Source organism: Triturus cristatus, chromosome 10 (genome assembly GCF_964204655.1).
Source record: "Triturus cristatus chromosome 10, aTriCri1.1, whole genome shotgun sequence".
Taxonomy (NCBI): Eukaryota; Metazoa; Chordata; class Amphibia; order Caudata; family Salamandridae; genus Triturus; species Triturus cristatus.
This window is the reverse complement of record NC_140593.1, coordinates 236,058,038-236,130,126: the sequence shown is the minus strand read 5'-3', so window position 1 is coordinate 236,130,126 and position 72,089 is coordinate 236,058,038.

Below are 72,089 nucleotides of genomic sequence, written 5' to 3'. Positions count from 1 at the left end.
TTGTCTGCTCGCGCCAAGCTACCAAGAGGGTGAGCAGGGGTTATTTTAGGAGTGTAACCCCTTACCCTGACTAGAGGAAAGATTCCCTGCTTGTCACAAGTACCTACCTGTGCCAACCAGAGAACCCGAATTCTAACAAAGATGCTTTGGGCACTTTGCCTACACTGATCAGTGTCAAAGTACAAGTGCTCCCTGTGTAAATGGTTATTTCATTTTGTTTTCCCTGATTGGCATATTAAAGTGCACTAAGTGGCATAGTAAAGTGCACTAAGTGTGCCAGGGCCTGAAAATAAAAGCTACTAGTGGACCTACAGCACTGATTGTGCCTCTCACAGGAGTAGCCCTGAAAAGGTATCTCAGACCCACCACTGCAGTGTCTGTGTACAGTTTTGAACTGCCATGCCTACCTGGAAAAGTGCACCCACTTGCCAGGCCCTAACCTTTCCTTTTTTCACATGTAAGACACCCCTTAGGTAGCCCCAAGGATCCCCTATGGCAGGGTGCAGTGTATGTGAAAGGTAGGACATGTACAGGTATGTGCGTGACATGTCCTGATAGTGAAATACTGCCACTTTAGTTTTTCACTATTGAAAGGCTATCTGTCCCATCAGAATTGCATGGGAGATACTCTGTAACATCTTACAAGTATAACCTCCCATTGGGACAAGATAGAGAAATACAGTTTATGCTCTCTGAACTCAGAATTCAATAAACACATCTTGAAGCAAAGATGGATTTTAAATTGTGTGTTGGAAAATGCCACTTTTAGAAAGTAGATAATGCCAAAGGTGCTCAAGTTTATGCACCAAGCTGCCGCACTGCTAGTAGAATATGTCAAAGTGAACCATATCACCCGAAGTAAACCAAATTAATCCACTGTAAACCATCCAATAGACTGTAGTTTAAACCATCTCTGTTTTTCAGAAATAGCTCTTTAACTGACCATTCATACAATATTACCAAATCTTGCATCATTCCGAGCTTGCCTTTTCAAATCTACCACTCTCGTTGTAACCTCCCAATTACCATGACTGTAAACAAATGAATAAAAATGAAATCAAACTAACTCTCCCTGGATTCCCCATTACATAAAAATGACTGTTCCCCTGTTACCTTTAAACGTGCAGAGTTCAGCGTACTCGGGGGAACAGTCATTTTTATGTAAGAGCTATTTCTGATTTCTTACAGCAAACCCCTGACGAAGAACACAATTGTTCGAAATGCATTGGGTTAATTAATAGGCCTGGGCAAAAATTTCGTTCCGTTCGCGGAAATTGCGATAATTTGACATTTTTGCGTTCCGCGGAGAGCGCGAAAATGTCAAAAATTCCGGTTTCCGCAGCTTGGCGATAATTTGTTTCTTGCTCGCGCTGTAAAATGATACATTCTCGCGCGCGCGCGATCGCCTTACCTGAATCCCTGCGTTCGCCGACAAGTTTTCTTGATCCGGTCGCGTTCTCCATGAGATGTTGTATTGTTTTTAGCCATTTGCGCTGTCTCGCGACAGTTCGCGCCCGCAGTGACGTCATGCGTCGCGCGATCACGTCTTTCTTCTCGCGATCATGCACCGCGAGAACAACTCAAAACAAGATGGCCGCGCCCGCAAGCAGCCACATGGGTAAGTTGGCGACCCGCAACCATGCAGAAAATCGCGCGAACATGCCGGAAAAAAACTTCCGCATCTTCGCGATATTTCTGCTTGTTTGCGATAATTTTAAACATTCTCGCGATAATTTGCGAAGGTTAATTCCGCAAATTCCGCCCACCCCTATTAATTAATGTGTCCGCACCGGAATTTGATTGACAGCACGTGTCAATGTATAAGCCCGGATGGGCGTCAGAAGGCATTTGAATATGCGCAAATAAAGCATCTTGGTCAATATTGCTGTCTCCGGAGTGACTCCATAATGAAAAACAGAGATGGTTTAAACTACAGTCTATTGGATGGTTTACAGTGGATTAATTTGGTTTACTTCGGGTGATATGGTTCACTTTGACATGTTCTACTAGCAGTGCGGCAGCTTGGTGCATAAACCTGAGCACCTTTGGCATTATCTAACGATTATCTGTGGTGGGATGATACACGGTTCTGCCAGCACGCAAAAACCGGCAATTTCAGCAAAAACTTTAACAAGCAAAGTGTAGAGATGAGGGGTCTAGTGGCTGCGTGGGCGGAGCAGTGTGGGTGGAGAAAGGGGAGGACTAGGGGGACAGGAAGAGGCGGAGAAGAGGGACAGGTCGGCAGTTGAGGGCAGAAGCATGCTGGTGTAAGGACGGTAATAAAGTGTCCTAACGAGAACCCTCTGTGTCTGTCGTCATTGTGGTTGAGTGGACACGACAGCTGGCGACGAGAGTGGGATAGAGCTGGATGCTCTCCCGGAACACCAGCACGCTGATAAAGCTGGCGAGGGACTGGTAGCAAGGAACAAGCGAAAGCGCTGTCACCCGCGACCTGAGAGCTCCGCAGCTGAAGGAGTGAGCGCCCTGCGGTGAGAACAGACTGACACCGTGACAAGCAGGAAGAGAAGTGACGACGCTGACACGCGCGTCTCCCAGGCCAGGTCGGAGCAGCGAGTTCGAGGACTCCACCCACCCGCCTACCTGCTGTGAAGCCGTGAGTAAAAGCGGACGATGAGAGGGGCCGTCTAAGCAGCGCGCTGTCCTGGAATGAATGAATCGAGAGCCCGGCACCACGTGGGATGTCTACACGCGTTCTCCAGCCGGCGGCCATTTTGAAGTCAGGCGGACTCTCAGACGCCCCATGCAAATAGGCCCGGGCGGCCATTTTGAAGTCAGGCAACGCTGAAACTTCAACAAGCACAGGCAAATACAAAAAAAAAAAATATAGAAGAGGGAAACTAATTGAAGAAAGCGCACAAGATTCCACGTAGGATTCCCTGGCCCTGCACTGCGCTGAAGCTGCACGCATCACACGTGCACCACGATGTCGAACCATGGATCCCCAGCCCGTTCTCCAGCGCGTCAGGATGCGAAGCCGATCATCATGGGGCTATCGCACCTGCGCCCCCCAGAACCCTTAGCGCTCGTGGTTGGGAGCAGCATGGGCCCTCGCTGGGAAGAGTGGATTGAAGACTTTGAGGACTACATTAAGGGCTCGAAGGTGATGGGGGACGAGGATCAACTGATCGCACTTCGGAACCTCGTGGGCAAGGACGTCAGCAAGATGATAAAGGAACTCCCCGCCGCAGACGCGGGAACGTATGCGAGTGTGCGTGCAGCCCTGGATCGAAAGTTCGTGCACAAGAAGAACGTAGATTACGAACGATACGTGTTCCAAAGAGCGCGACAAGAAAAGGATGAGGTCATGGGCTCATACATCACAAGGTTGCGGCGACTGGCGCGCCACTGTGAGTTCGACAAGTTCTCGACGGACGACGCCATACGCCTGCGGGTAATCGACGGCTGCCAGTCGGAGACACTACGCAGAAAACTGCTAAAAAAAAGTCACACGCTGGATGAAATAGAAGAGATCACAAGGCTCCATGATCAGACTGAAGAGCAAGCCAAGACCATGGAGGCAGGACGCGTGGATCGCAAGGAGGTAGTCTGTCAAGTGCGCACCGACCGCCCTCGCCGGGGGTCGAGAGAACGGGAACGACAAGCTCGGCCGCCATCGAGACATCACCGCCACCCTGGCCATCGACGGCCTGACTCGGGGAAGAGAAGCAGGCGTCAGGATTATGGGAAGAAGGCGCCATTGAGAAGATGCTACCGTTGCGGGTACGACTTCCCACACATCGGGGCGTGCCTGGCCCTGGGACAGAAATGCCACAAGTGTGGTCGCAACAATCATTTTGAGACCATGTGCGGGGACTACCGCCGGGAGAAAGAAAAAGCCTCCACGAGGTCACCAAGAGGCGAGACGCGCCGCCATCACGCGCGAGCGGTACGGGACCGCCGGAAGTCTTCCTCCAAGTCCTCCCAGTCCAGCAGGGAGTCACGGTCCTCAAGGTGGTCCAGAAGATCACCATCAAGAGACTCCGATTCACCTTCAAGTGAACATGAGTATTCCGTTGAATATGCCAATATGATCGCCGATCCAGACCAGCTTAAAAAATACCCTCGGCTGGACATCAGCGTTGGCACGCATCCCACAAAGTTTGTGATGGACAGTGGGGCATCCCTCAACTACATCCCAGTGACAGAATATAAGAAGATGAACCCTCGGCCTCGGCTCAATCCCGCACACGTGCGTGTCTACACCTGGATGTCCAGGAAGCCGCTCCCTTGCCTTGGGAAGTTTTCCACGACACTGAGGCATCAGACAACATCTATTCCGGCCGTGATTCACGTCATCGAGGGACCGGAGGCAGACTGTCTCCTCAGTCTACCAACTGCTGAACGGTTGAAGTTGGTGGAGATCCTGTATCGCGTCAACAGTGACAATGACACCATTCACAAGTTCCCAAAGCTGTTTTCCGGACTCGGCAAAATGAACAGAGGCCAGATCCGCCTCCACATAAATGACCAGGTCCGCCCGGTTGCCCAACACCCGCGGAAGGTACCGTTCCACCTCCAGCAAGCGGTGGAGGATGAGCTGCAAGACCTGCTGGACGCCGACATCATCGAACGGACAGAGGGCGCCACTCCGTGGGTATCTCCAGTCGTGATAGTACCGAAGAAAGGAACACCAGGGAAAGTACGACTCTGTGTGGACATGAGAATGCCCAACACCGCCATTGAGAGAGAGCGTCATCCAGGACCTCACTTAAGTGACATGATCGCCGCCCTCAATGGGGCGAGGGTGTTTTCTAAATTGGACCTAAACAAAGGCTACCATCAGTTGGAACTACAAGAGAGCTCCCGCTACATCACGACATTTGCAACACACCTAGGGTTGTTCAGGTACAAGAGACTAAACTTCGGCATTTCATCAGCCGCAGAAATATTTCAAGAAGCCATCCGACAAACAATACATCACATCCCAAATACGCTGAACTACAGCGACGACATTCTAGTCTACGGGGCAACACTCCAAGTCCACGACACGGCCCTAGACAGGGTTTGCCATGCTCTCCTAGAAGCCAACCTCACGCTCAACAGGGAGAAATGCGAGTTTCATCAGTCGCAACTGAAATTCTTTGGCCACATCTTTTCAGGAGCCGGAATGCAACCAGACCCTGACAAAGTGAGTACTCTGAACAGCACCAAGAGTCCACTTGACGTCAGTGATGTGCGGTCTTTCCTCGGCATGGCGAGCTACTGTTCAAGATATATTAAGGACTATGCCACAATCAGTCACCCTCTGCGCACCCTCACCAAACAGGGACAGGCATTTGAGTGGACCCCCGAATGCGAGCAAGCATTCCAGGACATAAAGAGAGCCGTGGGCACGGTGGAAAGCCTGGCATATTTCAGCCCGGATCGCAAGACCGAAATAACAGTGGACGCAAGCCCCGTTGGGCTGGGAGCCATCCTGGCTCAATATGACAAGGACACGGACCACCGACACATTGTGGCGCACGCCAGCCGGAGCCTTTCCGACACGGAGAAAGCCTACTCCCAACCGGAAAAGGAGAGCCTTGCGGTGGTGTGGGCGTGTGAGCACTTCCACGTGTTCATTTACGGGAAGCATTTCACCATGGTAACAGACCACCAGGCGCTCGTCACCATCTATGGCAACCCCCGGTCCAAAATGCCACCCCGCAGCGAGAGGTGGGGACTCCGTCTGCAGGAATACACGTTCACAATCGTGCACAAGCCAGGGAAGGCTGCCAACCCGGCCGACTACATGTCGCGCCACCCGGAAGACTCGCAGCGTCACACACCGTCCATGGCAGACGAGTATATCCATTTTGTGGTGGACCAAGCGCGGCCACCAGCGGTCCCCCTAGAGGCTATCCTGGATGCCACCCAGCAAGACACCATGCTGCAACAGGTGTTCCGAAGGGTCCAAACGAACAGGTGGCGGCACGAAGAGTCGGAGGACGAGAGGGGTGACACCACAAAGCGTCAGGAGTGGCAAGCATTCCGGAATGTGTGCGAAGAACTATCTGTTACACCCGATGGCCTACTGTTGCGAGACAACCGAATTGTAATACCCCAGCAACTGAGACAGGGAGTCGTCAACCTGGCACACGAAAGCCATCGAGGAGTAGTCACGACGAAAAGAGCACTTCGTGAACGTGTCTGGTTCCCCCTCCTAGACAAAATGGTAGAGCACACTCTGAAAGACTGTCTGCAGTGTCAAGTGGTAAGGCAAGGAGACCCGCCAGCTCCACTTCAGATGACGCCCCTGCCACCAGGAGTGTGGCAAGAACTGGCCATGGATTTCTACGGCCCCATGCCGTCGGGCAAATACGTGTTAGTCATAATAGATGAATACTCGCGGTTTCCCATCGCCCGGTTCGTCCCATCCACCAACGCAGCTGCCACGCTCACCATCCTGGATGAAGTCTTTGCAGCTTGGGGCATACCCACGGAGGTGAAAACAGACAATGGGCCTCCCTTCAATGGCCGGGAATTCAGTGACTTCCTGACACTCATGAATGTGCGACACCGTCGGATAACACCACTATGGCCGCAGGCCAACGGCACAGCGGAAAGATTCATGGCCACTCTCAAAAAGACATTCCAACAGGCTGCTCTGGACAAGAGAGACCCACAGGCAGCCCTCAATGATGTACTCTGAGCTTATCGGACGACACCGCATGCCACCACAGGCAAATGCCCGGCCACACTCATGCTGGGACGCCCGGTCAGGACCCGGATACCCACCTGGGAGGGAGCGCTGCGACCCATTTCTCCCAGCCGTGTTCATCGGGAAGTGGAAGCCACCGACAAAGCTCGCAAAGAAAGCATGAAGGTGTACGCGGATGGCAGAAGGCGGGCTCGTTCCCTCTCGTTCCACGAGGGTGACTGCGTGGTCGTCAAGCAGGAGCAATCCAAGAAGACAGACAGCAGGTTCAGAGCGGAACTTCTGACGGTCACTCGTCAGAAAGGCACCATGCTGACAGCGGAGTCAGATAACAGGCGCGTAACTCGAAATGTGTCCCACTTTCAGAAGTGCAGCCCAGGTCTACAAGAGACACTCGAGTCGCGAACTACACCTTCAAGAACTCGGCAACTTGCAGCACAGAGCGATGGTGACAGCCACCCGGGACAGATACCCGGAACCGAAACCACCACAGTGCCTGAAGGCCGCACACTCCGACCACGGCAAACGATCCGTCAGCCCAAGCGGCTGATTGAAGAGATGTAACTCTTGGTGACTCATTTCTTTGCTAACAAAGGGGGAGATGTAGAGATGAGGGGTCTAGTGGCTGCGTGGGCGGAGCAGTGTGGGTGGAGAAAGGGGAGGACTAGGGGGACAGGAAGAGGCGGAGAAGAGGGACAGGTCGGCAGTTGAGGGCAGAAGCATGCTGGTGTAAGGACGGTAATAAAGTGTCCTAACGAGAACCCTCTGTGTCTGTCGTCATTGTGGTTGAGTGGACACGACACAAAGGAAGGTGTGCAGCCACTATGTACTTTTCTTGCTCAGCAACTTTTAGAAAGTAGGCATTTTCTTGTTTAATTATTCTGTGTGCCTTTACCTGTTTGTGGATTGACCGTCTGGTTAGGAGTTATGGGGCTGGTGATGTTCATTCACTGTAGACAGCCACTGGGAGGTTGAGGTGTGCCTGGCCATTTCTGGATGACTCAGAGCTCAGTGAATAGACCTTAGCTGCATTTAGACTAGTGGGAGAAGTTTACCTTGCACTTGAATAGGGTCTGTCTCCCTTGCACAATGCTGTCTCCACCCCTGGGGTCACACTGCACCAGAGAGAACAAAACTGGTTTGGACTGGACTCAGACCACCTTATGAAAAGAAGAACAAAGACAACATGTGGTATATGTACTAGTAGACCTTAAACCCCAGAACATTCCTTCACTTTTCGACTCAAGAGGAACCTTTGCTAAGCAGAAGAGCTGGAGAGCTGTGACGGGGAGTACTGCCCCTTTTGCTGGGTACTGTGTGGGGTTTGGCCTGCAGTTCCTGCTTCTGCAATGGAAAGGACAAATACTGGGCCTGTATGTGTTGGCCTCCTGTTCTGAAGTCTCAGGGACACAAATATTCCACCCCAAGCTCCCCTGAACTCTATTGCTGTGTGTTCTGACCTGCCAGGAGGTGCCTATTCCGGTTTTGGGCCTCTGGAGGTTGTTCCTGCTGTTGGGAGCTGAAAGACGCCTAAGAGAAGCAAGAAAAGCAATCTCCAATGCCATCAGCGATGCCACAGTGACCTGCACTGAGGCCAGGGGCATCATTTGTGAAGTGCACAAAGCACCGTCCAGCCTGCACTGCAGCTCCGACGCCCTTTGACATCTGCCAATGCCTGCAGTTATCAGCATTCCCAAAGCTAGCATTCAACCCCAACTTCTTCATCACCAGCACATGCATCCTGTTATCGCGGTGCCAATAACCGCCGAGGGTGACCCGACGAACTCGCGGACTTCGAAGCGCCTCACCGGAACCGACGCCTCACTGTTAACGCAACTGACATCCCCTGTCCTGGATTTGACACGTTGCCTCCTTGCATACATGATGCCTCCCCTCCCCTGTGGCAGCCAGAGTGCCAGCCTTGACCTTGGCACTGACGCCTCACCTCCACAATGCCGTGCATTGTCATAGACTTTGTTTTCCAAAGGTACTGTTTGTTTGGGGGTCTGTGTATCTCCATGCCAGAAGCCACGCACCTTGCGGTCTGCGCCATACTTTGGAGTTATTGCTGTCACGATGTCGTAATAGCCCCACGTGGAGCTATTTGTTTTTTACAAGCTTTATTTTGAAAATAACTGTTTTGATGTGCTATTTTACTATATGTATCCTGGATGTTTTGTTCTTGTTGGGTTTAGATAAAGATATTTTATTTTTCTAAACTGGTGTGGAGTCCATTTGTGTTGTTATCACTGTGTTACTGTGTGTTTTGAATACAAATAATTTATACATTGCCTTTGGGATAAGCCTGTTTGCTCATGCTAAGCTAACAAGGGGGTGAACAGGAGTTATCTACAGTGTGTATCCCCCTAACCCTGATTAGAACCAAAGGTCCCTACTTGGACAAAGGTATGTACCTCTACCAGAGACCCCCAGGTCTAACATTGGAGGACAGCGGTGAGGATTGTATTTGTACTTGACCCACAGTGATTGGTGTACATTACTAGTTTAGTGCAGACCTTTACGCAACCACATACTGTGTTTTATTTTTGGTTCTATTTTTGATCTGACCCTTGAAGTATCCACGCACCATGCCTCTAAATTGTAAACCAGCATGTGAGGCTGCAGAATTGGAGTTTGACATTTAAATGGTAAGTAGTTACAAATTAGATCAACTCAAGTTCTGCAAGAGCTTCAGATGTCCCATGATGAGCAACTCTAGGAAAGAGGATCTACAGAAGGCCTTGGGGGCCTGGTGGTAAGCCAGAGAAGCTGGGGAGAATGGAAATGAGGATGCAGATTCACCAGAAGAGGGCTTTGAGTCCCAGGATTTGCCTATAGGAAGAGCAGCCTCTGTGGCTAGCTGCAGTATGTCTTCCAGATCTTTATCTACAGAGGAAATGTAGGAAAGGCAGAGGGTCAGAAATCACGAGTTGGAACTACTGAAGTTCCAGATGCAGAAGTTAGAAATGGTGAACCAAAAGTTGGCAATGGAGAAAGACAAGGAAGCTAGCCTTGCCTTGGAAGAGATGAAATTTATTTTGGCACATGAATTGAGCATGAGAGAGCTGGAAATCAAGGCCAAACAGGTGGAGTCCAGTGCAAATAGTGGCAGCGTAGAGCCAGTGCAAGGGGGTAAGGCATACATTCCCAAAGATTTAGTGCAGAATTTCCAGAAGGGGGAGGATATTTATGCTTGGTTTGCAGCTCATGAGGAAGCACTGAGTACGAATGAGGTCCCTGAGAAGAATTGGGGTACGGGCCTGTGGGAAACCTTTGAGGCCAATGGGAGGAACCCCCTAACACCTTTGGAGGAGGTGGGTACTCTGACCTACCCCAATATGAAGGAGGCTTTATGCCTCAGTTATGGGCTCACACCTGAGCAGTACAGGGAAAAGTTTAGGTCTCTTAAAAAGCGTGTCTCAATTACAAGGGTGGAATGTGTGAATCTTCAATACAGAACACTGGTTGGATAAAGGGCAGCCAGGTAACTGATTACCAGGGCTTGTACAATCTGATTGGTTGGTAGCACTTGAGTCGTCTTTGTGTTACAGAACTGCACCAGCATCCGATGGATAGTAAGCTGATTGACTCCAGGAAGCATGCTCAGAAGGTGGACTGCTGGACAAGTACCAGGGTCCACAAGGGGTATGTGGGAAACCCAGCCAAATGTGGGCAGAGTCCCCAGCAGAAGAGGGGGGGCAAGGGTACCAAAAGAAGTTCTCTAAAGGGCCCCAAAATAGTTCCCAGGATAAAGATTACCAGCCCCCCAGTGGTAAGAAGCCATGGCCCACTAGGGGTAGGCCAGACAACCGGGGTTCCCGCAAGTGTTATGCATGTGGTCAGGAAGGTCACATGCAGAATTATCCCAAGTGCCCTAAGGCACCACCAGCACCCACTGGTGCACCGTCACTGGGGTTAGATAATATAGTGCTGGGGGAGGAGTTGGTTCCTAGTGAGGGTGGGGAGCCAGCTGTGATGACCCTTATCTCCTTAGAAGATAGAGAGATGGTCTAGGAATCCTGCCTGCCGGATAACACTAAAAAGTACATACAGTGAGTCACCATTAATGGGAGGAGGGTGAAAGCTCTGAGAGACACAGGCGTCAGTGTGACACCTGTCAGGTGTCAATGGGTATCTGAGAAGCAGGTCATCCCCAATGCACTTCACCCTATAGTTGCTGCAGGCAACTCTGAGTGCTTGTGTAAGGTGGCACAAGTTCCCTTTGAGTGGCGGGGTCTCAGGTTCCTTGAAGGTCATTGTAAGTCCATCCATGCCTGTTGACTGTCTGCTTGGCAATGACCTGGAGAGTTCCCCTTGGAAGGAGGTGGAATGCCGGGCTTATTAAAAGATGTTGGGCCTGCCTGAGTGGGCCGGAGTGACCACTCGGTCAGTGGCAGCCAGTAGTTAAGAGGACCTGGAGCCTGAAACAGTGGCCACATGCCTGCCAGAAAGAGAAGGGGCAGGGGCTTGAGAAACCCACCCCAGAAGTTTCTATGGTCCATGAAGAGGCAGACCCTGAGGGGGATGCCCTGGAGCCTACACGGGAACAAGTGACAGCAAGTGGCCAGTCTGGATCGCATTGGATTTATTGGGAGAATGGTCTCCTATGTAGGGAGCCTAAGGTTGCTGAGCCCGGGGCACACATGCTGGTGGTATCCGAGTGCAACAGGACTTTCCTACTGGATCTGGCTCATGATGTGCCTTTGGCAAAACATTTGGGGTGCGACAAGACCTATCACATGCTTGTCACCCACTTTGCTGGTCCCAAATACAACGGTACATGGTCACACATTGTCGGTCTTGTCAGACTTGTAAGGCAAGTGGCAAGTGCGGAGGGAAGTATAAGGCTCCCCTCCAATCCCCTCCTGTGGTGAGCACCCATTTTGAGCGGTAGGGCATTGACATTCTGGAGCGCGTAAAACTCAATAGAGCCTTAGGCAACATGTTTATCTTGGTATTAATGGACCTTGCCACCCGGTACCCGAAATCTGTCCCTTTCAGGACAATCACCCTGTGGTGAGCTGTGCATTGATAGAGATCTTTTCCCATGTGCGGTTCCACAGAGAGGGGGTCTCTGACCATGGTACAAACTTCATATCTAGGTATATGACGTCTTTGTCAACTTCAAAGCAGCCACCACCGGACACCACAAGCTCATCAGATACTCAGGGAAGGAGACACTCCAGGACAAAATCTCCACCTGTGCACACAACAGCAAGGAACTTTTCAGCATCAACAAAGAGTTCACCCAACCCAACAGTGAGACCACCGACATCCCTCCTCCCAGGATCTCTGCGACAGACTCAGCGCCTTCTTCCATCACAAAATCAAGACCATTTATGACAGCTGCGAGGACAACAACCTTCACAAGGATCCCACTTCCACCATTCCCTGCTCCACGCAGCCGACACTGGACAGCTGGACCGCCCTCAGCATTGAAGACCCCCTAAAGACTATGAAGACCACCCACACCGGGGCCCCCACAGACCACTGCCCCACCCCATCTACCACAGAGCCGCAGACATCATCACCCCGAGCTTCAATGAATCATCAACCGCTCCTTTAAGACCGCCTCCTTCCCCAATGACTGGAAATCCGCCGAGATCAAACATCTCCTGAACAAACCCTCAGCGGACCCCACCGACCTCAAGAACTTCAGGCCGATCTTCTTACACCTATATCCAGTGAAAGTCATCTAAAAAGCAGTCAACAGTCAGCTTGCCTAATTCATAGAAGGAAACAACATCCTCGACTCCTCCCAATCAAGCTTCAGGAAGAACTACAGACCTCAAGACCTGGCTCTTCGAATCACCGTGAGCATCCAGGAGCTGTGGACCCCCCCTCAGCGCCTTGAGACCCTTTTCGTGTGAGTAGCTGCGCTTTATAAACCCATGATTGATTGATTGATTGATTGTGGGAGGAGTGCGGTGTAATGTACAGATTCACCACTCCTTACCATCCTCAAGGAAATGGATGGGTTGAGAGATTCAAACCTGACCCCAGAGCCACAGAGGGCATGTCGCCAGGTGCTGGGACAGATTGCTTCCCTGTTCTCTCTGACTCCAGGAATCACCAATTGGTCTGTCCATGATGTGGACACTGGGGACAGTTTACCTCAAAACATACATTTTACAGAGTAACTGACAAAGTCAGGTCCAGTATTAAGGAAGAGGTTTCCAAGAAGTTGGCATTAGGGGTGGTGGAGCACTCCAGCAGCCCCTGGACAAGCCCAGTGGTCTTGGTTCCGAAAGCTGCTGCACTCGGTGCCATTCCTGAACTCCATTTCAGCATCATAGACTACTGTTGGCTCAATACCATCACCAGGACTGACACGCACCCTATCCCCAGAGTTGATGAGCTCAATGATCAGTTGAGAGCTGCCTGGTACCTCAGTATGTTTAGTCTAACGTCTGGGTACTGGCAGATTGCCTTGAATGATGGGCAAAAGAGAGGTCTGCGTTTTCAATGCCAAAGGGGCACTACCAATTCCATGTCATGCCCTTTGGGTTGAAGAATGCCCCACCACATTCCAGAGACTGGTCAACCAGGTACTCTGCGGGCTGGAGGAATTCAGCATCGCCTACCTGGATGACATTGCTGTGCTCAGCTCAAGCTGGGAAGAAAACTTGCAACACTTCTGTGACGTGTTGAAGGCTCTACAGAACCTAAGATCCACACCATTCTGGCTTGGGAGCCCCCCAAGACCCAGACAGAGGTGAGAGCCTGTTTAGGTCTCACCGGGTACTACAGATGATTTGTCAATGGATATGGCACCATTGTTGCCCCCTTTACAAAGCTGAGTTTAAGGAAGCAGTCAAGACAAGTGATCTGGACTGATGCCTGTCAGACCGCTTTTGATGCCCTGAAATCTGCCATGCACACGGCGCCCCTGCTCAAAGTACCCAATTTCTCCCAAGTATTTGTTGTGCAGACAGATGCTTCAGAGCATGGTGTGGTAACAGTACTCTCACAGTTGAAAGACAAGTGCTTGGGCCAACCCATTGCTTTCATCAGTAGGAGGCTGCTTCCCAGGAAACAGAGGTGGAGTGCAATTGAAAGAGAAGCATTTACTGTGGTCTGGGCGCTGAAGAAGCTAAGAAAATACTTGTTTGGGACTTATGTCTGGGTTCAGACAGACCATAGGCCCCTCAGATGGTTTATGCAAATGATTGGTGAGAACCCTACAGGGAATCGACCTTACGGTGGAACAGCGTCCTGGTACAGAATGGTCCTCACTGGGTCTCTGTATCCGGGTGGCGCTCCAACATGGTTAGCATGAAGTTTTGACTTTGTCCCGGTATGGCCCGATCAGATATCCCAATTAAGCGCTTATGGTTTCTAAGCATTATTTTACAGTTTATTGTTTAAAAAATCATATCTCAAGTTCTACTTATTGGATTTTTATTATTTTGGTATTGTTGTATTTATTTAAGTAAAAGCTATTTTCTAATCTGGTGTGGAATCTTGTTTCTGTCGTTTTTTCACATTCATACTGTTTGAGGTTTTGTACAAATACTTTGCACATTGCCTCTTAAGCCTGACTGCTCTGTCCCAAGGTACTTGATGGTGAGCACAGATTAATAAAGTTGTATTAATTATATGGAAAGTCATAAGCAACAGCTGTAGCATACCAGTCCATTCAGATTGATTTTAGAACTGTTATAATTGGTTGTGAAATGAGAAGTTTAAAATTAGCACTAAAAACTATAATATAAATTCACAAGTATGGGCGTGTTCTACAGACGTGATAATGTATAGGAGGGCTGACTTCCAGTAAATGTGATTTAAAAATATTTGTCCTGTTTAACCAGTGTTAGAGAAATACTAAAATTACATTTCACCACAGCTGAAGTTTTTCCAAAGTTGTGGAAAGAAATCTGGCATGAGCTCGGCAATAACCTTAAGCCCTCTGGGGCTTGCACTCCTGCAGCTTACCTAAGAGGGCCTGTTAGGGGCTCCTGGCTATTATGAGATCATGGGAATCCCCAAAGGAGACAGTTTATGGACTACATCACAAATAGTAGGTCGAGAAGAACACCACAGATTCATTGTCTTTCACCTGGGCACTTCTGCTGCTGAAAGCAGCTGGAATCTCTGGGCATAAATCTATGGAAAATAATGCATTCCACATCCAATTCGCCCGGTAGTTTTATTTTCTGATGGGAAACTCATTTGCCCAAATGTAATCACATGACTTTTCCTAGCACCCAGAGATACCAATACCCCTGAGTTCTATAACCTGGTAGGTGGGGGGATGGATACCAGCCGAAAATCCGGGACTTTGTATGATGCGCTAAGAGTAGTGAAGGAAGTCCTTTCTTGGTGGGAAACTCTTTTCGATCGAGCCTATAGCTATGAACTAATCATGCCACACCTGCTTTTCTGGAAAATTACACAAAGGATACTGGTACACACTTCACACACATTCATACTTGCAAAAGGAAGGGTAAAGATGGAAGCAATATTAGTCTTGCTGGCTGAAAAACAGGAGTTGCTGAACGTAATCCTCATGAAGTGAAGCTGACAGCAGTTAGTCATTTTTGAGTCAACATGTAAAGCAGTGAGGGGATGACAAGAATCAAAAGCCACATTAACCCCTTCATGAAAGTGTAACATGTACCGGTCAATAACATTTTCTCCGCCAAAACTGCTTCTTAAATGGACAAGTGCTTAATTTGATAGCAACTATTTCCTTTGAAACAACTATCAAAATCCATAATAATACAAATACTTTTCTTCTTTATGTCATCTAGTGTGATATATCAACGATTCTGTGGTAGCATATACAAATAAAAATAAATGTAACATTGTCAATCCACAGCTGAAAGTAGAGTGTTCCTTTCTAAATTGGCTTATCTGTTTTCCTGGAAAAAAAGATCTGAAATGGATTGACCCTTTTGAGATGATGGAAAAAGCATTAAAAGGCTGGAAAACATAGAGCTGTTTGTAGAACTAAGGCACATTATCTGAAGCGGAAGAAAAAACAGGTGCACAAATGAAGTATAAAAAAAACTGTTTGCCAGACATACTTTCAAATATGTAAACAAAAACATGATTGTATTTCAGTGTACTCACATCAACCTAAATCATTCTACACAAACACAAATGCATGAATTCACACAAATGAGCCCAAATAAACATGGACTGACAACCAGAAGTTAACGCTTAAGTAGCAAGTATTGTTTAAAGGTCATATGCATAATATTCAGAAAAGTGTCTACATTTCTAATAATAACAAAACATGTCAGGAGCTCTCCTCGGATGTGGGAAACAGCCTTTACAATGAGGTGTTTTCCCCCGTTGTACCTTTACCATGCATGCTTTTAGAACGAACATGCTTTTGCAACTTATGCCTTTACCACGTATTTAAGACAAGGTCAGGGTGTGGGGACACTGCCTGCTGTGGCCCATCTGGTGGCTTGAAGTCATGACAGAAATTAGTGCCACTATTAAAGGAAGAAACTGGCCGGAATTACAGCTCCCAGAATGCTGAGAATGGTGATGGACCAGCCCATTTGGGGGTGTTATTAGCAGCATATGGGAGAAACTAAGGCTGCAGACACGCATTCACTTCCAGCGTAAAGCCCCTGAAGAAGAAGGTAACAACCTTCGAAACGTGTCAGGCACAACTCGTGGACAACGGAATGGCAGGAGTCTGCTCATACCCATGAATAAAGGTTTGCCACCTGATGTTGAGTTTGAGTGCTGTTCAGTTGTGGGCAAGTTGGAGCTGTAATATATATATACATATGTATATATATAATGCACGGTTAAAGCATACATTGCAAAAGCATATGTGATCTAAAAAATGCAGTGTTAAAATGCGTGGTAAAGGCATGCAGAGTATTTCCTTGCATTGTTCGGTCATACAACCCTCGGAGGCTGTCAGAGTAATAGCTTTCCAGGATTACTTTATAATCTCTAGCCTTTACATTTGTTAATGCCAATGAGGTACTTTTACATGTGAAAATGCTGCTTCACATGGCAAATGTATATCAGCCCATGCAACAGTCCCACACACTGTGATGGCTTTTTTCTTCTTCAAAGGGAAAAAATGCTTGATCTTGAGAATTCCCTTTCCCTATATCCCAGCCACTTTTCTGGGTGTTGCCTCCTTGTTCTCAACCTGTCAACTCATTTACTCCCGTTCTTTATAGGCATACATTTCTGACAGTTTCCAGGATTGGAATGAAGTTAGAAAAACACTTCTGAAAACCCACAATCTTACAAGTTTGTAGGTCTGCAAATCGATCCAAGGCACCATCGCCATGGAAATCCTATTCCCCGTCATGAGACAAGAATTACTCAAACATACTATTATACCATTCTGTTGTAGTAGTATATGAGAGCAAAACGATTTGAAAGTGTACATTTATGTGTATGATTGCAAATTCATGATTTATGAATACAAAATGTGAATTTCACTTTTAAATCAAGTTATTTGCCACTGTAAATTGAACTTAAACATGCACAAATAGCTTTTTTAATCAATCCCTCTTATACATCATCAGTACATAAGACATAAAATGCCTGCAGAAACGGTCCTAAACTTCACCAGGTGAAACACATTTGTTGTAGGGTCATACATAAGTTTTTGGTACTGAGAATATTGGGGCATGAAAATATTATAGCAGAAATCCATTGTAAGAAATGTGCATTATTAGTTGAGGGGTGAGAACCTATCACAATCTTTCTCAGGATGGACCACTAATTTCGCTATATAAACCTGCGCTTAACCCTTTGGTAGCTTGGCACAAAAGCAGTAAGGCTTAACTGAGAGGCAATATGTAAAGTATCTATGTAGCACTCAAACAGTAATAAAGAGGAAACTCAACACAAGAAAAATCCAAAAATAATTTACATAAATAGAGAATATGGGGTCAAAATCAAACATTATGGCCGACTGCAAAGGAAAGTGGGTCAACCACAGGGAGCAGGTTTGCCCCAGTGGAAAGTTTACCTTTCAACTTTTATGGAGAAAAAGTGGGAGTGGACGTGTCATCGGAGAAGCAAGCTGGATCCAAAGCCAGGCTCGACAATGTCAGATTGCTGAAGATCGGGGTCCCAGTGTGGCAATCCACAAAGGCAGGAAAGCTCAAAGTGGGTGAAGTCTGTTCCCAGGAAGGCCTCTATGCATAGGGGTTGCTGCTCAGCGCCCGTCCCAAGAAGCTCTTCACTTTTGGATCTAGGAGCTTTCTGGAAGTCAAATTTCCTACAGCAGGGCCAACCACAAAGCTGAGGCCGGCCAGTGATTCAATGTCAAGAGCTGTGGCTTTGACGACGATCTAGGTCTCCAAATGGTTCTCCCGTCACAAAGATGGCATGAAATTTCAATAGCACGTCTTGCAGTTTGAGAGCAGGGGGATCAAACTCTAATGCCAGCCAAAGGTCCAGGACCTGGAGGGCACCACTTGGGTATTAGGACTGACCTTCACAGAGGCAAGCTGCAAGGCAGGTACTGTTAATACTGGTAAGCTCAGCAGTTGCAGGAAAAAGGCCTTTGGCAGTTTGTTGTGACCCTGTGTCAAACGGGAGAACAACTAACTGACCCTTTGAGTCATTTCTGGGGTCCTGACTTCAAAACAGGCAGGTCCAATCTTCCTTTAGGTACTTCAGACAGCAGAGCAGTGACTCTTCTGATTCCTCACAGATCCAAAAGTGTCCTAAGGAGGTTACTGGGTATGCCGCATCTATGCCTGGAGCCAGCCTGTGGTGATGGAAACTCCTGGCTTCTCCATGAACAGTTGGGTAAGAGTCTCCAGGGTTTATCCTATTCACTTTTGCAGCAGCACTTACTGTGTGTTGTACTGTTACCTATTCCAGAGTGCCCCTCTCTACCTAAATCCAACATGGCCATTCTTCCCCTTGTCAGACCTCCCAGGGCCCAAGCAGGTGTGTGGCTATGATATGGGCAAATACATAGCAAGGAAGATTTAGACACCGCTCTAATAAGCTTTTCTGAAGTATGGTGGATTAAGACATAGATTTCCCAAATATGGCAGTGAGATGGAAGATGTAATATGACCATAGAAATACACATCTGCGATAGCGTGCTATAGAAGATGGTTTAAAAAATGGTAACCTGTGTTCCCACAGTGTTCTTTAATAGTATTTTTCCAACATATATTATGTTAAAGATTTAGTTTTGTTTTACATTTTATAGATTACTTCATAGAACAGTTTGACAATCTCTCTTGTGGAGACTGGGGTTGATTTAAAATAAAATATGTGGTATAAGATATGTTCTAAAGCTGATCCGGTAATCAATATGTCCTTAAACGTGTGCACAAATGTACAGTAAACTGTGTTAGAAATGACTGAAAGGCACCTCATGAATTCCTCATGCTATGTTCAAAAGAAAATTAAAAAGCCTGTATTTTAATCAGGAGAAAATACAGTTGCAATTGTGTTCAGATTTTAATGATGCACTATCAAATGAACTATTAGAAATCATTGTTTCCACAGGAGTACATTTGGAGACTAGAAAAATACAATGCAATGCAAAACACATGTATCTGATTTAACAAGAATCTTTGAATAATTAGAAAGATTCATGTGATGTGAGTTAGCTTTATTTTACATTAATGGTGGTGATAGAGTAGAAAATGTGTATCTTACATTGGGTACCCATTAGGAGTGCAATGTAAATGCTTGTAGAACGCACTCACATATTATTCAATGTTATGAAAGAAATTAGAAGAAACATGAATCCAGTAACATGTTCCTACGAAATTAATGCATTCCAATGTAAAGCTTAATAATTAATGGATAGAACATGTGTTGAAAACTGTAACCAATGGGATTCGTTTATATGGGCCTCATTAGTGAATGTGATTCAGTGATGTGTTAATTGTATTGTGCGTTTTTCTAGGCTAATGATGTAGATGCAAAACACCTATTATTGTAGTTAAGAGGACCATTCCTATTGAATATAATTGTTTTGTGTAACTACTGACATGCAGACATGGTGAATTCATTATTTTACAATAAGTCGTAGGCCTGAATGTGCAGCACATTTTGAAATATCCTTATTTCTGAAACTAATGCTTAAATTTTCATGTGAGTTTCGTAGAATGCTTTCTGTCTCAATGTTCATTTCATGTGGGCAACGCCTACCAGTGAAGAGAAAGGGCTATTGATCGGTTAGATGAGACGCGAAATGAAGGAGTTGCAGTTAGCTTGACCTGAAGAAGATAAGGTGGAGGGAAGCATTTTCACACAGGAGAAGGAGAGAAGACCAAGGATGAACTGCTACAGAGTGGTGTACATGGAGAATGCTGTGTAGGAATTCGATGTCATGGAAAAGTTTGTGGCTGACCCCATTGTAGAGTACATGTGAGAAAGGGATTATGGGACATTTGCTGAATACAGCTTTGAGTATATGATGTATTGTAGAGAGGGACAGCCACCCTATTCCTGTTTGCCATCTTAACGGAGAGCACCTAAGTGCTAACTTGCTTCCTTTCCTTGTTTGTGGCTTCATGTCTTGGACCCATCTTATGGCGGACTGACTTCTTTGGAAAGCTCTATCTACTGACAACTTTTTCCTCTTGCAAATCATTTGCTTACATGCTAATTTAGGGGTGCCACCCTTAGAGTTAGAGTAGGGATGGTTAGCTCTAAATGCTGCAAATTGAGGAAATACAGATGCAAGGGGACTTGAATTTTTGCTGTCTAATGTCTTGCATAATCGTCATAGAACTTATTGTTCTATTAACGCTTCATCAAGTGAATCTCTTCAAAAGATTTGGATTCTTTCTGTTTCACCTCTACTTCTATACTCTCATGCTAAGATTTGTGTATGTCCAACTTTTTTTGAATTTGCAATAAATCTGAGTAACATTCAATTGGTTGCCCGCTTGGGTTTTAGTGTAGCCTTTTGCGTTACCCTGCATTTCGATTTACTTATGCCATTTTTCTCCCCTCTACACTTCTATGCTGCTAAAAAGAACCATCAGAAAACTGACATTAGAGAGGAACTGACAGAGAATGTTTAATAAGAATTCTTGGAATGATTTCAAATCAGCGCACTGCCAAAGGAAGCAATGTTGGCTTTATTTTGCAGGTAAGTAAACATGCACCAAGTATGTAAGTCAATTATGTGTGCAAACACCAACAAGGAAGACATTAACCCCTTAGCTGCTAAGCCTTTCCCCCTAAAAATGCTATGCCCCTGTTTGGCTATTTGGGGTGGATTGCACTTAGGCCTCCATAACTTAATTTTCACATGAAGCACCCGTGCCAAATTTGTGTCCTTTTTTTCCAACATCTTTTTAAAAAAAATGTTTTATTGCCTTTTCATAAAAACTGGCAATTCAACGACAATAGTGTACATGAGTACAGTGGGTTTGTGTCACCCAGAATATAACTGCTTAACTGTACTTTTACAACAGTATAGCTTACAGAACTTTGTGTGATATTGCACAGAGTAATACCATGTTTGGTGATCAACTGCTCAATCATGCCTTCTATTGTAACTTAACTCCCTCAACACCCGTCCCCCAATTTGGATGTCTCCTGAAATTTTGTAGAGTATCTTGCTGTGATTGGTATAGTACCTATTGTTGTATGTAATATGCTGTTTGGGAGTCAATTGTCTCGGTCTGTGAGTTCATGTTCGACTTAGACTGTAAGTCGTTTATCATCATTGACCATGCTAGGAGGTCGTCAAAGTACCCATGTCAAATTTGTAATCTTTTTTTCCAACATCTTGGGGATTCTAAAGGGACCCAGAGTATTTGGATTCTCAAGGAGGGGACCAAGAAAATAGCCAAACTTTTTCTACATTTTGTTTTTTTGGGAAAAAATAGTAAAAAAGTGCTGCACAAAAAAGCGTCCTTTTTAATCTTCTAAAAATTACATCAATGTAAGGTCTTTCCAGCATCCCAGTTTTCAGGAACATGCCGAGCTGAATGAAAATGTTTTTTTACCACAGTTTTCCTATTTTTTGTGCTTTCACCCTACTTCCAATGTGTGCTGGAAACAGGTGTGAAACCCATCGTTGATCCTTGAAAGGAATAGATGCCTGAAAAGAAGACAACATTCTGAGTTCGGTAAGGGGCTATTTGCGTGGATATCTTAAGGTTTTCCAAAATAAACTAACTGTTAAAATTTAAAAAAACTAAAACAAATTAGTAAGAAAAACAGCCATTTGTGACAAGGCGATTTACAGAAACGATATACCGTTATGTCTGCTACACCTGTCTGGAACCAAGTTCTCCAAGAATCCTGGGTACCCAGAGCCGACAACTGAGTTACACCTTGCAATGGTTTTTCATTGTGTGCTGGCTATACATCAATTCAAATGATTAAATATAAAGAATGAAAAATGGATATAAAGCAAACCTATGTATTTCTGAAATGGACACCAGACACAGAGTTTAGGATAAGTAGTTATTTGTACATGTTCAAATTTATGGGTACCCATAGCAGCATGTGATTCAGGGGGCATTTTTCAAAATATTTTCTTTCTTACACACTTTTCTTGCACATTTGTAAGGCACTTGATTAGAGAAACTGATAATAACAATTACATGAGTCCTGATAAAAATTACCTGTGTGGCTAGGCCTAGTGCCCACAACAAGGAATGGTCCAAAACACAATATAGACACATCACATTTTTCAGCTGAAAACTAGCCCTCTTTTGCAATGACGGTAGCTGTGGATTTAGGGCCCTAATTCAGCCGAAAGCTAGAGACACCCAGTAAACTTGCACTTTTTTTAAAACTAGACACACAGGGGAATTTACAATGGAGTGACCTGTATGGTTCTTGCCAGGTTTTCTTACCCAGAAGCACTTTGACTAAAAACACATATTTTCCTTATATATCGGTGACAGTAAGTTCTGGAATCTGTGGAGAGTTACAAATTTCCTACTACCCATCATTCCTCCAAGTCTCCCAATATAAATGGTACTTCAATTGTGTGAGTGGGCATAGAGCCTGCCACGCGAAATGGCCCAGAATGCAATGTGGGGACATCAGCATTTCCTGTCCAAAAATGTACCTTATTTAGCAATGGGGGTAGCAACAGTATTTCGGTCTGGACTCGATGGCTACACAGGGAAACTTACCAAAGCCAAACATTTCTGAAAAAAGACACACAGAGGAGTCCCCGATGGTGAGCTTCACCTGGATCTGGTAATGTTTTCTGGCCCACAATGACCTTCAAACCTCAAAATGTACCTAAAACTGTGCATTTCCTTGCATTTTTATGATGTAAACTTATGGAAACCACAGGGATCACGCATTTCCTCTCACCCAGCAGTCCCCCACTTGGCCCAATAAAAATGCTACCCCTCTTTTGTCGACTGGCCCTGTGATTGGAATGCATCAAACCATGGTCAATGGGTGGCTTTCGCTGACCCTGGTTTGATGTGCATATTACACGAATTGGGCTCACCTCTAACCATTACCATTTTTAATAAGTGTTTCACTTTGATGTAATAAACAATGTACTCAACTACAATTTATATTTGCATGTTTTAAAACAAATATGTTCATACACTTCAATTTTAATCACCTATGTCTTATCCTATCCATCACCTGTCACCAACTCTACTTCTGCACCTCACACTGATCCAAAACTAGTACTGGCCACAAACAAGAGACAGATGGACTTTGACCAAATATACCTCTCTCTTTGTAAGTGAGAGAATTGGTATATGTCTACAAACATTCTTAATCAATTATGTAGTCTGATATCCTTTGACACTTTTCCTAAAGCTCCGTGGGAGAAAGAAGGTTATTAGTTAGGGTGGATGGCAGTCCACTACAAGTAATAATGTAGCTATTCTTGTTAATTCTAGTAACTGTATCAGTAATATACACCTGAGCTCAAACCCTGGTAGCTATGGCACAGAACAGACAGGCATAATTTGACAAAATGTGTAAAGCATTTAAATGTTAAAACTGTTAAAAAGTCCAAATCACAACATAATAAGAATCCCACTCCAATCCATATTAAAAATATAGGATGGTATAATGATCAAATGACACCAAAAGGAGAACAAACCAATAAGGGGCACTGGAAGTATGGAGTTTGAATGTTTTATATCAAAATAGCACCAAAACGTGTTAAGCACTAACCTCAGTCATCTGGTTGAGCTTTGATTTGAGGGTGACTGCTACAGCACAGAACAGATACAGAGACAAAGTTTGACCCAGTCACTGGACACGGCGGGCCACGGGAAGCCAATGAAGGTCCCGTATATGATGCTTCATGCTTGATTTTCACAGGAAGATCAAGCATGAAGCAACATATATACGGGCCCTTCATTGGCTTCCCGTGGCCCGCCGTGTCTAGTTTAAAGCTCTTACTCTGGCACATAGAGCGCTACACGGAGAGGGGCCACTCTACCTTAGGAGATGCTTCACCTTCTATGTTCCTTGAAGACATCTACGCTCCGCTGCACATTATCTGGCAGTCATCCCTCGCTTCTGCCTTACTCGCATGGGTGGCAGCTCTCTATCTTTTAAGGCGGCTGAAGCCTGGAATTCCTTTCCGATGGAACTGTGCAACATCCAGGATACCAGACTGTTCAAGAAACATCTTAAAACCCTGCTTTTTAACTAAATCTTGGTATGTTCAGTCTCCCCAGCTTCCTTCTATTAAGCATTCTGCGCCGGGACACTCTTGAGTATCCGTGCGCCCTATAAATGCAGTATAAAATTCCATAACATAACATATACCTTCTGACTTAGGGGCTGATTGATATGCTTCCGGAGAGAGAAGTCTCTCCAACGGCCAAGGAGTTCCCTCCCTTCCAAAACAGTGGTACACCCATCCAATTTATATCCAGGCAGACCATACATTTGGCTACAAGGATGACCACTCCATCACCGCAGTGGCCAACCTTCTACGATAGCCCAACATCGGAGAATTGGCTATATGTCTGTGTGGCCACTTAGGATGGGTGGACATTTTTTACTGTCTATTGTCACCAGCAAACCCTGGCTGTACGGGAGAGAAAACAACAAATGATTCCCCCCTAGGCATGGGAGATGACTTTCAAGGAGAGGGGAGCATTACATTTTTTCTGTTGATGGAACCATGCATCAAACTGTGAAAAGCACTGACAGAAACCACTGTGATGGTGTTTCCTGCTAATGCTTTAGAAAATACTGCATCTCCAGCAGGGCAGCTGAGTAACTTACTCCGTCACTCTGCCAGAGAAATGGGCCACCCACCGAGATGTAAATCAGTTTCTGAAAAGGATGTCAAAAAATCCTCCATTGGGCAAGGCAGCCAGCCCTGGCCAAGAAGGGCTCAATGAGGGTGTTTAGCTATTGGGCAAGGTCCTGGTAAAACCATCGATGTGTGGTGGGAGAAATGTAAACTATATTCCCAAGTAAGGTCCCTCACTGGCTGGATACTATTGGGGCCCTTGCTCCAGCGCGGAGTGCAAAATCCCTCCCTACCGTCACGGACCAAAAAGATCTCACATACGCACACTATCCATACATTCGCTGGTGGGGCCCATAACACCAACACACACTCACCATCAGTCCGTGCGAGAGGCGATTATCCTTGCAAGCGCTGGATAATGAGGGAGGAAAAGATACCACTTTTACCCTAATGAGCAACACATCTACACAACCTTCTTATACTCATTAGGCCGTAGATTTCACCTTTGGTATTCCCCTCATAAACGGGACGGATCTGTTAGTTGTAGGTTTAAGTGAATTTCTAATACTCTAATTTACCTTTTCATTAACACATTTCAATGAATAAACAACCTAACTCATTTCTGTAGATGTTCAAATCCAAATTTATATGAATATTGCAAATTAAATCATTCATTTGATCAAGTTGCCATTCATATTTACCTATTCTGGCTAAAGTCGTCCTCTATGTCAAATCTGGCAGTCTCGCAAATCTATGCCCATCAAATTTAGCAGGTTCAGTTCATCAGGTGTTTGGGCAATAATTCAGTTTGTCAAAGATTCAGGCTAACAGCTGTCCTGCAGTGTCACCGTCCTCTCCGTCAGCATATCATCAGGAAATCGAAGGAGCGACTCCCAACCTCTCTATTCTATCGGTTTTTATAATAATTTCAATAACAAAATGTAACAAAAATGAGTTTCAAACTGTTCTGATTGGCTGATCAGGGGTTGCCCTACAAAGTTCTCATAAGGTTTAGTCCATGGTGTCAGCATACTTGCTGGTTCCGGTTCTTTAATAAAGTCTTTTGTCTGTAGTGTTGGCACTATTCCCAGTGCAACCTTGATAAGTACAGCTTGCCTGGGGTCAGTATGGGGCCATTGTTGCTCATCTTAGCGCAGGCGCACTTCACCCAAGCCTTGTTCAGCGTTGGCAGTCGGGTTAGGCACCAAAGGCAGCCATCGTTCGATAGGCCAAAATGGACAACTTAAGCAAAGAAACACAAAAACGGAATTAATACATAAAAATGACTAATAAAATATTATTCCCTCGCTAATACCCATATATGTGTGTATTTATCTAGCCAAAAGCAACACTCAATGCGGTTTATACTTACTAAATAAAGCACGAATCACAATTACATCACAAAAGCAACATATATCATGCAATATTCTAATTGTCTATCATTAGTATGCGTACAGAAATTAAATCACGTATTAATTAGGCCATGCAAATGCAAATCCCACGTGTAATTCATATATTAGTAAGGTTGGTAAATATTTTCCACATCACTCCAAACCATTAGTTCGATTATAATTAATTAATTAATCTAATTAATAAAACAACATGCAAATTGAGGTGGGTATACACATTTTTGCATAACCCGCTCCAGCAATCCCCCCTTTGTTGATTTCTTCACCACACCACCCAAATTTTATTCTGTCTTTACGGAATCTTTAAAATGTTTTCTTGCTCTTAATCATAATTCAGTTTCACCTACGTCTTCTCTTTTTACTGATTCGTACATACTCTCCTTCCACTCCTCCAATTCTATTTCCTCAATTTCTCTTTCTTGTTTCTTATCTTTTCTTTTTGAATTTTCACTTTTTATTCTTTTCTTATTTTTCTTGTTTCTACAGCACATACAACATAATCTTATCACTAAAATTATGCAGATTACACATGTTAATGGAAACAATATTTTACCTATAAGAGTACTATCTATTTTTACTAAGAAATTCTTAATAGCAGCTATTTTCTTTCCAATTCTTTCCCAACCACCTTCAACCTCCAGTGGTGCAAGTTCATCATGCAATTCAATAATATTTTTAATATAAGTTTTCAGATCTTTGCTTTCATCAGGAATGTAAGTACAACAATGTTGAACTTTCAGCATTCCACAGACTCCACCCTCTTTTGCCAATAATATATCAAGGGCAAGTCGATTTTGCATTACCATAGCACGCATGGCAACCATTTCAGTGTTACCCAATAAAAATCCTCCAGCGGTGCTTGTTGACAAGCGATCCACTACTGTTGACAATTTTCTAATTTTGTTTGCATTCAGAGTTATTCCCACTGCTGGTATCAATGCCTAAAGAATGTCACCTACAATTTCTGCCCAAGATTCTCTCTTGGTTCTAGCTAAATGATTACTTAAGCTATGTACACTAGGGGTGGGCGGAATTTGCGGAATTAACCTTCGCAAATTATCGCGAAAATGTTTAAAATTATCGCAAACAAGCAGAAATATCGCGAAGATGCGGAAGTTTTTTTCCGGCATGTTCGCGAGATTTTCTGCATGGTTGCGGGTCGCCAACTTACCCATGTGGTTGCTTGCGGGCGCGGTCATCTTGTTTTGAGTTGTTCTCGCGGTGCATGATCGCGAGAAGAAAGACGTGATCGCGCGACGCATGACGTCACTGCGGGCGCGAACTGTCGCGAGACAGCGCAAATGGCTAAAAACAATACAACATCTCATGGAGAACGCGACCGGATCAAGAAAACTTGTCGGCGAACGCAGGGATTCAGGTAAGGCGATCGCGCGCGCGCGAGAATGTATTATTTTACAGCGCGAGCAAGAAACAAATTATCGCCAAGCTGCGGAAACCGGAATTTTTGACATTTTCGCGCTCTCCGCGGAACGCGAAAATGTCAAATTATCGCAATTTCCGCGAATGGAACGAAATTTTCGCCCAGGCCTAATGTACACCATCTTCTCCTCTATCGATATGAAAGATTTTTGGAAAGACCAGGCCTACGTAACATGTGCCATACCAATGGTCTGGCAAACGATAATATGCCCTGTTCCCGCAAATAAAATATAATCCAGGAAAGACTGGATCTCTTCCACCTTTAAATCCCCATCCACCCATGATTCGATATGTATCATGGCACTCACTATTACCTAGAAAATAATTATCATACACAGTTTGATTCCTTTGAATGCAAAATTTCCCTTTCTGAGGCCAATCTAAAGCTATAGTTGGACTAGCTTCTCCTTTCGAATGTTTTTCTTTCTCTATATCCCAGATTGTTTTCTCCACTTTCCCTTCTGCTGCTTTTCTTTGCATTTTCAATCTTCTTTCCTCAACCATGTCTAGGAATGTCTTTTCCTCCTTCTTCAAACTGCATGTTAGATTGTTTCTAAAAATATACTCTAATGTTAGTTCCTTAGTTTCTAAAAAGAGTTCACCTAATACCTTAGCAGGTTTTACTTTGTTCAATTTATTATAAGAAGGCACTTGCGCAAAAATGTTATCTACATCTGAAAAATAATATTCTAATTTCCCTGTCTCATAAAACAAACTAGCTATTACACTACATGTTATTCCGTACGTTGCCGGAAGGTGATGATAAGTCACTCCCTCAGAAACAGATGCAGGTAACTGCATACATACGTAGCAGTCCCGTACGTCCAATTTCTTTACATATTCTTACAATAATTTTGAAAACACATTATTAGAAAAATCTGTTATTGACCTGTCTTTATGCAAATAATTTTTATCTATTCTAGTTGGAACTACCTTTGAAATTTTCCCTATATTAGTTTTGATCTCACTATGTCCTTCTAATGTATCTATAGTGCCTTAAAAGAAATGACAAGAGCAAGGATGCTCCATAGAAGCATTAATAATCCTGTACAATAACAACACATTTTACACCACCTTTTCATGAATGTACATCTACCTTTACTACTTTCTATGTTAGCCATCTTTGTTAAAATGGACCGTGTCTTTTGACTTAGCCTCTTTTACTTCACAACTAGTTTTTCTAACCTAAGGTTCTAACACCTATTTGGTTCTACCAGTCTCTATCCTTTGACTCAATATCTTGTTTTCTTCATCAATAGTTTTCTTAACTTATTCAGTTTGGCATCTCATCGTTCTTTACTCTCCTCTCGTCATTCAAATATGGATTTTCCTGAACTTCCGTTTCTTTTTCTCCAATGTCGGACAAGAGAACTCTCAGGATTTCCGATTCTATTTCATCCTCAACCACTTTATTACAGTCTCCTCTGGATTTCCTTGACTATCTGCCTCTTCTCCCTTTTCAGGCAGAGCCACGTACGTCCATTCTGGTGACTTATACTTCTGGTTAGGTTTCCTTGTTCTTCTACTCTCTTTGTCTTCAGTTAATTCGTCTTCTTTTGATTTCTCTTGACTTGTCACTTCATTCACCTGTTCAGCTCTCGTTGAATTCACTCTTGTCAATCGATATCTCAGTTTCCTTATTTTATTGGGCCAAACATCATTTCTTGCAACTCTTTTTACTTTACTTCCTTTGTCATTCTTTTCATTCCTATAAGCTCTCTTTCTTAGAACTCGACCTTCAGGTATTTTATTTTCACTCTCTTCAGACTCTGTCTCAACTTGCTTTGTCTTTTCAGTGACTTCTTCTTCCACCACTTGTTTTGTTTTCCCTACTTCTGTCCCTCCTCGGATCTCCGACATGCAATCTTCCTGATGGCTACTTGTCCCTTCAACTAACTGGATGTTGCAGTTTCCTACACCTCCTCGGGGGTCTTCCGCAGAAATCTGTCCCTTTCTCTCTGTACCTGTCCCTTGTTCACTTAAATTTGTTACTTCAGGTGGAATTTCTCTCAGTCTCTCATCTGGTACTTCCTTTTCACGAATTTCTCTTGTTGCGTCTTCAGTACTCTTTCCTCTTTTCTTTCTATGTTCTTTCTTAGAACCCTGCGCCTCTTGCTCGTTTCCAGAATCGCTGGATTCAGAAATCTGCAATCTTCTTCTCAGAGAGCTACTTCTTGGGACTAAAGCTGAACTTGGTTCTGTTTCCCCCCTTTCAGAGTTTCCTCATGTCTTTGACCCTTCATCATCTGATTTAGTGCTTGATTCTGATTCATCAAAGTATTCTTTATCTGTGCTGTCCACCGGATTTGGAATTCTCAATGTATGACTGGCGTGGATCCAGTTCTTTAGTCCAGCACACTTCACAGCTGTGGTCGACTCGTGGTCAAAATGACTTGTCGTGGTTTTCCCCACCTTGGAACCAGACAATTTCTTCTTCTGTGGACCTTTATCCTTACCCAATCTCCTGGGCTCAGATCATGGGCTTGCTTCTTTTCAAGTGTGGTGGCATCTGGTCCAACCTGATGAAACACAGAATGAACTGCGTCAGCCAGGCCTTTACAGTATTCCAACACCATGTCATCAGTTATTGTCATCAGCTTGTTGACTGGTATATACACATGTCTCATTGCACGTCCCATGATTATTTCATGAAGACTCAATCCTGTAGTTCTGTCTGGAATTGCCCTCATTGTGATGAGTACTAGAGGCAAGACATCAGGCCATTTCATAACTGTAGCCAAACACATTTTCCCTATTCTATTTTTGATAGTACCATTCATCTGTTCAACCACACCAGAAGCCTCTGGTCGGTAGGCACAATGTCGTTTTTGTTGTACATTCAATGCTTCACAAATTAATCCTACAATCTCATTATGGAAATGTCCTCCTCGGTCTGACTCAATTGTTACTGGGAACCCGAACCTAGGGATGAATTCTCTCAGCAGTAGCTTGGCTACTGTCAACCCATCATTTTGTCTTGTTGGGAATGCTTCCCTGTCTTCCTTCAAGGATTGTACTGCTGACATATTAAACATCTCTGACAAAGACTTTCCGCCACAAGTCTGAATTTTGCATTGTACCAGGTATGCCTAAATGACCTGATCATGGCATCTCTTCCAATATGTCCCTGGCCATGATACATCCGTGCCATGGTAGACATCATGCTATCAGGCATAACTGGTCTTCCATCTCGATAGACCCACACATGATCCTTTTCCCTTGGGGCACATCCTGCTTTTACCCACTGTCTCATTTCCTCATCTCCTGCCTCATCCTGCAATTGTCTTACCTCTTCCCAAGTTCCCACAATGTTAGTGAACATCAATGAGCAAGAAGACATTTCTCTTTCCTTAGCCCGATTGACCGAATTCTGATTCCGTGCACAATACTGTGCCATGTCATTTGCGTACCTGTTCCCGGTGGCAATATAATCTCCACCTTGACTATGTGCAGCACATTTTACAACAGCCAATTGTTTAGGCAGCTGTATCGCCTCAAGCAACTTTCCAACCAATTCTGTATTTTTAATGGGAGTTCCACTCGAGGTCAGGAAACCTCTTTGTAGCCATAGTTGGCCGAAGTCGTGGACGACTCCAAAGCCATACTGGTTGTCAGTTATCACAGTCACTCTCACACTCTTTCCAATCTTGCATGCTCTAGTCAAAGCCACAAGTTTGGCTACCTGGGCTGATTTCACTTACTTACATTACTGCTGCACTCAGCACTCCTTCATCTGTTCTCAAACATGACCCATCAACGAACATCACAAAATAACTTTCTGGCAAAGGTACATATTTTATGTCTGGTCGTGGTTTTGTATAAAAATCAAGTACATCCAGACAATCATGATCAACTTCATCTCTTACCTCCACATCTCAGCATCAGGAAACAAAGTTGCAGGATTCACATTCACACATCTTTCAAGACTCACATTAGTGGCACCCAATATGACCTTTTTATACTTAGTCAGTTGACTGTGTGTCATATACTGAGTACGACTCCTTGTCAACAGAATTTCTACATCATGAGGAACAAACACTTTCAATGGATATCCCATCACAATTCCTTCACTCTGCTCCAAACTTCGACATGTTGCAGCCACCGCTTTCAAACATCCAGGTAAACCTACAGCTAATGGATCTAGCATTGATGAAAAATATGCAATTGGTCTTCTCATTTTTCCATGTTTCTGGGTCAACACAGAAAGTGCACATCCATTTCTCTCACTGCAATACAACTCAAATTCTTTCTCATAGTCAGGCATACCTAATGCAGGGGCTTCACACAAACCATCTCTCAATTGTCTAAATGCTGCCAATTCTTCTTTATTTAATTCAAGGGGGTCTTTTACATCACTTCTCGTTAATCGCACCAAAGGCTTTGCGATCAAGGAAAAGTTACCTATCCACTGACGACAGTACCCAACCATTCCCAAAAACATTCTCACTTCTCTTTGAGTCATGGGAGCTCTCATTCCTTTTATTATTCTGATTCTGTCTATGGTTATTTTCCTTAGTCCTTTCTCAATGTTGTGTCCCAGATACTGTACTTCCTTCTTACAAAACTGTAGTTTTGCGGGTGACACTTTAAGTCCTCCATCTGCCAAATGATTCTGCAAGGCTATTGTATCTACCTCACAGGCTTCACGTGTTTTTGACACTACCAAAAGGTCCTCAATATATTGGACCAATACAGAGCTCTCTGGCATTTCTAGACTCTCCAAAGACTTCTTTAATAACTGATTGAATATTGAGGGGCTCTCTGAATACCCCTGTGGGATTCGGCACCATGCCAAAATACGCTCACCAAAACGAAATGCAAAAATTTGCTGACTGTCATGGTGCAATGGGATGGAAAAGAAAGCATGACACAGATCAATTACTGTGTACCATTCTGCATCATGGGGAATCTGATATAAAATCACTGATGGATTTGGTACAATGGGACAACATGATACCACAATTTTATTCACCTTTCTCAGATCTTGCAGTATCCTGAATTTCCCATTAGGCTTTTTCAGTCCCATTATTGGTGAATTACATGGACTACTCATTATTTCTCTCAAGATTCCTTGCCTGATCATTATCTCTATTATAGGAGTTACACCTTCAATTATTTCAGGTGTCAATCTGTACTGTGGAACATTTGGATATGTTACTCCTTCTTTTACAGTTATTTTAACTGGATCTACATTTCTCATTAGTCCTACATCTTCTCCAGTGAAATCCCAAACTTCTGCCTTTACAGATTTTCTCAGTTCCTTTGGTAATTCATTAGGGTTGAACACAGCATATGTTTCAGTAACTTCGCTTTCTCTGTTAGCAAGGGTCATCTTATACAATACATCATCATCTGGTGTTTCAAAAGCTATTCCATCCGGAGTACAAAATATAGTGCAATTCATTTTGCACAACAGGTTCCTACCTAATAAATTCACAGGACTGGAGTCACACACCACAAAGCGGTGCATTTCTGAAAATTTCCCTATGCTGACTTTCACTGGTTCTGTAAGATATGTCTTAATTTGCCTGTTGGACACACCAACTACTTGGATCGTTTCATCCGAGAGAGAAAGATTCTTAACATCAGCTGATCTAACAGTTGATCGAGTAGCACCCGTATCCACTAGTTTTCATCATTAACCCTCCCATCTACAAAAGGTCCTGTCTGGTCTACTTCTAGAGTTGCGCCAAGTACGCACTCTTCTTCCTCCCTTCGGCACCGTCAATAGCTCTCTTCTGCGTCACTCTCATCGCGTTGCAGCCAATATTGCGTGGCAGCTTATTTACCTGTTCTTCATTGTAGAATCCCGATTCACTACGATACTTCTGTGTGTTTCTGCTCTGTGGAAAAGGTGGCTTTGGCACCTGATTCTGTGGGGGAACAACTTGCTGCTGTTGCTGCAGTTGACCACTCACCTCATGCTGCACCTGTGGGTTCAATGATGGATTTTCATTGTTAGTACTCGGGGAAACTTACACTCGGATTTCCAATGCCCTATCCTTCTGCAATTATGACACAGAAATTTCTTTTTAGCTTCTTCAATGTTCCCTTTGTACTTCCCATTATTACATTTTGGCTTGGTCCATGCTTGATCCACCCATTGTGCTTCCTGTCTCTCCGCTACCTTTGCCTGTGCCCACAATGCCTTCTCCTTTAACTTCCGCTGTTTTGCTTCAATTTCATCACTGAAGTATTTAGCATGTCTCAATACTTCATCTATTTTCTTGTTTTGCCAATCTACTGTATGCTCTTTAATCATCTCACCAATTTCTGGTCGTAGACCATATACAAATCTGTATACAAAATGGCTCAAATACTTTTCACTCAGATTCTCATCTCCGCTAAACTGCTTAAAAGCTTGTATTAGCCTCTCGTAGTATGCATGTACTGACTCTTTACTTTCCTGGTGTGTTCGATCAATTTATGCCCAGTCTGTTTCTTTAGGGGGCACTTTATTTTTCAGAAATACCATAACCTGCTCATACTTCTTCATTACCTTGGGGCTGGTGCTCCTGTTTTAGGATCCCTTGGATATTCCTTGGTTGGCCAATTTATCATCAGCTTACACTCTGACCATAGATCTGCTGGTACAATTATGTCAAATAGACTATTCAAATCAATCCATAGTACTTTAGACAATTTCACAAATCTGTCTACCTGTCTGTACCACTCGATGGGCTTTTCGCGTAGTCGAGGGAAGTCATTCGTAAAGGACAAAATATCCTGTCTCATCCATGGGACATGTACATATCCTCCTCCTGGAATCTCTCTCATAGGGCACTCTGTCACTACCTTCTCCTTTTCTCTTACAGGAAGGGCTGAAAATGTCTTATCTGAGGCATCATCTCGTTTTCTATACCACCTGCTTCTCCATTTATCCACGTCTCCCCATTTTCTCAGAAAAATGATTATGTCCTTAATCTGACCTATTCGTCCTGTGATGTTCATATTCTCAATGTCCTTTTCAGTGAATTCTACTCGATATGGTTTCTGTAAGGCATTTACCTTTTCAATACCAATACCCATTTCATTTGCTACTTCTTCTAACCTTTCATGCAAGTTTTTCACTCTCCAGGTCACACTTTTGCATAAAAATAATAATTCTTCATCCTGATAGGTTTTCAATTTTTCTGTCGGGATAGTCCCTACGAATAATTCTTCCAATACCATTCGTAACTTGGCCACATCAATTGATTGGGATGCCTTGTCTTTCCTCTACAAGCTTCTTAACCATTCACTTAACTCGTCTGTTGATGGTCCTACTGGTTTTCTACACTTTTGTGTCCAAACTCTTTTTGTGTTTCTGACACTGTCTCTATCATTGTCATACGTCTCTCTGCACAATTCTGATCTACAAATGGATTATTTGTAAAATTTGGTTCCATTACACTCATAGTCTGCCTCCATGGATTCTCATTCTGACTCACTCGTGGTTGTTCTACGGGTTTATTACTTCTGTAAGGGACTGTCAAACAATGCTCACTGTCCTTCTGTTTTTCAAAAATAGGCATTACTGGACCTATCGTTACTGGAACAGTTACTGCTTCTAGATTCTTAGTCAATTCTCTTATTTTCTCAGTTAATTCCAGGGTTGTTTTCGCTAATTCTACAGAATGTTCTCCATCTGTTCTTCCTTCCGATCTCTTTTCTACTTCGCTGATACCACTGTTTTTACTCAAACTTAGGGATTCTGGTTCTGATTTTATGATTCACATCGTTTCTCTCATTGGGGCATTGGAGTTAACATTTATGGTTCTGGTCGCTACAGTGGTGGATTTTTATAGAACATATCATCAAGAACATCATCCTCAGACTCATTCACTCCATACCCTCTCGACTCCAAATTATGCCTCTTTTCTGCACACTTTCGACCTTCATTTTCTCCTACAGTTCTTACAGGGAACACACCTTCAGTCATACTCGCATTTAGCCATATTTTTATTCCTTCGCTATGTGTTTAATGTCCGTATGGTCTTCCAAACCAGTACCTATATCCTCTACCACTTCTTTGTCTCTCTCGTTCATGCATTTCGTCTTCCCATTCTGTCAAAGCCTCAAACTGTGTCGGTCTAGGTCTTGGTTCCAAATTCATCATCCTTTGCCTCAAATTTCTTAAAACAGCCAAATTAAATAAACCATGCTCTGGAAAAGCTAATACTCCGTCGTCCTTGGTGTATCTCACCCAGTTATCTAACCAAATACAAGTATGATACCCATATTTCGCAGTCATAAAGGATGCAGGGGTTTTCGGTGGAGGAAGTAACTGTCCTTCCCTAGTTTTAACTGGTTTATCCTTCTTAAACCACTTCTTGATTCTCCCTAACCAAGTTTTCTTCTCCTTTTCTGGTGGGTCGTAATACATTTTCTTGTCTTTCACGCAACGCTAGTCCCTCTTTATTACTGTACCGCTAATCTATCCAGTCACAGCGCGACTTCACACTAACGCACCAATTCAGAGCGTCCACGTCACTGTCACAGTCCTCAAATCCTAGCGCGACTCACACTAACGCACCAATAAGGAGCATCTACGTCACCTTGTTTCCTCCAATCCTAGCGCGGCATACACCAACGCACCGATCTGGGGCGTCTCACAGTTCTGACCGACTGTCCAATCCCAGCGCGGTTGTTTTGACGTCAACAGCTGCTGCGGCAGCTCCTGCTCCTGCTTCTGTCTACCCCTCCTTTACAAATCTGCTCAGTAAGTTTTTGTTTCAATTTCTACACTTCTGTTAGTAACAACATAGAAACATCTCCATTGTCTGCTTCGCTAACCAAAGAACAGCAAAAAGACCTTTCTCACGAGAATTCCATCTTTCCCGAGAGCAGCGCTTACCTTTGCCCTACTACGGAATCATTACTTCCATTGATTAAGTAGCACATCCCTCTACTTCACCCTTCTAACAAGCATTAGCTAATTGTTTCTCTAGTATTTAAGACACATAGTTGGAGACCCAATGCTCCTGAGAAATAAACCTAGAGTTTTGCAATCAACCCAAATGCCTTTACATTCACTCTCATTCACACAAGAAAATGTAGTACATTCACACAGAATCCTGTCTTTCCCGAGAACAGCGAACAGTCTGTTCTACTACAGAATTACGACATACGTTAACAAAGCAGCGCTTACCTCTCCTTTGTCCTTCTAACAAGCTCAGAGAATACCTATTACCTTTCCAGTGATGAGCGTTATCGGAATGCCAGTTGGATCCCTGGTACCTAAGACCAGAAATTCACAGGTAACCTTCGCTATTATACACACTTCTTTCACACAGAAAATGTCTCTAATGGCAACACACGGCGATGTCACCGAATCAAACCCAGACGTTTCCCCTGTGTACCTACAGGGCTACAACAATTCCGTCTTTCCTGAGAGCAGCGCTTACCTCTGCTCTACTACGGAACCGTTACAAACTTCCGACTCCCTACATCCCAGAAGCTGTACCAACAACATTAAACTCAACGTAACTCAACATAGAGTGTTAGTACATAAATCAATACCAATCAATAACCAAAATCAATAAGCAATGTACAAGCAATAATCACTAAACCAAACAATAACAAACCATCATACTGCTACCAGAAAAACTGCTCCAGCGCGGAGAGCAAAATCCCTCCCTACCGTCACGGACCAAAAAGATTTCACATACGCGCACTATCCATACATTCGCTGGTGGGGCCCATAACACCAACACACACTCACCATCAGTCCGTGCGAGAGGCGATTATCCTTCCAAGCGCTGGACAATGAGGGAGGAAAAGATACCACTTTTACCCTAATGAGCAACAAATCTACACAACCTTCTTATACTCATTAGGCCCTGGATTTCACCTTTGGTATTCCCCTCATAAACGGGACGGATCTGTTAGTTGTAGGTTTAAGTGATTTTCTAATACTCTAATTTACCTTTTCATTAACACATTTCAATGAATGAACAACCCAACTCATTTCTGTAGATGTTCAAATCCAAATTTATATTAATATTGCAAATTAAATCATTCATTTGATCAAGTTGCCATTCATATTTACCTATTCTGGCTAAAGTCGTCCTCTATGTCAAATCTGGCAGTCTCGCAAATCTATGCCCATCAAATTTAGCAGGTTCAGTTCATCAGGTGTTTGGGAAATAATTCAGTTCGTCAAAGATTCAGGCTAACAGCTGTCCTGCAGTGTCACCGTCCTCTCCGTCAGCATATCATCAGGAAATCAAAGGAGCGACTCCCAACCTCTCTATTCTATGGGTTTCTATAATAATTTCAATAACAAAATGTAGCTAAAATGAGTTTTAAACTGTTCTGATTGGCTGATCAGGGGTCGCCCTACAAAGTTCTCATAAGGTTTAGTCCATGGTGTCAGCATACTTGCTGGTTCCGGTTCTTTAATAAAGTCTTCTGTCTGTAGTGTTGGCACTATTCCCAGTGCGACCTTGATAAGTACAGCTTGCCTGGGGTCAGGACGGGGCCATTGTTGCTCATCTTAGCGCAGGCGCACTTCACCCAAGCCTTGTTCAGCATTGGCAGTCGGGTTAGGCACCAAAGGCAGCCATCGTTCGATTGGCCAAAATGGACAAATTAAGCAAAGAAACACAAAAACGTAATTAATACATACAAATTACTAATTAAATGTTCTTCCCTCGCTAATACCCATATGTGTGTGTATTTATCTAGCCAAAAGCAACACTCAATGCGGTTTATACTTACTAAATTAAGCACAAATCACAATTAAATCACAAAAGCAACATATATCATGCAATATTCTAATTGTCTATCATTAGTATGCGTACAGAATTTAAATCACGTATTAATTAGGCCATACCAATGCAAATTCCAAGTGTAATTCATATATTAGTAAGGTTGGTAAATATTTTCCACATCACTCCAAACCATTAGTTCGATTAATTAATCTAATTAATAAAACAACATGCAAATTGGGGTGGGTATACACATTTTTGCATAATCTGCTCCAGCACCATCACCCGGCGAAGATTTCTAAGCTCAAACACAGTCACATTTTCGGGAGTTTAGATTCCTCCAGCAGCACAAGAGTGCAAGCTGTGACTAAACAAGGCTACACAAGGCTAGATTCCCTCTTCATGGCATCTCACAGAGACAGCCTGCTGCACCCATTGTTTAGTATGAGTGAAACTATTTTTAACACAGTAGGGGCAGCTATTGTATCTTCAGCAATGGGGTGTGTTGCCCCCTTTGGGTCTCAATAACAATGCAGTATCATCCCTTCTATAGGAGATCATAGACTATGTTCAAGGGCTTTGTGCACATGGCACAAAGTTGCTTGCACCATGGCAGGAGTATCTACAGAAAGAGTAGAATATAGAACTGGACTATTTGAGTAAGAATTTGGAAAATATGTTGATTATTAATAAAAAGAATAAAGGACAACAGGGTAAATGCAGGAACAGAGGTAGATTTATGGGAAAAAGAACAGCACCCCAGATCCCACCAGGGACCATATGCTTTAATTGCCATGAGCCCGGTCATTGGCGCAATACCTGCCACCTGCTACATCCATCAAGGTCCTGTTGTGAGAGGTCCCCATCTCAGTATGTCCAGTCTGTCCAGACAATCCCTTCCACCTCTAGCTCACCTGATAGCTTATTAGACTGGAACAGTTTGGATCTGAGTCTACAACGGTTGCGGAAGCTGTTTCCAGACTTAGATAAAGAGGACAGGAGACTAAAGATGGAGGAACATGATTGGTTTTTCAATGATGTTTGAATCAGTGCCACAAGTAGTGGAAGTTGCAACAGATGTGAATCATGCTGAGCAGCTGCCCGCAGGCAACACAAGTGATTCAATACACCAGAAAGACACCATTTCAATTGACTATCTCACTGTCTCTAGTGACTCTCCAGGTGCAGTGATGCAGGAAGCACCTCCACCTCATACTTCTACTGTCTTTCTTCACAATGATGGTCCACTCGAAAGCCCAGCGACACCACTTTCCCCACTAATGTAATGGTGTGATATCCACAATTCATACAATGTAGAATGAATTATGATAATAATAGGATTAAAACATGCACACGCTTTCGTATTAAAGTATATGTCAGTGTAGTTTAACTTCCCCTTCATGGCTCACCATAAAGTCTGGGCATGGTTTCGAACATAAAGCCAGATATTGTCACAATATCTCATAATTAGAAATAACGAGTGTACTGAGTATAGGTCCATAGGTCTAGCGTTTATTCTTCGTTGTACTGAATGTTGATAAAGAATAAATGTTTGGATTTTGCTAAATTTAAGGTTTGTAAAATTACCGATACACACTGGATGCAGGGATGTATATATATATATATATTCATACATATATTTGTTGATTGAAATAATTGGTTGGTGCAAACGTACGTTTTTCCTTCATATGTTTCCTAGGTTTCAGAACATGGACAAGATGTGTTTTGTGTATGTGTCTGTCAATGATCTGTTTTATGTTGTTTGTATTATTTGTGGGAGTTTTTAATGTACATCTTAATATATTATGTACAGTGACATGGATTTGCCTCAATGTGTTAGCAGCTCACAGCTCCATACTGCCTTTAAGGGCCTTGAGTATTGAAAATACCCATATTTAAATGTTCTTTCTCTATCTCTTATTGCCTATTTGCTATTTTACTTGTCCCTAGAACATACATTTCCTTAAATATGTTAATGAGGACGAAAATACTTGCATATGCAATTCAGACAGGATAACAAGGGTGGAGTATGGGATTATTTCTTCAAGTAGGAGACATCCTTGTGTACTATGGATTTTTGGGAGGAAATATAAGCATTTATTCGGATGTGATGGGAGTGATGTTGGTTCGTGAGATTGTAAAGGGGTGGAAAGTTGAATAAAATGTATGTGATTGAAAAATACAAGAAGATGATGCACTGGGCATCTATGGTTTAATATTGATTATGCCCTGATTATACAATGATGGTTTTTTCATCACATCTATGGCACTTTGTTTTTAAATATGATCTCTCCCTTTCCCTGCATGAATTAATGTCATGCTTCAATACGCTATGTCCTTACAAAGTGATGCAGTGTTGAACACACCGATAGTGGTTTCCTTGATTTAGGAATAAGATGTATATGCATCTTGCACTGTTTCAGCCATACTGAGTGAAGTTATGGGTTACCAATATTGTGCCCGTAATAAAATAACAACTATTATCATCATCTTGGCCTCATGTAGTAAGATGGAGTTGCTCCATTAAGAGTGATGCTGAATGTTAAATGCCTTATGGCTACCTTGATTTTATTATGAGTAACACCACACATATAGTACAATTAGACTGTGTATTAACTGTGCACAAAGAGGAGGGTAAGGTTTACGTAGGTCAATGAGTTGTTTTGATCAAGCTTTCTTTGTAGACCCTCGTGAACTAAGGAACTATGGGCCAGATGTACGAGTGATAAAAATTACGACTCGTAAATTGAGTCAAATTGTGACTCGCAATTTGCGAGTCTCAAAACGATACCTACGTACCAACGCTGCAACATGATTGTGAGCTGCTAATGACTCGTATCGCTATTTTGTGTTGCGGCTATTTGCAAGTGGATAGGCACTCGCGAATAGCTTTCCCGGTTGAAAAGGACCAATAGCGAGCCCAAAACAAGTCCAATCATCACATGCAAATTGCGAACGCAAGAAAAGATGGCAAAAAGCACTTCCTGAAGGACCCCAAAACACAAAGGGGATTCCCAGGAGATTCCAGAGCAGATTATCCAGCACATGGTTAGGTGCAGGAGCACAGTACAACACTGCAGACAGACTCTGTAAAACCATAAGTGACAAGGGTGGAAAGGAGCGGCTGAGGAAAGTCAAATTCTCTGAAAAGGAGATAGACATAATTATCGAGGAATGCTGCAACAATCATGAGGAGCTGTTTGGGAGGGCATCGCTCAGGGTCCCTGAGGCAGACAAACATAAGATCTGGATAGGAATGCAGCAGCGCATAAATGCCCTGGGTATGGCACACAGGTCCCTGGATGACATCAAGAAGGGATGGTATGACCTGTGCTCCAGGGCCAAAGAGAGGGTGGCAACACATCCACAAGAGGTACAATGGACAGGAGGAGGGACATCTACCGCATCTGAACCATCATCAGGCCATGGTGGGGAGTACACTAGAGAGGGCAGCTGTTGTTGTATTTGGGACTCTTGACACATCACAACCAAACCCTGGTAAGTGTGAAATGTGTGAGAAAAGTCTAATTCACCACTATAGCCTGTATTGCGCAATTTGTGATTTTGTTTGTGCAAGGTTGCACAATAAAGCCCAAATTCAAAGTTGAATTCACAATTTGTACTGTTTAAGAAGAGGGTAGTGTCATTACTTTGGACGCACCTTTAAAAATAATTGTTAGCTATCTGGTCCCTGTGCCTTCTCCCCTCTGCTGCAGAGCTGCCATCCCACTGCTGTTGGGCAGGTGGTCCTGGTTTCTCATCCTCCAAATCTGAATCAGTCACATACCTAAGCAATCTACCCCTGCAGGCCATGGTGTGGAGCATGGCACATGTTGCCACCATCTTGCAGACTGTCTCGAGTGCATACTGCAGCGATCCGCCACTCTTTTGGAGGCACCTGAAGCACAATTATAGGAACCAAATGTGCGCTTGATCATGGTCCTGGTGTGCCGATGTGCCCTGTTGTACCGCCTTTCATCTGCTTTGTTGGGAGACAGGTACAGTGTGAGGATCCATGGCCGCAGGGCATACGAACTGTCACCTGGTGAGAGATATGTGATAGTGAGACAACATGCAGAGAGACATTTCAGTGCAAATACATGTCACTGTGGACAAGTACATTCAGTACCTCCTAATAGGTATCCTTCATCAAAGTCACCTCTTTCTAATTTCCTTGTATATGCCACTGTGTCTGAATATGTATGAGTCATGGGTGCTCCCAGGAAATTTGGCAACAATGTCTGTGATGATGTTGTTTGCATCACAGACAACTTGGATGTTGAAGGAATGGTCACTTTTCCTATTGCGGACTATGTATTCTATGCAGGATGTGGGACAAATGGGCACAAGGGTCCCATCTATGCACCCTATGACCTGTGGAAACCTTGTTATTCTAGAAAATTACAGTTTTGTTTTGTCAAGTTCCTCATTATCCCTCGGCAGGTAGATATGTTGATGTATGTGGTTTAGCATGGCATCTAAGAAACTGCAAGAAAAACTCAGAAGTGCACTCTGCAACACACCTCCGGCCACTGCAATGACATCTTGGAAGCTACCAGTGGCCAATAGGTAGAGGGAGCACAACACCTGCACATGTGTGGGGATTGAATTTCTGCGCAGGGTTCTGCTTTCCAATTGTGGCATCAAGGTGTCTATGAGGTCTAGAATGACAGTGCTACTCAAGCCTGTACTGGTCATAAATCTCTTCCTCTGTCTTCTCAAACAATGTTAGTCTGACTCTGAAAATCCTCTCCTGTCTCCGCCTCCTCCTTTAAGCAGCCAGTATCTGCATCCTCCTCACTATCACATAGAGGGCAGCCATTGTGGAAAGATTTCTCATGCATTCTGGGTCTGTTTTTATAGTTTAGGCCTGGTCACCACCTGATTCTGGTTAGTGGTAAACTGCATGCACAAATGGTCTTTTTTGTGCAATTTCACTATTTGCGAATGGTCTGTAAATTGAAATTAACTAGTTGCAAATACCGGTCACTTTAATTGCGAATCGGTATTCATTCGCATTGCAAATTTGTGTGTTTGCGTCTGGCTTTCGTACATTGCACACAGCCAGTTTTGCATGCGCACGTCGGTTTGCAACTGATTTTGCCGGTCGTATATCTGGGCCCAAGAGATTGATTACATGTATTTCTTTCCAACTTATTCCACAAATACAATGAACTAGTGGCATATTTCCCAAGAGAACAGTGAACTGTGTATTATAACTATGGCAAAATGCCTCCCAAAAGAACTGATACCACATTTTGGGATACCAATAGGCCAGCGTTCGTTTCTCCTAAGTGATCAAAAGATCTTTGCACAGGGTCTGGGGGTCACACAAAGCTGCACTGTGCCTACCATCATCCAGCAGCAGGCGCAGTAGAGAAGATTTGTGCATCACCTGAACTGTCCTTGATTGATGCATTACACTAACATTTGTTTGAGAGAGTTTTCCACTGTCAGTAGCTGATACTTCATCATCAGGTGCGGCCGGCCCTTCCTGACCGAACAATGCCAGCTGGAAACGTTCTCCTCCGGGTAGAATGGGGCTGGGCCTTTGACAATGCTCACATCAGACATCACTGCCCTTCCAGCAGATCCCCTCTACGACTGCTACAGCCACGATGTGAGAGGGGCTGATATTGTGGTGGGCTCATCTAGGATTTGAGCCCGTAATCTCAGTTGTAATTGTATTTGTTGCTTTTCAGTGCTGGTAACCTCTGGCATAATTCAATAGGTACAGGACATATATAATGTTTAACATCTTGTTTTGGAATTCATCGAGCCAACAATGCTCAACACCTCTTTAAGGCCCACCAAGGAATGACGAGTATCAATCACTCACAGGCCAATGACCCGATCGAGGTGCTTGCAGGCCCCGGAGGCTTATTCAAACAGCCAGGTCTAGAAGGGCCATTTGGAATTCTGGAAGTGAGGTGATTGTCCAGAGGTGCTTGAAGATGCTGTTCCAGGTCTTTGTTGTGATGTGGGAGAGGGAGCCTCATCCACTTCTGCTTCGGTAGATGCGGGAAGTATGGGCACGTTAAAGGGAGGCAGATCCTAGTCTTCTTGATGGTTGGTGGACTGTTCAGGCGGAGGTTAATGTATGTGGGTTCTTGGTTGTGTAGACTCTTGTGTGCATGGGTCAGCAGCTTGAATTGGCCTCTCTTCTGTACAGTGAGCCAGTGGAGTTGCCTGAGGTGGGGTGTGAGGTGGATTCATCGGAGAAGGCCAAAAATGAGTCTGACTGTAGTATTCTGTATGGTCTGAAGTCTCTGTAGGAGGTGCGCAGCAATACCTACGTAGAGGGTGTTGCCATAGTCCAGTCAGCTGGTGATGAAGGCCTGTGTCATGATGCCTCTGATGTGTTTGGGTAGCCACTTGAAGAACTTACGTAGCAGTCAGAGTGAGGAAGCAGGGCGAGAAGACAGAGTGGATTTGTGATTGCAAGGTGAACCTGTTGTCAGTGATGATTCAGAGGTTTCTAGTGAGGTCGGAGGGAGTGGGTGCAGATCCTAGGTCCGATGGCCACTAGGAGTCATTACATGTTTTGCTACTGTTGCCAAAGATCAGTACTTCCATATTGTCTATTATTAAAAAGTAGATCCAAATGAAGGTATTTAAAAAGATAAATTTATTGTCAGCACGGCATACAATCCCAAGCAGTCAGGATACAGATGAAAACTGACCCCAGTGGAACACCTTGCTCTAAAGGCTCCAAATGGAACCCCAAAGCTCACATGAATATAAATACATGTCACATGCCTTAAAGGGACAATTACAACAGATATAAAAGAACTTGGGAATACAACACATCCCCCTTATTAATAAAACAAATATCAATTATGAAACTACATTAAATATAATCACTAAGCAATCTGGGCGCAGTTCTAATACGCACATCACTTTTAACTCTCGAAGCAACAGATACATCCATTTGCGCTCTATGTACATTGTTATCATCAGCAATATCATTGGTGTACCTATTTACATTCCTGTCATATTGCATCGGACACTTGGCTACCCTCCTGGAGTTCCAAACTCTACCATCTTGGGTGATTACACTGTTCTTAAACACTTGTTTTACTTGTATAGGTCTGCCAAATTTACTAACACCTTTATTATTTAATGTGGGTCTTAAAATCCTAACCCAATCACCCACCCTCCACTTATGTACTTTTGTTTTCCACTTGTTGTCATACCACAATTTGGTCTTTTCTTGTTTGTATTCAATTCTGTTAGCAATATCATGTATGTCATCTTTGTGCTCCAACACTTTTTTACATTTTACTTTAAACCACCAAGGACAAACTTCCGAAGCTGGGTCCCTACCTTTCAATAACCTGAAAGGACTGATTTCAGTATTTGAATGTGGAGTAATACGATATACCCAGAGTCTTTCCCTGAGGGCACTCAACCAATTTCCCTTTTGTTTTAATGATTCCATCACAAAAATTTTAAGAACGTGGTTGAACCGTTCAACCTGACCATTCTCGTGAGGTTCGTAGAGAGAAGTGCAAATGTGTTGAATTGTACAACTTTTGAGGAAACTCTCCATTTCACCAGAAACTAGCTGTACTCCATTATCTGAAACCAGAGTAGAGGGACAACCTTCACGTGAAAAAACTTCCTTAAAGAAGTTAATAACTGCACTAGTGGTTGCCTTTGAAACAAACTTGACCTCAGGCCATTTAGAATGGTAGTCAATCATGACTAAAGCAAAACGTGAATTTTCTGGTAACATGTAAAACGGACCAGAGATATCAAATGCAACCTTCCTCCATGGTTCCTTTGGCCATTTAACTGTCTTTAAAGGAGGAATATTGACTTTCAACATCTTATCATTGGAACAACAATCATTGCACTCCCTCACAGTGCGGTCAATTAACCTGTTCATGCCTGGCCACCAAAAATACGATCTTATGAGACGTTTCATAGCAGAAATACCAGGATGTGTCTTGTGTGCTAATTTGAGTATTAAACCCTGAATGTACTGTGGAGGAATACATTTTCCTGCTCTAAAAATAAAATCACCATCACAAAACAATTCATCAGCTACCATTAAAAACGGCAATAGTTCTGACTCTACATGATCCTTCCTAGGCCAACCTTCCATTACAAACTTTTTAAGAAAAACCCATTTGTCATCCTTATCTTGGCTCTCCTTCCAAATTTCTTCTGTGAATTCTTTGTATTGTGCAGGAAAAATATCAGCAATGCTTAACACAAAATCTGCCTCATTAACCACACTAACCTTACTGTTGCTGTCCTCACATGGAAGTCGTGACAAACAATCTGCTGTTACATTCTTTTTCCCTGGTATGTATTCAACTGTAAAATTGTATTCTTGTAGTCTAGATGTTAAACAAGCTATTCTAGCTGTAGAATTCCAGCCACCACCTGCCGACAAAATGTGAACTAAAGGTTTGTGGTCCGTTCTGAGGACAAATCTGCTTCCCCACACATACATTCTATAATGTTCCACCGCCCAAACACAAGCAAGCAATTCCCTTTCAATAACTGCATATTTGCGTTCTGTATCATTAAGGGTTCCGGAGGAAAAGGCTACATTCCATTCTTTCCCCCCATCTCTTTGTGATAACACACTACCCAAACCATATAGGCTGGCATCTACAGTAATGATGCATATTTTTTTCATTTTAAACGGTTTAAGTGTGGGAGCATTGACGATGTCACTTTTGATAACTAAGAAAGCTTTGTGTTGTTCATCACTCCACTCAAATACAGCTTTTTGTCTCAACAACCTTCTTAGAGGTTCCATCTTGGTAGCAAAATTTTCAACAAATTTGCTATAATATTCGCACATACCAGAAAAGGATAACAACTGTTCTTTGTTCGACGGGGCTAGTGCATTTAGGATGGCCTCAATATTGGACTTCTTGGGAACCAGACCATCTCCCGACAGAGTATGACCTAAATATTCTACAGAGCTCTTGAACAATTTACATTTGTGTGCTTTGAGGGTAAGACCAGACATTTCCAGCCTCTTACAAACTTCATTTAAATGTAATTCATGTTCAGCTTCATTCTTGGAAAAAACTAAAATATCATCCTGGAAATATTTAACATAACCCTCAATGTCTCTAAAAATTTGAAACATAACTCTCTGAAATACAGAGGCTGCTGATGCAAGCCCAAATGGCATCCTGGTGTATTGGAAAAGACCAAAAGGTGTTATAAATGCTGTATATTTTTTTGACTCTTCTGTGAACTCAATTTGATGGTACGCAGATCTTAGATCAAGAGTTGAGAAAATCTGAGCACAATCGAACAATGAAACAGGTTCATTTATATTAGGAAGTGGGTGACAATCTATGATGATATTTGAGTTGAGAGCTCTTAAATCAACACACACGCGCAATTTTTGATCAGGCTTACGTACTAGGACAATGGGAGAAATCCATTCAGCAGATTCAATGGGTTCAATGATATTGTCCTTCAACAGTTCGTGTAGCATGTCTTTTAAATCATTACTGACATTGATTGGTACCCCTCTTAATTTTTGTTTGACTGGGATGGCATTATCTTTTAGTACAATTTTATGTGAACATTGTTTTAGTTTTCCTAAGTTATCGCAGAAAACCTTGTTAAATTTGTGTGTTATAAGTGATGTACCCCTTGTGGATTCCACTACTTGATTTACTGTGGTGGCCATGAGCATGTCTTGCTCACTGCATAAGGAAATGGAGTCATTGGAACGTGGGTTGAGAATAATACCTAATTCCCACTGATCTCGCCAACCTAACACGTTTACACCTTTGGTATCAATGTACAATTTAATATGAGCAGACCTTCCTCTAAAACTTAAAGGAACTATAAAGAACCCTTCCATATCAATTTTTGAACCATCAAAACTTTCCGCATGGATGTCATATTGCTAATTGTTAATATTGCATAGTTTCTGTAGTTTTTCCTCAAAGTACTCCTTGATAATAATTGTCCATGGTGAACCCGAATCCACCATTAGCTCCAAATCCGAGCCTAATATATCAAATGAGCATTTCGGAGACTTCATACATCTTTCCTTCTCAGGACCAGTGTGTATGATAGAAACAACAAAACCTTTGTCAGAGTCTTGGATTTCTTTAACAGTAGTAATTTTGTTGGTATCAGAAACAACAGTCGTAGTATTACGTGTTTGATTGTTGAAGCATCTATCTCTGCAGACATTACTGAAATGTCCTGTTCTACCACAAACTCTACACTCTTTGTTAATTGCAGGACATCCTTGAAACGAGGCGATGTGTGATCTGCTCCCACATCTATAACACACAAATGAATTAATGGTGTGGTCTTGTTTTTTGCTTGAGAAATTATTGTAGTTGGGTTTGAATTTTACTTGTGTAACATTTGGATTTTGAATATCTCCTTTTGATTTAACCACGCATATTTCATCCTCAGTGGAAGACTTGTTTGATTTTTGACTGACCACATCCATCCATTTTCCCGACAATTCCGTTGACTTTGCTATGGCTATTGCTTCCTCAAGCTTGGGATCTCCCATGACCCATAGTTTTTCTTGTATTTTCTTATTTTTAACATGCACTATGATTTCATCTCGGATCTTTTCATCGGTAATGTTACCAAAGTTACAATGGAGGCAGTTAAAAAGTCATCAAAAGATTCATCATCCTTCTGTGCCCTGGTATACAATTTAAATCTGTTTAAAGCGATGTTGGAAGTTGGTTTGAATCTTTTTTCTAACCTAGATAAGGCTTCTGTATATACATTCACATTGTCTCCTTGTCCAACTTGAGGGAGTATTTGGGGTAAAGATCTGAAAACTTCTTGGCCCTCAGAACCTAGACAGTGAAGTGATAGGCTTTTTTTTCTTTCAGCACCCATGCGTTCTCTATCAATGGCCTTCATATAATTGAAAAATTCTTCTTTCCATCTTGGCCAAGGTATGGGTGGATCACCTTCGCTTTGGAGAAATTTTGAAGGAGCCTCGAATTGCATATTGTCAAAGAAAAATAATTACTCTGCTAGAATAAACTCGTTGCAATGTGTAACAAACGTGGACATAAGCAATCATATGCAGTGTTAATATGAAGAAACAATCAAAAGAAAATATCACACTTAATAGTATGGGTAAAAATAAGGTGCTTTATCATAAAATTTGTCTATTGACATGTTGCTGATGTTTGTAATAATTACAGGCTTTATTTCCGTGGTCCTCGCTGAGATCCGATCGTAAAATCCTCTCTTTTTTTTTTGTTGTTACCGTTGCTAGGTAACTTCCAAAATGGCCCCCGTGCGTGCCTGCAACGTGAGCGTGATGACGCATGCGTTGTTAATTGCGCATGCCGGAGCCGGAAAAGAAGGAACAATGGTTGGATGCGAACGCTGGAGCGAGGCGTGATGCGCTACGAAGGTGAGCACTCAGACCCGTTTTGAATGATGCGTGCTTCAACCGTAACACGGACCACACCGAGACCTGCTGAATCCCACAACGAACAGCACTGCCAACCTCGCTAGCAACCTGGCAAATAAGTTCTTCCCCACACATAAAATCCTGCGCAAGCGATGCAAATGAATACAGTAGTACTCACAATACTCCAGTCTCACAATAGTCCGTTAGATTTAGATGTAGATTTCCGGACACTTGTCCCAATCAATTCGAGGCAGGTCCTGATAACACTCATAAGGTGTGCCTGTGCGATCGTTGTTGATGCAACTTCAAATAGATGGTAAAATTATTAAATCAACCAAATTTCCAAAGTAACGTGGGTGAATATACTCCGCTCCCGTGCTGAAGATAGGCAGGAGTTGTTTCTTAGTCTGCTCGTCGCCAATATTAAAAAGTAGATCCAAATGAAGGTATTTAAAAAGATGAATTTATTGACAGTACGGCATACAATCCCAAGTAGTCAGGATACAGATGAAAACTGACCCCAGTGGAACACCTTGCTCTAAAGGCTCCAAATGGAACCCCAAAGCTCACATGAATATAAATACATGTTGCATGCCTTAAAGGGACAATTACAACAGATATAAAAGAACTTGGGAATACAACATCTATGTTCAGCTGCAGGCAGTTGTTCTTCATCCAATCAGTGATGTTTGTCATGCAGCTGTGGAAGTGGGTTCTGTTGGTGGTGAGATTGTCGGTACGTGAGAGGATGGGTTGGGTCTCTACTGCGTAGGAAATTAGGCTAAGACCATGGGATCTGACGATGTTGGCCAGCGGTGTCATATATGCATTTAAAGGGCTGAGGGATGAGCCCTGGGGGCAGTAGGTGATCTCTTTTGGTTCAAGGGGAAAAGTGGGAGGTGGATCCTCTGGGTTATTCCCGTGAGGAAGGAGGTGATCTATCTGAGCATGTCCCCTTGGATGCCGATGTGGTGGAGTCTTTCAATTAGCGGCTGGTGGGATACGATCTCAAAAGCTGCCAAGGAGGAGGATCAAAGATGCTGTTTCTCCTTGGTCGAGAAGGGTTCAGATGCTATTGGTGGCTGTAATCAGGGGTCTTTCTGTGCTATGATTGCTGCAGAAGCCAAATTGGGAGGCGTTGAGTAGCTGGTTCTGCTCCAGGTGTATCACAAGATGTGAGAGGTACCCTTAGAAATGTAGGGTGAATTGATTAATTGTTTTAATACAGATATTCGAAACTGGTGGCCAGCACCAGAAAATACAAGATCCCACTTTCAATTTGTAATCATATTGGTTTAAGATTTCAATTGTGTTTTTGTATTAATATCAAAATAGCAATAAAATACACATTGTCACATGTGAATGGGTTCAGTAATTTAGTGTGTGGACGATAGAGGAGTGAATTGAACAGTGGTTAGTGTACAAAGAATTTAAGAGTCACGTGGGGGACTCCATTTTGTCTTTTTCTTCTCTAGGTGTGTCATGAGTTGTGACATTTTCCAGTACCTTCGCTGGGAATGGAAGCAGGGAGATTGGCTGGTAGTTTTTGAGTTTGTTAGGTTCGGTGTGGTTTTTGAGTAGTGGTCTGAGTTTGGTGTCCAGGCGTCTGGAAATATTGCGGTGGTGAAAGAGGTTTTTCTGAGTAGGGTGTCGAGTTCCTGCCCAATACTGTAATTTCCAAGGTTGAAGTTGTGATGTGGGCATGGGTCTGTGGAAGCTCCTGAGTGGATGGATTTCATGGTGGAGGTGGTGGGCTAGGTGGAGAGGATGTTCCAGGTGGTCAGTGTGTGGTTCGTGTCAGTTACAGTGGTGGTGTATCTGTCGATAAAGTACGTGGGTGTGGGTTGGGGTTCGAAGTTTCTGTATATGGTTATAATCTTGTTGTGGAAGAAGTGGGTGAAGTTGTCGCGCATCACAATTCAATGGGCGTGTGCAAAATAACAAAGTCCAGATTATGCAGAGAAGTATTTTTCTTTAGTTTCTTTTATTTTTCAATCAATATAAAAAAGCTTTAGGTTCCAGCCAACGCGTTTCGTTCTCCCAGGGAGAACTTCATCAGGGCTGAAAAGAGTACAAAAGGAAAGCATTCAATATTTTTATAAGTACAATACTACAAACAGAAGAGAAAAAGAACATGTATTTAGACATAAAAGCAACATCAATAGTAACATCAAAATAGATATACAAAAAACAATTATACGAAACAACGTGACATGATATCAATTGTGAGTGTTAGGACAAAAAACATATGACAATTTGTACAATACAATAAAAATATTTCTTCATATATTTACTCACCACACGTAATTATTATATATAGGAGAGCAAATGTGCTGTCCTGGGGTAACTCTCTTTTTACCCCTTGTATTAAAAGGTAGTGTATAAAATGTAAAACATACATAGACTTTAAATACGACATTCTCCATACATAGTGAACCAAAAGACATACATAACAAAATCGGAGATAATATCTAAGAAAGGAGTAGAAAAAAGAGAGAGAAGAGTGAAAAGCTCCTCATAACACCCCTATAAACTCCTAAGCTAAAGACAGGGGGGTTTTTGATATTGAAGCAGCATACATTTAGTGCTCCTAGTTAACTCGAAAAACAACAAATCAAATCTCACCTTCTATGGGAATTTGCCGATCAATGTAAAGCCTGAAAATGTATAAAATTCTCGAATTTATAAAGATTCCTGAGCTCTTCCCAAAATCTGTCCCAGTAAACATGTCTAAGGGGATGAGCAACAAGAAAAAAATCAGTATATAATTTCCAAAGAGAAAGAGAAAGGTTGTAACTGAATAGTGTAGATTTAAGATAAATTACCGACCTGCACTGAATTGTGGTTGTCGCGCATCTCCTGTGAGGATCTGATGCTGTTTTCTCTGGCAGCTGGGTTAGAGAATTCGTAAATTATGTTGAAAATTTCCTTGGTTTTGCTAGTGCTGGTTTTGATGTGGTATCCATGCTACTGTACTACTGGGAGTGTCTGATGACTTCACACAGATACATCTTACTTTAAAATAGGAACATTTAATGACACTGAGACGTTGAACGTTTTTCTCAAATTGACAGTACAAATAAAACATCAAGGAGAATAGCCAACGTCTTGGAGGGAAAATAACTTTGTTGAATCGAAATTAAAGTATGATGCAAAGTTACAGGTATCATTTATGTCAATTAATATTGGCGCACTTATTGAAAAGATGGGCTTTGAGGAAGCTCTTATTACCCTGTTACGTAGGTTGCATGTGTCAACCACTGTCTCTATACGTTATGGACCAGGAGGAGAGAAGACCAGGCCTATTGCATCTACAGAGGGCGTACGACAGGGATGTATTTTTACCCCTTTTTTCTTTCTTTTATATACAAATGGGGTGGAGAAATTTTTACTAGAACAGCAGTTGGATTATCCGAATATAGGAGGTAAGCCGGTTCCCTTATTGTCATATGCTGACGACACGGTTTTGATGGCTCTAACAGCCGATAACCTTCAAAAAGCTTTGATTGCCTTCACTGATTTTATGATGCCACTGGACATTAAAGTAAATTTCAGTAATTCTTTTATCATGGTTTGTGGCACAAAACAGACAAAAACAAGAACATTTGTGGTAGATGAAAAGATTATTGATAAGGTACCTAATTTCACATATCTGGGAAATGCTTTTAACAACAAACTGAATTGGAACCATTTGATTGCAGCCACCTCACCAGTAGAATCATAGAGGACCTGTTCCGCTTTGTGTGCAAGCTGGGACATAAGCCGGTGGCAGAAATGCTAACTCTATATAAATCAAAATGCCTGTCAGTAGCAACTTATGGGGCAGGAGTATGCAGACAGATACAAATTCTGTAAAATAAATTCTTAAAAAGATTGCTGGTGGTTTCCATTAGTTCTCCCACAAAATTGTGTCACTCTGACGTGGGATTGGACTCTGTTAAAGATAGAGTAAACATCGCCTTACTGATTCTATGGGGGAAAGTGTGGACTTCGGAGGAGTGATCATTAACCAGGGCGATTATTAGAGATTGTATGAGTCTGGAAAAGGCCCTGTCTATTCACTGGCTCTGTTATGTGAAAGATACTTTTAATAAGATTGGTTTGGGAAACTACTATGATAACCCTGATGGCATACAATCTAACATGAAATCAACTATAAACAATGCAAATTATAAGGAATTAAGAATGTCTAACCGGGACGATGAGAAACTAACTTATGGGCCGTCATGCTATCAGCAATTTTATTTGTCTTTTACTATTCATACACAATCACGTTTCCTCTTGACCAGGTTCCGTCTTTGCACATTTCACTTTCTTCTGGCTTTTCCTAAGCAGGCAAGTTGGTGTGAGAGACTGACTACCTGTCCCTGCAATAATTTAGCCCAACAAAGCACAATATGCTGTTTTGCACGCTATTTAAAGACATATGGGCACGCTTTATTAAGCCTATCTTGAAGGAAATGCGCCCTTATTCTTATCAGGAAGATTTTAATTATTTACGATCTTTGTCCACCGCTGCTATTTGCAGTGCTGTGCTGAACTTCATTAGAACTGCTTTATTAATTAGGAAACAATATGAATTGTGATAGGGGGCCTGGGCCTCGAGTGATTTTAGATTTTAAATTTGTTCTGTAAACCTGTGATAAACTGAGAAAATGTTGAATACTATAAAAATCTGTCTTAACATTTTAAATTGCATATTAATATATGTACTCATCCCAATTGATGTATAGAAAAGTTTTAAGTCTTGTTTAATTATTTTATGTATGAATGTCATACTTTCATGATTCACATGAATCGAATAATGTTATTTGAAGTGAATTGAACTATTTGCGCACACCTGCTTCCACAGTGCCTAGTACATAATAACTTACAGAGTAAGAGGGAACATCACCTTTTACCAACTACAGCTGTGAAGTAAATTCACCTACATACAAGTTCCATTACCTGTCTAATGAGAAGTTGTCATCAGAGTATTACAGTACTCTAAGTTCAGGGTTAATACTAGGAGGAGTCGTTATTGGGTTTAACCCCTTCCATGCTGCGCAGATTCCGCCGCTGTGCTGACGGAATCTTGCGCGGGCGTGGTCATGACGGAACGGTTCCGTCATGAGCACAGCTCAACCGTGGCTCATGACGGAACCGTTCCGTCATGAGCACCGAAGGGGTTAAATATAGACCAGTAAGTAGTGGTCTAACTATGCCTCAAAGATGCAACCCACATTCCCTGGTGCATGGAAAATAAAAATTTCTTCCCCAGGTACACACACAACAGGTAGCTAATGTTGTCAACAGAACCTACCCCAGATAGCGATACATCATGTATCCACCGAAGACTGACTAAGGTGTGCTAATGATGATGCCACACAGCAATAGCAATCATTCCCCAAAGTAGCAACACCATGCATACCAGACACAGTATTTTGACCTTAATACTGATAGATTCACGTCAGTGTCAGGAGAATTAGGAACACCTTGTCATCATTGATGATCAGAGGAGGGGATGTGGAAGCGTGTTTTCAAAAAAATGTGGAACCCATTTTCTCTTGATCACATTTTGTGATATTCAATGATGACAAGGCCTGAATAATATGTACAGAAGTAGAATGACCTCGTATAAACTAATATACCCTGGTAAAATAAACAGCTTGTATTGCTGGGTTGCTCAAGGGCACTACTTGCAAAATGAATTAGCTCACTAGCCCAGCAACAGCCATCCTTAGCATACCATATATAGATAGAACTACGTGTCTATCCATGATTGGATGAGGTATTTAGCAAACTATGTTGTTGTCGAGTTCTGCAAAGTCCCCACTGTCCCAGTCACTGGGCATGTGGACATCACACACTCCACCATATTGTATCACGTCAGTGGCATTTATCATCTTTCTTCTCTGATTGGTTATATGCCTGAACATGGTGTAATTCTGTCCTGTATGAGCGACAACGCACAAAGTATTTGTTCATCACAATGAAAAAATCACCTTGCTACATATTCTGATTGGATGTGTGTTTAACCTGGCTTTTGTGGTTTGAATATAGCGAACAATTGGTTCTGTTGAGTAGTGCAATTGCTGTGTTTCTGTGTATTTAATACAAACGCAACAAGATCTCTCAAAATATTCTCAATAAACACAAAGAATTTTTTAGAAAGGAAAAAACATATGATAAGGATACACCAAGAGAAGAAGAGTTGCAAAACAGCAGAGTTTTCTACTCTTTTGTTATTCACAAGAAAATTGAATATGGCTGTCAAGAACACAATTAAATTGTGGCAATACAAAAGTGACTGTTGTGAATTTAAGTGAAAAACTGTGACAAGTGAAGTCAATGGTGAAGTATATACAAGACATACACAAGTGACATAAATACATATGATTTAAGATTGCTGCCCTATCTATAAATTTATAACATGAATACAAGACCCAAGGATGATTTAAAAAATTTGGGTCAAGGAGACTGTATGGACATGTATGACATTAAAGTCGATGTTTCAACCCTGAAAGCGGCGCAGAATGGTATGCATCACAGCGGGTCTTCTTCAGGACTGTGAAAGACAGGGTGGACAGCCACATGAACGGATACTCCAATCAATGGATTTATAGGAAGCAGTGATGCTAGCGATAGATTCCACCAGAAGTTGGAAATCAGAATTCCTGCTTGAATGTCAGGTATTTGTAGGGATCCAAAAATGGTATCCAAAGGTAAGGTGATGAAACAATTCACTTTGCTAGGGTCCAGGGCAATGAAGACATCCACCATCCGGTAGGAGTCTTATTGTGAAGCATTTGCTCATATTGTTGGAAGACCTCCACCAGCAGGTTGGAGTCTTAAAAAGAGACTTAAAAAGAGAACAGACGACTTCCACCAGCCATCTGATTTCCAACTTCTGGTGGAATCCTTCACTAGGATCACTGGTTCCTCCAAATCCATTGATTGGATTGGCTGCCCACCCCGTCTTTTACAGTCCTGATGAAGACGGGCTGAGACGCATAACACTCTGCGCTGATTTCAGGGTCAAAACATCAACGCTAATGTCATTCATGTCTACTATACAGTCTCCTTGACCTTGATTTTTTAAAATCATCCTTGGGTCTTGTATTCATGTTATAAATTTATAGCTAGAACAGAAATCTTGAATCATATGTATTTATGTCATTTGTGTATGTCTTCTATATACTTCACCATTGACTTCACTTGTCACCATTTTTTCACTTAAATTCACACCAGTCACTTTTGTATCGCTGCATTTTGTGTTCTTGACAGCCATATTCAATTTTCTTGTGAATCAAAAAAGAGTAAAAAAACTCTTCTTTTTTGCAACTCTTCTTCTCTTGGTGTGTTCTTATCATATGTTTTTTCCTTTCTTGAACAATTCTTTGCATTTATTGAGAATAATTTGAGAGATCTGGTTGCTTTTGTATTAAATACACAAAAACACAGCAATTGTACTACCCAACAGAACCAATTGTTCGCTATATCATAAATACCCAGGTTCTGAGGGGTACAGGGTCACCCCATTAACTCTAATATTTTGTGGTTTATAGGCATAAAAGACCGAGTGAAACTCTCTACTTTGGGCATGCTGCTATTTTTGAGCGTGCCTCCGTGATTCACGTATAAAGCTGCCTCTGATATTTGACAGTTGTCTGTGTTCATTGAATTAATTGTCCACACTTCTGAAGCAGAAACCACAATTTGCCTCAATGTGAAGCACAAAAGTCACTAAATTAATCTGTGCTTAACCCTCTGGTAGCTTGGCACAAAAACAGTCAGGCTTAATTTAGAGGCAATTTGTTAAGATGTTATGCGGCACGCAAAACGTAGTAAAGTGAAAACACAACACAAGAAAATCCCACACCAATTTTGGAAATTAGAGAAACATTTAATGAATGCTTCAAAACCAGAATGACAAACATCCAATCAGTAGAACCGAACTTATGATTTAAAAAGGTTTTTAGCAAACACTATCACCTAAAATATCAAAGCACCAACCCTGGGTATCTAGTCACTCGAGAACGGGGCTAAGTCAAAAGTTATGGCTGAGGTGGTTTAGGTCCGTCTCGGCTTACCTTTGGAAATTTGGAAGAAAAATGTATAAGAAGGTAAAGTTTAGCAGGGCAGGGCAGGTTGTGATGTCCAAAAGGATCATCGTTTGCTGGGAAGTTGCTGGACGAAATCACTGTAAAGATTTCTATGTTCAGACGTAGACTCTTTTTTGGAAGTCAAAAATCTCCAGGAAGCCTTATACTCTTCAGAAGAGAAATCACTGAGCAGGATTGCTTCTGAAGAGAAGAACATAGAGGGAGCTAATGTGAATTCAGGCCGACCAGTCATGCACCTTGGGCAGATTGGAAAGCAAGTCAGACCTGGTCTCCTGTTGGTTCCCAAAGTTAATTTTGATTATACATTTTTGAAGTTCCAAGTTTTGGTTTCTGGCTATTTGGACACCTTTAGCACCACTTCCAAGGGTCCAGGACTCGGTGGGCATCCCTTGGAAGTCAGTACTAACGTCAGACTAGGTCTAGTCACAAGTTCAAGGTTGTTTGAGCTAGGTTGTTGGAACTTTTTATGCCCCTTTTGCTGAGAACAGGTGGCCAGTCAACGAGATCTTTGAGTCACTCTGGAAGCCCTGGGATCAAGCAGCAAGGCAGGCCTTAAGCAGCAGGACAGTCCTCTGATGGTACGAGGCAGGCCTCAAGCAGCAGGGCAGTCCTCTGAAATATCAAGGCAGTCCCACTGGGGGGGCCTGTGCAGGGTGTCAGGAAACTACATGCTTGTGGTGTAATGGGGTTTTCCAATTGTATAATCTGTGCTGTTAAGACTCTCAATCGGTGTAATCAGGTTTGCCTTCCATTTGGTGAAAAAGACTGCTAGATAATTATTATTATTTTCCTATTTTTTGATTGGTTTTCTTTTTATTGGAAAGCAGAGCAATTCCCTTCTGTTAGTTGTTTTTATCTTGCGCGCATCAGAGCTACATGTGCGAGAGGACGCTCCCGCTGGTTGCTTAGAAACCAGCAGAAGAAACGTGCGCTTGGGATACGCCCTACCGCAGCTATAAATAACTGCAAGGCGTTTCCTTGCTGCTTGACTTTCTTTCGAAGCCGCAGCAGAGTCCAGGAGGCGTTCCTAGTCAACGGGAGTCAGCAAGAAAGGAGGCGTTTGTTTACCTGACAGCAGGAATCATCCATTCTGGAAGCTAAGTCGCGAGAACACTTCGGGTTATTTTCTTTCCCGTGATTAAGACATTGACTCTCTTGCACATTGTATTACGAGCATTCGAGGACGTATTCTCTGCTATTCATATTATTCCTGCAAATTGTGTTGCGAGTTTATGAGGAAGCTAAAAGACAAGCGCCTCTATCACTGAATGACTTTTTGGGTTTCTGTTTAGATTTGATTTAATGTTTTTATTGCGCTCATGTTCCGGTGGAAAGCGCTTATACTAATGTAAAAATGATCTAAAAAAAAAGGGGGTTAACGCAGATGTGAAAAGCTTTAAAAACAAGAGCAATGATATAAGCGCTTTCATCAATGATCATTTCGTGGGTTGTATGAAAACTACTGAGTGTGTTTATTGGTACTTGGTCTTAAGATGTTGTGTGCTTCATATTAGAGATAGGATTTTCGCAAAACAACATTTATATGAAAAAGATTTGTAACACGTGCGTTTTATTGAAATACAAAGTTGAACCCAGATCTTAAAAAATATCGTTTGGCAAAAACTATTGTGCCCTTTATGTTTATGGAGCTGATCTTTTCCAGACAATAGTTTCATGTGATTGTATAGGGGCAAGAGTAACCACCGAAGATTTCTTTTGGCTGTCAATTCATTTGGATTCTTCCTCCACAATATAGAACAGGTGAGACAATGAATGATTTGTCTTGAAGTTCTACAGTCTCAGATTAGATACCCATGCTCCGTTTTGACACGATGGTTTTGTTCTTCTTTCTATTTAGAATTGTGGTTTGTTTTAGAACCTAATTGCAGAAGGAGACACATTTGCTTGAGCTGGGATTTAACAATCTTGCAGGTGATTCTCGTGATAGAAGAGTATTTACTTTCTGTCAGAGTATTTTGGTGAATTATAACCGAAAGTGTGAATGTTATTTGTATTTTCTCCAGCACAAAAGAATGGAAGCGACTTCCTATATAACAACCCGGCTGGTCCAGGAGAGGAGTTGCAGTGTCTTCTTTTTATTTGTGTTGTTAGTTGTCCCAATCCCCTTCCCTTTTGGAGTATTTGCCAATATCACTGTCACAATCAGTGAGGTTGAGAAATAGTCCAGAAGGGTTTGGGAGAATTCTTCAATATCGCCCCTTCCAACTACCTGGTTTTCAGGTGAGTGGTTCAACAACACTTACAGAGGGAACTGAAGAATGGGTCTGAGGGTCTTACTTTTATACTTGGTGGCAGCTTTGAAGTGTAAGAAACTTCCAGATTTGCCTACCTCCTACAGATGGTTCTGGATCTTCTTTTCTCTGGGCCGAGGCTCCAAGAGGTCTGGAGTGGCAAACGTCTAGTGTGAAGTTCTTTGTGAGTGTGCTGAGGCAGCTCCTTCAAAACTTTGGTGTGTCATGAAATAGCTCTGCCACACACATCCTAGAAGGATGGCACATCCAGCGAATACCAAATCCCCCTATGTTCCACTGTCTGGGAAGAATACCTAAAGGCCAACTTCTGTGCTAATTAAAGTCATCTGACCCAGGATACAGGCTTCAGGCACCAAGTAGTTAAGACAAGAAAATTGCATCTATGTGTGTGAGCTAAGCCAGTGCCTTTGAAGTGCAAGTGTAAGAGGTGACAGGTCTACCCCCCGATCCTGCCAGAGATGGCCCATCCTGCCAACACCCTGATCCACTATTGGGATGCTGTTTGGGAGGAATAAACAAAGGACAAGTACGCCAAGTCATGTGATCCAGGAAACAGGCTGTAGGCGCCAAATGATTAGAACAAGAAAATGCCATCTTTCTAAAAGTGTCATTTACAGAAGTGTGACTTAAAATTTGACTTTACCATTAAAGAGGATTTTAAATGACAGTACTTTTGAGACCATACATGATGTTTCTATATGTTACCGATCAAAAGTGAGAACTTATTAAATTTAATAAGGTAACCCAATGTAATCCTCTGGAAGAGGGGGGCCTCGCAATAGTTTTTCAGGTCTCTCACTTAAAAGTACATATTCAACTTTTCAAATAATATGCTCACTGTCCTATGGGAAATTTTGGGCCTTCCCATGGGTACCTTCCATGCATCAAAAAGGGAGTTTTAGGCCTGGCAAAGGGGTTATTTTGCCAGGTAGAATTGGCAGTTCAAAACTGCACACTGTTTTCAATGGGAGTCCCGAGACAAGATTTAAAGGGCTTCTTAAGTGGGTGGCACAAAAAGTGCTGCAGGCCCACTAGTTGTATTTAATTTACAGGACCTGGATACATGTTGTATTACTTTACTAGGGACTTACAAGTAAAGTAATTATGCCAATCGGGTATAAGCCAATTTTGCCACATTAGAGGAGTGAGCAGAAGTACTTTAGCACTGGTTATCAGTACTAAGGCCAACAAAAATGAATTTCACAAACAGGAGAGGAAAAAGAAAAACATTTAGGAGAACACCACCCTAAGAGCTGTCAGGTCTAAAATGCGAAAAAAATATGACTTTTTAAAAGTGTAGTATAATTATTATAAATTCAACCTCACCAGTGAATGGAGCTTGTAATATATATATTAAAAAGACCAAGAATAGGATTTGTTGATGTTTCCTGGGCTGAGATGACATTATTAACTGTAATATTGCCTACCAACACTTTTCTATGGAACAGTTAACCGTGTTACAGTTAAAATAGCTTTTGATACCTTGCCACTGTAAGGCCATTTTCAACAGTAAATGTTTACATTGAGCCTGCTTAATTGACAGAAGGCCTACAAAGAGGTACTTTATTAATATTTAAAAGGAGTGTTAGGCCTGCCAAAATGGGTTATATTGACAGGTTGAATTCGCAGTTTTAAAACTGCACACCCAGGCGACAGTAATATGCCTACAGTCATATTTGTACTGTCAATATAGTGGGTGGCCCAATGAATGCTGCTGTCCACTAGTGACATTTAACATACAGGCCCTGGGTACACTTAGTACCATATACTAGGGACTTATGGGTAAATTAAATATGCAAATTAGGAGTACAGACAATGTTGACTTGTGTTAAGGGTCAAAGCATACGCATTGGGGCATGGGTAACAGAGTCCCAGTGCACAGAGTAAAAAAACTAGCAGCATCAGTCCATATATTTGTGGGTTATCAAGTGGGCATTTTCTTACAGTAAGACATAGCATTGCAATAACAGCACAATAATCTTTTTCTCACCCCTTTGTTAAAATACAGAAGATGGCCCCGGTTGTTGCCATAGAATTTATCCAACTCATCACCATACCATCCTATTGTGTGTCATTGGATGCCCTATTGGTTTGTATCTGCCTCAAAAGTGAAACAACAGCAGTTGGTGTCTACATTTTTACCAGCATCACAGATTGCATCAATAGTCACAATTGCCCAGATACTCCTGAGCCCTCATATGTTGACCCCTTCCTCCTTCTAACTCTCAATGATTGTTGTCAAGGAGGTAATGAGACTCATAGCAGATGATCAGATAACAATCTCTCGGGATGTGCAGGAGGTGATAGTTGAAGTGAAGACCCTCTGAGAGATGCTATCTGAACAATATAGATGTCTATGAATTCCCACTTAACCTTCTTGATTGCAAGCAATGTAATGCGTCTGTCTGCACAACTTATCCAAGTTACTATTGATGTCACTGTTCCTAGTTTGTCAGTGCTAACTGTGCCCCACTCATCCCCTGTATAACTCATTTCAGGATACCGGTTGATCCCAATCTTACAGATCCTGACCTCTATTCCGTGGCACACCAGGAGGACCTGGCTGAAGATCAAGAGTCGCGTCTAAATGTAAATCTGCCACATGGCGATGTTGTGCAACTTGCAATCAGCTACTTCTATCATGCATGATAATTCCGGGAAATACAGAAGAACTTGTTATGGTGAAGATGTCTAAAGTGCAACTTAAGAATGACCAGTGATGATTCGTGAATGTCTGTGCCCTATTGTAACTCTTTTGAAGGCACTCTTCCAAGTGGAGCAATCTCTTTTCTAGCCTCGCAAGTGCCCACTGTCTCCTGACAGTTTGCACCTTCCAGTGAAACACACCATGGTCCTGGGGCACTCGACCCCTTTTAGGCGCTTGTCATCCTTTTGACTCAAGCTCCCACCGTCCTTAGATCTTCATTTACAGTATTTTGTGATACTGATCAGTTACGTTCTCTTAGTGTTGTATATATTATTTGTCCAACCTTCTTACTAGCTGCCCGGTTTCTTATATCCTTTACTCTCTCTAGGCTCCCTTTATTCTGGATTTTTCACACATATCTACAGTATGTCTACCCTGAGGTGATCCATTTTTACTTGAGATTCTACTGTAGTTTATTGTCTTTACCACCTCTCACAAGATGCCTTGTCTCTTTTTTCAGTGCCTTGTAGCTTTTACCAAGTGAAAATATGCTTCGGATTTACCCTGTACCTTGAACATCTCTGATGGCAGGTATCTCTATTCATGCCTTTGTGTGATTTTAGCTAACTTAAAAAATATTTGAGTCTTGCTGGTGATCCCGATCATCCACTTAACGGATTGAAACATCAACTTTTTTATCGACCCTATTAGCACAGTTTAATCATTTGTAATTGGTCGTGCTGTGGATAAGTACTTTGACCACTATCATCACATGAGTATCACCTAAAAGGGCATGTTATGTCACCTACACCCACTGTGCTAATGTTAATAAGTTTAAATAACTTTTTCATCATGCTTTCTGTTGTTACAAGTAAACAACATTCAGTATATAAGATTGCTGATATTGTGTGTCTAGGGACCATTGTTGTGACATACGATTTTTGAAGGCATTTCTAAGTTTAGAATTTGGAAAAACGCATTAGTGAAATACATTTTGTAAAAGAAAAATGAGAGACCCTTAAAACATTCCTTTCATTTTCCTATTTTCACTAGTGTTATTTGCTGTCTTCAATGTCTTTCCTTTGAGTGTTTTGCAGTCCACGTGATTGGCTGTGTGTGGTGCTTGACTTAATTCAGGTGCACTGTGTGAACACAAATTATCTAACTCTTTTGCAGGTTTGCTTTTGTATTTGAATGTCCCCTTAATTTACCGTATCCACACCCATTTTTTTTAATAAATATTCACAATTTTCCAGCTACTCCCATTTGTTCAACTTATATTTACTACTAAAATGTCTAGCTACACACCCTGCACCATGGGAGAGACTTCCACACAAAACAAATAGCAGAGGCAACGATGTCTGAATGGGTGTTTGTGAATTGCATTTTGTAATAATAAACAGTATTGCTGTGGCTGTACAATACATAAGCCACACTGTCTTGGTTTGTGCTGTGGCTGAACGTTAAATGGGTGCACTCAGTGGTGACCTGGTTTGGGCTCCGAATGACTGTCAATGAGTTGCTAGCTTGGCAGGTGAGAGCTTGCGCCTGCCCTGGGGTCAGTTCAGTGATGAAAGGAGGAACAACTAGTAGAAGCAGCCAAATCATCTTTCACTTTGCTTACAGTAACACAGCCTGCCTTTCAGATGGGAACAGGGATCCCCAGCAGGTGGGTGCAGTGAGTGAGGGCGTTGTTTTGAAATGACTCAACATTCATAATTTATAACAGGTTTTGTGCTGCATAAACTACTGCTAACGGTGATTTCTTTGCTCTCCTTACCCTTTGTGAGGAGACTTTCTATCTTTTTGCTGTTGATAGCTACTGCTCTGATTAATTCATTTTACCTGTTTTAACACTTGCTATTACAGCTGTTAGGGATCTCAGCTGAGTTTCCAGAACTACTCTTTATTGGGAGTTCAACCTTTTATAGCTATTAGTCTTTTGCCCCAAATTTTGCCCTCTCTCTTCCAAGAACTTTTTATGGGTTCTGGCCATGATAGGTTAGGTCCTTTAGATTAAGATAGGGGACTAATTCCTTTATTGAACATGCTGTTATTTTGTATGCTTGTTCTAACCAATTGTTCTCAATATGTCTATAAATGGATTAATTTGACTAATCTGAATAAAAAGACAAAAATACAGACTGATCTCTTAAAGAGAAAATAAGACTTTTAAACCGTAATCAAACCTCTCATCATTGACTGAACATTAATTGCTGTAAGAAGATGATTATTTTAAAGATGTGTTTGGGTTGTGCTCCATCCTAATACGGTGACAAAGATTTATCGACCTGAAGAGGAGTGGAAATTAAAGGTTCGCTTAGTAAGCTTAAAGTGGAGCTATTTACAACATTTTTATGAGATTTCCATGCTCACAAATCATTAGCCCAAAATGCATTCTTGTGCCCATTTTAAACACAAGGGGGGCATTTATGCGCGTTATGGAGAATTTCTCTTCTTGCTTAATTATGTGTAATCATATGGATTTCTCAGGTGATTACACATTGATTGATTGATTGATTGGAGTACTTATAGAGCGCAACTATCACCCTACGGGCATCTTGGCGCTTGCATTGGGAACCCGTCCTGGTTTTTCCCTGTAAGATAACCCGTACTGGGCATCCCCAAGGTGAAAGCCAGGCATCCCACCGTGGGGGGCCGTTGTGGAGATTAAGCAGGCTTGTTGCCCAGAGCTGCATAGTGTGAACTTGTGCTTAGAGTGGGCACCGAAACGAGAATTATCGAGTCCGTGGACAATTGGGTTCTGGACCCTGCCGCGTCGGGAATCGAACCCAGGTCCCGGGCCTGATCTCTGCTTCAGGGTATGCCTCCTCTAACCAGTGAGCTACACTTCTCCACATGATTCAGTTAAGCTAAATTACACAAATTACACCCAACCCTACTAGACACCTTGGGAGACCCTTATGTCAAAATGTCAGGCCGAGTATTTTGATATGATTGCTTCCATCTTATATGCAACAGTTTCCCTCCCCTATACCAATGTTCTAGAGCAAGCATTTCGCCATAGAGGCACCCCATGCAAAGATGCAGGTATGTAGTACTGGTATTTTACTACAGGTGCTGATTATGTCGAACATTTACTGTAGTGTACCTGCCCCAGTCATTTGCCATGATTGTCCCATATGCCAAGTATGTCCTTTAGCATTTTAGTGTGAGTATTGTTTCACTTGTGCTTGTAATGTTAAGAATTACTTCCAGTCTACCAGTGCTAATATTTTGCCATGAATGCCTCTACAGGCTTTGAATTACTTTCAGTATACCAGTGCCAAAGGCATAGAACCACATTCTCACTCAGGCACACTTTGTCTCACTTGCTCATACTCATTCGATTTTCATTCACTCAATCATTCTAAATCACTTGCAATCACTGATTTATTCTCACTTACTCTCTTGCAATCACTCTTAAACTCACTCACTCATTTTCACTTATTTATATTCACTCTCACTGATTCTTACTCTGACTCACTCATACTTTATCAGTTACTTACACTCACTGGCTCCTACTCTTGCTTTTGTTCCCTGATTCTGACTTATTTCTTTTCATTGTACCACTCTCATTCTTACTCATTGATGCACTCTCACTCGCATGCACTCTAACTCTCACTCATTCCTGTGTTCTCACTCCTAGTTTCACCACTGTCACTCATGCCACTCATTCTCTCTTACTCTGTAACACTACCTCACACTCATTCTAATTCATTCTCTTTCTTTCTCATTCATCCATCCACTCTCCTCCTGACAGTTACTCTTCCTCTGCCATTCTCACTCAGTCTCACTCATTCTTACTCACTACTTACTATTGACTGTCACTGACTCACTCACTCAGTTTCCCACACACATGCTCACACTTACACTCTTTCACTCAAGCACACTCTCATCCACAGCCACTCAAGAAACATACATTTAAAGGCATTTTGTACTTACCACAGCTGCCAATGAAATTCCTATTTCAGCTCTTAGGGCTTCATTTTTTATTACCCTCACAATGAATAATAGGCTATTACTCACGAATAGTAAAATAAAAAATGCATATAAACTAAGGAAGGTCTAGCCCAAAGTAGAACTGTGTTCCTAGCACTATTTTTGCCACCCTTGATGCCATAGGTTAGTAAGATAGTACCATGTTTTCCAAAGGCCAAGTCACAGATCACAGCTGTGACCACTAGTGACCCCCTATATGAGGTCTATCCTTCTATATCATCAACAACTTGAGTCATCACATGAGATGGTTGAGAAATAATTAAATTATTACAAGGTATGGCAACTGTTACCTTCCTTAGATGACAAGCTGAACAAGTAGATGATGATCGATAGTGCTCAGCAAGTGTTATTGAGCTGTATGGGGCCGGGCACGCATATGGATCACTGACAAAATATCGAGAAGGAGAATATCGACCTGCCAAAATATCGAGGAAAAAATATAGAATGCCAAAATATCGAATCCCTATCTACAAACAGGTAAGGACAAAAATATAGAATCCAAAATATCGTTGTAAAAAATATAGTTGGTCAAAATATCGAATTTTTTAAATGTCTTAAAAGTAATGTACAAAATAATGAAATAATACATATAATTAACTAAAACATACTTAAAATTACTTAAATAGCTTTAAAATTAATAAATAATTAATGTAAGTAAAAAAAAGAACATTTAATACATATATATTAACGTAATATTAATTAAAAATATTCAATATTTTTTGCGTAGGATTGCGGGCGGGTAAAATTTACTATTACCACTCCAGTAAGTGCAATAGTAGGGAAAGCGTTGGATAGCGGGAGGGTAAAAATTACTATTCCCACTCCAGAGAGTACAACAGTAGGGAAAGCGTTGGATAGCGGGAGGGTAAAATTTCCTATTCCCATTCCAAAGAGTGCAACAGTAGGGAAAGTATTGGATAGAGTCTGGGTAAAAATTAGTATTCCCACTCCAGAGAGTGCAACAGTAGGGAAAGCGTTGGATAGCGCAGGAGTAAAAATTACTATTCCCACTCCAGAGAGTGCAACAGTAGGGAAAGCGTTGGATAGCGGGAGCGCAAAATTTACTACTCCCACTCCAGTGAGTGCAACAGTAGGGAAAACGTCAGATGTCGTAGGGGTAAAAATTACTATTCCCATTCCAAAGAGTGCAAAAATAGGGAAAGTGTTGGATAGCGTAGGGGTAAACATTACTATTCCCACTCCAGAGAGTGCAACAGTAGGGAAAGCGTTGGATAGTGGGAGGGTAAAATTTACTATTCCCACTCCAGTGAGTGCAACAGTAGGGAAAGCGTTGGATAGCATAGGGGTAAAAATGACTATTCCCACTCCAAAGAGTGCAACAGTAGGGAAAGCGTTGGATAGCGTAGGGGTAAAAATTATTATTCCCACTCCAGTGAGTGCAATAGTAGGGAAAATGTTGGATATCGTAGGGGTAAAAATTACTATTCCCACTCCAGTGAGTGCAATAGTAGGGAAAATAATAATTTAATATTTTTTAAAAAATACATTAATTATTAATACCAACCAAAAAAGTATTACAATTAATTACCAATCACACAATATTTAATAATCAATTAATTATAAATACCAATAAATTTATTGTGTAAATTAATTACCTATTAATAATTAATTACCAACCAATTAATTTTCAATACCAAAAATTAATAAATACAAATCATACCAATTAATTAATAATAAATTAATTATCAATATACAAAAAATATTTCAATAATTAATTATTTACAATTGAATTACTTCCCACCATATTCCCCTATAAACCCACAACCAGCTACAAATAATACATTAATACAATTAACATAATTATCAATTAAACAATGAATACCAATTAATTACCAATTAATACAAATTATTTACCAATTAATAATTAATCAACAACCAATTAATTTTCAATACAAATTAATAATTACTTAATAACAATTAAATTACTTCCCACCCTATTCCCCTATAAACCCACAACCGATTCAGAAGTAAAACGCAAAATTAAATTTATAATAATTCATATTTCCCAAAAATTATTATTTAATGTACAATAATTAAATTACTTCCCACCCTAATCCCCTATAAACCCACAACCCGCTACGGAATTAAATTACACAAAAATTAAATAACATAAAAATTCATTACTTTAAAAATATTCAAACATACATTCCAAAATTAATACATACTTTTAACACATATAATAACACTTAAAACACTATAAAAAAAATCGATATTTTTAACAACTATATTATGGCTGTCGATATTACTTACTTCTATATTATGTAAATCGATATTTCTTACCTGATTTTCGATATTCTTCACCACTATATTTTGGCAATTCGATATTCTGTCCATTCTATATTAAAAACTCGATATTGTGTCCAGTCATTATTTTTTTTCTCCATATTATGACTGTTTACCCACGCATATATAGCTAAGAGGGGTATAAAGAAAATGAAACATTTAAGAGACAGTAATGCTGAAGATAATATTATTATTATTATTGATACTTGCGCAGCGCTACAAATCACATTGACAGGGTCTCTAGGCATTGCTGCACATCTTCAGACGTGAGCTACGGATTAGGATATTTGAACAATAGAGTAAAGCAAGGTTGGAACACTCATGAGCTTTTTTGAATAGTCTGTGGTTAGTATTGGGAGTTGGTTCCAGTATTGGGGGCCTAGGTACGAAAATGATCTGCCCCCATTTCTAGCAGCGCAAATTTGGCGGGTGTATAAAGGATGTTTTCCGCAGGACCTTAGACTGCTAGTGGTGGCCTACCAATTAAAAAAAATTCTGTAAATACTGAGGTCTGTTCCCATAAGGGATTTGTGGAACATAATTAAAGGCAACCAGTGTAGGCTTCTTAGGATGAGTACTGAAGGCAATATCTATCTATCTATCTATCTATCTATCTATCTATCTATCTATCTATCTATCTATCTATCTATCTATCTATCTATCTATCTATCTATCTATCTATCTATCTATCTATCTATCTATCTATCTGTCTGTCTGTCTGTCTGTCTGTCTGTCTGTCTGTCTGTCTGTCTGTCTGTCTGTCTGTCTGTCTGTCTGTCTATCTATCTATCTATCTATCTATCTATCTATCTATCTATCTATCTATCTATCTATCTATCTATCTATCTCTCTGTCTGTCTGTCTGTCTGTCTGTCAATCTATCTATCTATCTATCTCGTCTCTATATATCTATATAGATACACACACACATACACATATATATCCACACACACATACACACACATATATTGGAGCATGATTGTTAGATCTGGCATCCTTGCTGTGGTTTTTCCCCTAGCATTTTTGAGTTCAGACCTTCTTGTTTGTTGACTTTATTTTTGCTGGCTTTAGAATTCTGCACACTTTACATAATTTACGACTTCTAACCAGTGCTAAAGTGCTTGTGCTCTCTTCTTAAAAAATAGTTGAATTGGCTTATACCCAAATGACACATTTAATTTACTTATAAGCCCCTAGTAAAGAGGCCCAGGGCCTTTAAATTAGATGCGACTAGTGGGCACGCAGCACTGACTGTACCACCCACTTAAGAAGCACTTTAAACATGTTCCAGGCCAGCCATTGCAGCCTGAGTGTGGTATTTTGACATGGCCCAAAACGATTTGCCAGGGACAAAGCCTCCTTTTTAATACACATACTTCGCCCCTATGGTATACCTGGGACAGCCCAGATGGCAGGGTGCAATATATTAAAAAATGTACTCTTACGTTTTACACGTCATGGTAGTGAAAAACTGTTAAATTAATTTTTCACTACTGCAAGGACTTTTCAGACATAGGCCAATTCCCGGCTAACTTCACCGCGAGCAGAGTTCATTGCAACTGACCTCGCCATTACGCCTCGCTGACCGTCGTCAATACGGTAAGCGGCTCATCCGGGTGTTGCCCGTACTGCCGGCCCAATACCCACACTGGCCCTGACTCCTTTTCCTTATCCCTTAGGCCTTGTGGTTTATCCTTCCCCCTCCGGTCTCCCGCCCTTCTCTGATACACGTCCACATGGGGACAGGAATCCCTGCCACCATCTCCTCGCCTGGACCCTCTTGAATTTCCCGCCGTGTTGGGATTGTGTCATCTATCCCTCCCAAATTGCCTTGGTAAGCAGAGTCACACCCTTCTGTTGAGTCTTACTCTGAGCCCCATTCACGGTTTTCTTTTCTCACCTCCAGAGATTCGTGCTACAACCACAACAATCACTCCTTCTATCGTTAGCTAGGAGTAAGACCCTTGCGCGTTCACTTTCTATGTATATCTGTGCTTACTCTCCCCTTTAATCACTTGTACTATCCGCTCTGGCACCTTCCTCGCCACTGTTATCATTTTATGTTTGATCATGATCTTTTCCCTGTTGTGCTAGGGGTTATACATTTCTATAGGCATATATGCAGCATACTGTTACTTAATTCTTACCTACTGTGCCTTAATTTTAATAATATGCTCCTGCCTAACCTTGCACCGCCTGACCTAGAACTACCAGTCCCCTCTAATCTGGGTCCATATTTCTCAGGATGTGTCTCATCATGCCTGCTACCCACTGCCTTACCTCTGACTTAGTGACTCACTAGTTTACGGGTAGTATTATTTTTGTGCGTGCTTAGCCCTTTTCGCTCTGCCATCTGCTCTCATGTTCGCTCTGATTGAGACTTATCTTTCCTCGCTGTCAATGCCTCTTTTCTCCACCCACATTGCTACATTAAAACCACACTGGGGCTCTAGTGGCTGGTCTATGTATATAGCTGATCAAGCGTTCTTCAAAATTATTTACCACATTGTGGTGCCGATCACGATCCGGTAAAAAAATTCCCTGTACGACTCGTATCCGGTCTTTTTACCGTACGAATCGTACAAGTGCCGTACAAACTGGCAATCACGATTCGCATGGGAAAAAGTCCATACGAATCGCATTGGGAATCATTCCCCACACGTCCTCGGGTCGGAAAATGTGTCCGACACGTCCCCGGACGATTTACCGTACAAATGTGAAAAGTGAAGTCCGACCGCGGAATTACGATCCATCCCGTGCGTCCGATGTTACAACCGTATGGAAAAAACACCGTCCGCACCGAACTCCCATAGCAACCATGGAGATATGTGCCCGCATACGCGCCAAACAGCCCCCAGCCCTCCTATGTACGAGTCGAATCCCCACCCGTGTATGTACACCCGTGTATGTACGAGACGTACCCCCACCCGTGAATGTATGGAGCGTACCCCCACCCCAACTGTGAATGTACGACCCGTACCCCGACCCGCGTATGCATGGAGTGTACCCCCACCCCGACCGTGTATGTACGGACCGTACCCCCA